General features: G+C 46.7%; 6 protein-coding genes and 2 pseudogenes across 29 annotated transcripts in view; all 8 read right to left on the bottom strand.

Moving 5' to 3' along the window:
• Positions 1-4,330: 4,330 nt before the first annotated feature.
• LOC140220143 (ATP-dependent zinc metalloprotease FTSH 8, mitochondrial-like) lies at positions 4,331-5,607 on the bottom strand (annotated as a pseudogene).
• Positions 5,504-7,256, bottom strand: LOC117864859 (ATP-dependent zinc metalloprotease FTSH 8, mitochondrial-like). Its single transcript, XM_072295358.1, has 3 exons — positions 7,187-7,256; positions 6,056-6,672; positions 5,504-5,812 (listed from the first exon to the last, which is right to left on the bottom strand). Exons 1-3 carry the CDS (start codon positions 7,254-7,256, stop codon positions 5,795-5,797), a joined length of 705 nt encoding a protein of 234 aa, XP_072151459.1. The 3' UTR covers positions 5,504-5,794.
• LOC117864209 (uncharacterized) lies at positions 6,601-10,915 on the bottom strand. 2 transcript variants are annotated; one of them, XM_072294857.1, is made up of 3 exons: positions 10,342-10,915; positions 8,509-10,234; positions 6,601-7,493 (listed from the first exon to the last, which is right to left on the bottom strand). In XM_072294857.1, the coding sequence occupies exons 2-3, from the start codon at positions 9,973-9,975 to the stop codon at positions 7,482-7,484; spliced, it is 1,479 nt and encodes a 492-aa protein (XP_072150958.1). In that variant the 5' UTR covers positions 9,976-10,234; positions 10,342-10,915; the 3' UTR covers positions 6,601-7,481. The 2 variants fall into 2 exon arrangements, with proteins under 2 accessions (XP_072150958.1, XP_034604123.1); XM_034748232.2 differs by having other exon boundaries at positions 8,509-10,218.
• Positions 10,916-11,767: 852 nt separating this feature from the next.
• On the bottom strand, positions 11,768-17,249 carry LOC117863013 (protein argonaute MEL1). Of its 4 annotated transcripts, none has more exons than XM_072295383.1 (10): positions 16,774-17,249; positions 16,575-16,646; positions 15,141-15,269; positions 14,887-15,042; positions 14,678-14,799; positions 14,450-14,587; positions 13,836-14,062; positions 12,549-13,395; positions 12,359-12,477; positions 11,768-12,268 (listed from the first exon to the last, which is right to left on the bottom strand). In XM_072295383.1, the coding sequence occupies exons 4-8, from the start codon at positions 15,023-15,025 to the stop codon at positions 13,356-13,358; spliced, it is 666 nt and encodes a 221-aa protein (XP_072151484.1). In that variant the 5' UTR covers positions 15,026-15,042; positions 15,141-15,269; positions 16,575-16,646; positions 16,774-17,249; the 3' UTR covers positions 11,768-12,268; positions 12,359-12,477; positions 12,549-13,355. The 4 variants fall into 4 exon arrangements, with proteins under 4 accessions (XP_072151484.1, XP_034602472.1, XP_034602475.1 ...); XM_034746581.2 differs by having other exon boundaries at positions 16,774-17,241; XM_034746584.2 differs by having other exon boundaries at positions 13,836-13,917; positions 16,774-17,241.
• A 5,880-nt stretch (positions 17,250-23,129) lies between these two features.
• LOC117863513 (uncharacterized protein At3g27210) lies at positions 23,130-33,474 on the bottom strand. 20 transcript variants are annotated; one of them, XR_011898676.1, is made up of 9 exons: positions 33,275-33,474; positions 32,883-33,162; positions 28,358-32,777; positions 28,126-28,225; positions 27,457-27,535; positions 26,886-26,947; positions 26,712-26,800; positions 26,242-26,631; positions 25,781-26,126 (listed from the first exon to the last, which is right to left on the bottom strand). XR_011898676.1 is itself a non-coding variant. In XM_072294864.1 (8 exons), exons 6-8 carry the CDS (start codon positions 25,494-25,496, stop codon positions 23,386-23,388), a joined length of 705 nt encoding a protein of 234 aa, XP_072150965.1. In that variant the 5' UTR covers positions 25,497-25,689; positions 25,825-26,126; positions 26,242-26,631; positions 26,712-26,800; positions 26,886-26,947; positions 28,126-28,228; the 3' UTR covers positions 23,130-23,385. The 20 variants fall into 20 exon arrangements, 4 of the variants coding, with proteins under 4 accessions (XP_072150965.1, XP_072150966.1, XP_072150967.1 ...); XR_011898670.1 differs by having other exon boundaries at positions 28,369-32,777; positions 33,275-33,470; XM_072294864.1 differs by lacking the exons at positions 27,457-27,535; positions 28,358-32,777; positions 32,883-33,162; positions 33,275-33,474 and adding exons at positions 23,130-23,807; positions 24,416-24,496; positions 25,295-25,689 and having other exon boundaries at positions 25,825-26,126; positions 28,126-28,228.
• Positions 33,475-50,497: 17,023 nt separating this feature from the next.
• Positions 50,498-54,018, bottom strand: LOC117862567 (ABC transporter F family member 1-like; annotated as a pseudogene).
• A 321-nt stretch (positions 54,019-54,339) lies between these two features.
• On the bottom strand, positions 54,340-55,407 carry LOC117862568 (glycine-rich protein 2). The gene has a single exon (XM_034746062.2). It carries the CDS (start codon positions 55,318-55,320, stop codon positions 54,619-54,621), a length of 702 nt encoding a protein of 233 aa, XP_034601953.1. The 5' UTR covers positions 55,321-55,407; the 3' UTR covers positions 54,340-54,618.
• A 6,595-nt stretch (positions 55,408-62,002) lies between these two features.
• LOC117862628 (organic cation/carnitine transporter 4) overlaps positions 62,003-63,522 on the bottom strand; it is a 3,363-nt gene continuing 1,843 nt past the window's right edge. The window contains exons 2-3 of the mRNA XM_034746129.2: positions 62,564-63,413; positions 62,003-62,410 (exon numbers count right to left, since the gene is read on the bottom strand). Of these exons, the coding sequence (XP_034602020.1) occupies positions 62,092-62,410; positions 62,564-63,413 (1,169 nt within the window). The 3' untranslated portion in view covers positions 62,003-62,091. The remainder of the gene's footprint in view (positions 62,411-62,563; positions 63,414-63,522) is intronic.

Genomic DNA, 63,522 nt, shown 5'->3' with positions numbered 1-63,522 from the left:
TCGCGTAGATCCAGCTCCAGTGGCCGCCTGGTACTGCGCTCTGATTGGCGATCTGTTAAGTACGTGACACCCAACATTGGTAGGGCACTGGTAATTGCTCTGTCAAGGACTCGGCGACGTACAAGGACACAGCCGAGAGAAAAGGAATCTTCATGACCTAGCCCTTGCAGCCAAAGCAAGTGCTTGATCGTCATTGTTTACACCGAGGATCATCTAGTGACGTCCAGCGCTAATGGCGTATTTGTACATTGTTAACCACCAATCTACTTCGCGTTCTAGTAGTGGCAAGTACTCCCAATTAGGAGCAGTTCCCGAGGGTCCTCCATCCAGCTGTGAATGAGTGAGATCCCATCCTTTCTTTCTTCTTCAGTTCTTTGCCATGTTTTTTGGTGCGCGCGGTGCACGATGATGGCACTGCACGCATCCTCACACGACATGTCTTCTCTTTTTCTTTTTTTGAAATGAACTCACACGACATGTCCACCGCTGCACGAACGCAGCAGCACGCACGCAGCTCACGAGCCCTACGGCCCTAGGCTTAAGGCATCTTTTCCGCTTTCCGGACGCCACGACCGAGGCGCATGATATTTGTCTTGTCGACGAATCCTGTCCCAAATTTCCAACCCCGTCCTTCTCTACCTTCCACCGCTGCAGCTTAAGCAAGCAATCAGCCGTTAACACGATCGCTAATGGTTCTCGCTCGACACGCTGCCGCTAGTAGCTACAGCATGCCAGCTTAAGGGGGTGTTTGGATACGAGATGCTAAACTTTAACAGTATCACATCGGATGTTCGGATGCTAATTAGGAGCACTAAACATGAGCTAATTCTAAAACTAATTGCAGAACCCTGTGCTAATTCGCGAGACGAATCTATTAAGCCTAATTAATCCATCATTAGCAAATGGTTACTGTAGCACCACATTGTCAAATCATGTACTAATTAGGCTTAATAGATTCGTCTCGCGAATTATACTCCATCTGTGCAATTAGTTTTGTAATTAGCCTATGTTTAATACTCATAATTAGCATCTAAACATCCGATGTGACAGGTGTTAAACTTTAACAGGGTGTTCACCCCTTAAACTAGAAATTCCACGAGCAAATGTTATGTTATCCCACACGTGGCAGATGAATTGTGCAATCTCTCTAGGACTAGGGTCTTGTTTAGTTGGGGAATTTGGGAGGTGCCAAATTACTGTTACAGCACTGTAGCACACTGTAGCGTTTCGTTTGTATTTGTGAATTATTGTCCAAATATTGACTAATTAGGCTCAAAAGATTCGTCTCGCAAAGTACAACAAAACTGTGCAATTAGTTTTTAATTTCATCTACATTTAGTACTCCATGCATGTATCGCAAGTTTGATGTGATGGGGAATCTTCTTTTTGCATAGTGTCAAAGTTGGGAGTTGGGAGTAACTAAACATGGCCTAGGAGTACTACTAGACATTTCTTACCATCATGCACCGTGATCATATCAAGCCGGGAATCACGCAGGAGGCGTCAAAGTGAAAGGATGGCGCGCGCAGTGCAAGCCTGCAACACTACTCTCCCCTCCCTTTGTTCACACTTGAGCGCAGAGCTCGAGGCAGCTGAAGCAGCAAGTGAGCTGTGAGCCAGCCAACGGATACCTCCTGGCCTCTGGCCTGCACAAGCCCAGGCCCAGCCCACAGTGCATTATTCAGGTGGGTCCCAGATAGATGGACACTGACAGCTGGGTCCAATACCTTTGGAGGAGTAACGGTGACGTCAGCTAATAATCATGCCGCCTGCTCCCCCTCTGGCTCGTGCCCGTCCCTCGTCCTGGAAAAGGTGAAAGGGGAAAAGGTTTCGGAGTTTGGAGTAGCCTGCTAATGGGTTGAAACCCGCTCCGAATCTGCTCCAACCGGTAATAAATTAACTCATTTACACACCCCCATAATTCTATTGTGTTAACCCAACTCAACGCGTCTCACAAATTAATATAACCCGTGTGTTTGGTAAATGACCTATAAGATTATACAAATCTCGTGTTCACATCTTAAAACTTTAGAGAAATTGATCGAAATTTGTTGCAGATGAATTAGTTTGACAGTCCGCTATTTTGTGCAAAATAGTGCGGCTGGACTTATATGTGGATTCGCGTCAAGAGTCGAACCTAAAACTAAGATCTCGTATTCACACCTTAAAATTTTGGAGAAATTGACCAAAATTTGTTGCAGTTGAATTAGTCTAATAGTCCGCTAATTTGTACAAAGTAATGCGGCTGAACTTATATGTGGGCCCTATGTCAAGAGTCGAACCCCAAAATTAAAACATCGCGTTCACACTTTAAAAGTTCAGAGAAATTGACCGAATTTTGTTGCAGATGAATTAGTTTGACGATCCGCTACTTTGTGCAAAGTAGTGCGGTTTGTGGCTGGACTTATATGTGTGCCCCGCATCAAGAGTCGGATAATAAAAGTAAAACTTCGCGTTCACACTTTAAAATTTTGGAGAAATTGACCGAAACTTGTTGCAGTTGAATTAGTATGACAGTCCCCGCTACTTTGTACAAAGTAGTGCGGCTGGACTTATATATGGACCCCGCGTTAAGAGCAAGACCCTAAAACTAAAACCTTACGTTTACAGAAATTGACCAAAATTTGTTGCTGTTGAATCAATCTGACAGTCCACTACTTTATACAAAGTAGTGCGGGTAGACTTATATATGTGTCCCGTGTCAATTTCTCTACCTTAAAATTTTAGAGAAATTGATCAAAATTTGCTACAGATAAATTAGTTTGACAGTTTACTACTTTATGCAAAGTATTGTGACTAAATCTACATACGAATCTCAAGTCAGGAGCCGAAGTCTGAAAGTTAAACCTATGAATTAAACCCATACAAACTCAAGCAAAAAAACACTTCCAACCCGCCCCAACTCGCATTTGTGATATACTCAATCCGCTGCCAACCCATTAGGTATTAAAATCCATTTTAATCCATTCAAACACATCCTGCATCATAACTCGCCCCGTAAAACTCATTTCAACCCGCACCACTAGCCGTCCTAGTCTAGAACAGGCCAATTGGCCAAAAACTACTCTTCCGATTCGATCTGCGATCGCTCTGGCTGGCTGGCTGCCTGCCTGCCTGGTGAACATTTTCAAATTTGAAACTGCACCGTTGGTGTACAGCTCGGCCGACTGCGCCCGTGTACCCCGCAGCGGTTCGACGGAGCACGAACATACTTGACGACAGCCCAGCTCCAGCTGGAGTAAATGTGTTGTGGGCTTGTGGCCCGTACTCGTTTTTGGTACTCTACGACGCCGTTGCCAACCATTTCGACATGGGGCGGGGGTTACCTACGTAGAATGCGCATCGTGCACCACCGTGTTATTACTCTCCATCGGTACGTTACGGAAGGAACTGATGCTGCGTCGTATTTCTTCCGCTGCGAATTCAGCATGGGCGCGTGCGAGCGGCTGGAGGAGGGGAGGACCCCGTGTCAACCGAGACGCCGCGTGCCAATCACATCATGATTTCGCCTGGCCCCTCCTCGGCTCGCATCGCGTCGTGCGCCATTAAACTCACGGCAATGGCATGAATCGCTGGCGTGTGCTGCCTGCCCATGGCTCTCCATTGATTGGCGTACTGCCGCTTGCGTGTGCTCGCACGGCCGCCTGCCTGCCTGCCTCGCCTAGGCCAGCTGAGCACGTATATATCATTGCCTTGCCTGCATCGATTTCAAATCCTGAGCGAGATTTGCTGCTTCTGCTGCGGGTAGATTTGATTGAATCCTTTGACAGATTTGCTACGGTCGCGATAGCTCAGACTCCTCGAAGATGTCAATCGAACATACAGAGAGGGCCGACTACTCGTGAATAGGCTCGGATTTGCACGGGCAGTGCCGCCGCGGCCACACCACATTATCAAATCAAATCAAATCATGAACTAATTAGGTTTAATAGATTCATCTTGCAAATTAGATTCCATCTATGCAGTTAGTTTTATAATTAGACTATATTTAATACTCATAATTAGCATCGAAACATCCGATGTGACATGTACTAAAGTAAACACCCTCTTAATCAATATGGTGGCCGGGATTAGATTGCACAAAGATACGCCCCGTTTGTATCCGCTTATAAGCGGCTTATCGGTGGAAATAAGTGAGAATCCCGCCAAACGCTTTGCTTATTTCCACCGATTGTCGCTTATGTGGTAAGCCGCTTCAACGATTTGAACTACGAGAAGCGAAAAGCGAGAAGCGAGAAAATCTTCGCTTAGATTATAATTCAAGCGTGGTTAGGAAAAGCGTATACAGGGCCATATGCACACCTGCCTGCTCGGTTGAAACTGAAGTAATCGTAAGCTCGCTCGCAATGCGCTGCAGTAGACTCGCAGCCACGTCCCGTGACGCCACAGCACAGTGGTGTTACTAGATACTGTAGACAATAAGACAAGGACCAACCGGCGGTGGCTTTGTTCATGTCCAGCAGCAATGCCGTCGCGTCGCTGTCTCGGCGTGACGGTTGCCGGCATGCATCCGCGCACGTGGGCCAGGCCCCGTCAAGCTGTTGGGTTTTGGCACCGTCTCTACGCCTCTCTCTCTTCTACTTGGGCTGACGGTGTGCGCCACAAAAAGAAGAAACCCCCCGTGGGCGCCCCGGAAGCCCACTTAGGTTTGAAATTTCGATCTGCTGCGCGCTGGCCTCGAGTTCAATTGTGGGCTTGTTCCTCCGTAACATGGGCCTAGCAAGAAGATTGATATGGCGGTGTGAGCGAAAAACAAGTAAGCAAGAAGAGACAGACTCAGAGGGATGCATGTCGAGCCGAATACACAGGCCGTGGACCTTGGCGAGCCCAATACTTGGCAGCACGTGAGCCCAAACCAGTGAGGAAGACGACGCGACCACATCTGGGCGGCGAAGGTTCGATCTGACGGTCAAAACAGCCCCGAGGGTGGACGGAGCGCCACCGTGCGTGGATCGAGCAGTCCCTTGAGTCCCTCCGCCTCGTACAGGGTCAGGGAGCCCTCGCAGCGGCGCCTGCTTGCATCGAGTAATCCTATCGATTGCAGACTCAAAATGCTGCATTGTGATCTGAGTTTGCTCGCTTCTTGCAGCAATTAAAGCAGCTTCATTACAAACATTGGCAATGTCAGCTCCAGCAAACCCAGGTGTCAAAGCAGCTAGCCTTTGGGAATAAAATGATGGTTCATTGTCCAGCTTAAGCTTTTTAAGATAGATGCGGAATATTTGATCACGGCCCATTATATCTGGCGTGTCAATTGTTATCTGGCGATCAAACCTTCCTGGCCTTAATAATGCCTTATCCAGGATATCAAGTCTATTTGTACCAGCGAGAACAACAACACCAGAAGTTGCTCCAAATCCATCCATCAATAGCATCGATTTCATCAACAAATACAATACTAGGTGCACACTGTCGAGCTTCTTGGAACAAGTTCCGCTCTCTGGATGGTCCAACACCAACAAGCATTTCCATGAAATCTGAACCAGAAATAGACAAAAAGGGCACACCAGACTCTCCTGCAGTAGCTTTGGCAAGAAGAGTCTTCCCTGTACCAGGAGGGCCTACAAGCAGAGCGCCTTTGGGTATTTTTGGCCTGTTCGCTTCAGCTTATAAGCCGGCTGAAAAGCTGAAACGGCTGATTTGTTGTGAGAGAAAAACACTGTTTGGTGGCTGATAAGCCGGCTGAATAAGCTGAAGCGAACATGCCATTTAGCTCCCAGCTCTTCATGCTTCTTGGGGCTTTTAAGGAAATGCACAAACTCCATTATTTCTTGTTTAGCTTCATCACAACCGGCTACATCCTTAAAAAACACTTGGACCAACAAATAAGCAAGTGTTATTGAAAAGACACATCCAATAATTTCATGAAGCTTGCATTGTTTCTCATGAAAATGGTAAATAAAGTTACTGCATAACTAAGCAATTGGAGTTAAAGAGGTCAAGATTTAGCCTGCATATGAAAAAGCATTTGGGCCAGAATTTTTTTATTGTCACATTCAAAAAATAGAGCCAAGCGAAACAGTAAAAAGAGTGACAAGGGGGAAAAATAGCAAACCTTATTTTTGGAATTTTTGTCCATCTTTGTCACAGTAGCTTTTCCAATGTTGAAAATACCACCTCTTCCCTTCCCAGGACCACCTCCAATATTGAAACCACTCTGCATCCTTTTCCCCATCAAATATATCAGTCCAACAAGAAACGCTGTTGGGGCAAACCTCATAACTTCCTGGAACCAACTTACTTCAGCAACATAAGTTACTGGGACAAAATCATGTGGATCTATTCCCATCGCTTCCTGGGCTTCCTCTAACTTCTCTCCAAAGGAATCAACACTACCAATATTGAAGTAATACTTGCATCTACTGGGAGCAGGCTTGCCTGGAACATCAATGGTAGAAATATGGGTATCACTATTTTGACCTTGGCTCTTTGGCTGTGGTGAAATCCAGACATAAACCTTTGCCACTGATTTATTTGAAACGACAATGCGATCAACTAAACTAGGTTCTAGTAACTTGTTCTTGAACTCTTGGAAGCTTATCTGCAGATATTTGATACAAAAGATATGGTTAAAGTATAGTATGTGTACGATCCATACACTTAAGGGAACATATATGGTTATCGTGAAATGAAATTGTTTAACAAAACTATCAATTACACATAATAAAAGTTCTCAACATTGCATCCACATTCAAAGGCTAGCAACGAAAACTTCAGGTACAAAGCGTGTGATAGCAAACTAATATTCTCCCGCACAGGACATTAAGACAGATATGTCAGCAGAAGTAGATCAGAGGAAGAACATAACCAATAAGTTACACAAAAGGCAATTCTGCAATAGTGTATTGTCTATAAAGACTTCATCTCTCCCTCATTTATATAAATGTTCTATCAGTGGTCTAGTGTACTCATAATGTTAACCCATAAGTGCAGTGGAAGGATGGTACTCCAGCTACTATTTCTCAGTTCCACATAAAAATTCATCAATGATTTCCTCCTCACAGAAAGGGGGGATTCTCTTAACAGGAAGCATCCAACGCCAATCCCAATCCCACTGGACAGAATGATGATGCCGAAGCTCCGAGCACTGCAGAAGGAGAGGTTATAACACAAACTCCACCGAGTCCATCATCGCAGATCTTCAATTCGGCTCCTGCTCGTGTGGAATGAATTGATCTTGCTTTACCCAGAAATACATAGTACATGTCCCCTGAATCAACCTCATCAGCAAGTAGTTCTTTCCCCCAGGTGTTCATCAATCCCGCTGGACAGAATGATAATGCTGAAGATCCGAGCACTGCAGAAGGAGAGGATATAATACGACGTCCACCGAGTCCGTCTTGACAGAACTTCCATTTGGCGAAGCATTGTCCCATTGTGTAAGGCATTGACCACATGGGAACACTGCTCGTTGTGCAAGTAATTGATGGTGCTGCACTGTCATCTTCAAAAACTTTGCACTCGTCGAGGATTTTCATATCTCAGTCACTGATCTGAAGAAAACAAGACAGGCAATTAAACAAAAAACGAATAAGTAGCCCTACATTCTCCTTAATATACAAGTCTGGCTCTACTCCCATAAGAGAGAAGTGCTTCGAAATGTATGTAAATTTTATTGAGTTTAGCTGACAAATTTCTTTGTTAAAATGTCAAAAATGCTAGTCAAATGTTTGATGTCAAAACAGGGATAAAATGACAAAGCACTCATAAAAGTGGGGAGGGGGGAGTGCATGGGCAAACTTGTCTTTTCATAGCTGATTTGACATTGTTTGGTGCTCTTAATGGGATAGTGGGCAAACTCTATTCAGTTTGAAAAAGCAGGGGCAAAACCACAAAGTTGAACAAAGCGAGGGCAAAATACCATTAGCCTTCAAAATAGAGGCATGAACACAAATGCCCCAAAAGTAAAAGAAGCAAAGGGGCACAGAACTCCGGTGACAAGGACATGGATGACTGACCTTATACTAAAAAAATATCGAATCGCACCATTGTATAATATATAGATCCCTGTTCACCTAAGGCTGTCAGAATTTTTTACAACAGAATATTGGCTACAATTGAGGCCATACCAATGAAATTTCCACTTCTACATTAGCTAATCATAGTTACTAATCCATTCTATATAGAATTGTTTTGTTCTATCACAGATAACACAAAAAGGAGTCAGTAACTAGGCACCACTGGTGCTTCTACAAGGCCACCAAAATTTGGACAGCTGTATACTTGATGTAGTTTGCAAATGAAAGATCCATCTCTAAGATGACAGGACGCTATGATCAATTCCCAAAGGCATTCAATTAAGATAAGGTAACTTTACTCCCATGGTATTAGCACATACAACCCTCTACGGCTCTACCCTTTTTTATGCTTTAGTTATTATGTCACCTACTACAATTCAGATTTTCAACACATTACACGTGTAGCTAGTTGCCTAGTTCAAATATCAACCTTGTTTAACAACTAACCTACAGCAGTAAGAAAGATAGTAAGGGGTCTGTTAGGAAGTACCATGTTCAAGTAATTGCCAAAGTGAGAGGTAAATATCCACGGGCGTTGAACAATTCCCCTTTCATCAGAAGGCAATTTGATGGCAGAAAAAAGCGTTCCGGTAAGCATGTCAAGGCCGAGCTCATAGAATCCTGTGGCTTGCAGTTGCAGCCCCTCCTGGCCATGCTTGTACTCGTAGTCGGTAACAGAGAGGTACATGACACCATCATGCTGTGTGCACAGAACAGGAAAACTGGGCGTTAGCGGCTGCAGCTTGAGCTTGTCCTTGTAGATTGGGTCGTCCCAGAGATCTCGGATGCAGAAGGATGCTGCGTCCTCCTCCCACTCCCAATTCTCCATGCTGAGCGCGTTCTTGAGAGTCCATGTTGTGAGCACCACCTTGTCCATAGGGCTGCCTTCTCTGTAGCCAACCATGGAGACGAACTTGAAGGTGTCTCCATTGTTGACGGGGCACATGGAGCGGTATTCCTCCGGCTGACCCCGCAGCGTGCCATTTAATTTCACGGCATATTTTGGGGGCAACGGGATGAAGTGGAAGACGGGACGAGCATCTTTGATGTTGGTGGCGAGCCTGTCGATGAGGTTGCAGACCAATATCCCAGTGAGGAGATCAACCCAGCAGAGTGAGGTTCCTGCAGCGGCGAAGGCCATGTCCGCAAGGAAGGAGCAGTCTTCATCGGCGGGGAGAGGGAGCGGGAGCGCTACCTCCTTCTGGATCCACCGGCCGGCGAGCGGACCGGAGCCGGGCGACCACCACATAAACAGGGTGGCGTGGCGTGAAGGGTCGTCCTTGCGCAGCAGGAGCTCAGCTAGGACGTAGCACCTGGCGGGTATGAAGTTGAGGACGGCGACCCCACCCCCAATGTTGTAGTGGGACCAGAAGTTGACGCGGGAGCACGACAGCGGCGGGACGATGGCGACCGAGTCGGCCCAGGAGTTGTAAACCAGGTAGAAGCCTGGCTGAGGGAGGCAGGGACGGTAGGTGCCGACGTAGAGAACGAGGATGGATTCGTCGCATCCGGCGATGAATGCGGCGGGGGGTCGGGTCCGCAGGTGATGGTCGGGTGGCCAGGAGATGCCAAGGGACAAGGAAGTGATGCGGGGGGGATCGGCTAGCCGATGAAGATGAAGGTCGATGCCGTCCAGCACCTCACTGTAGTAGGCAGGGTCTTCGGCGCCACTGAAGGCGACCGGCTCCCTGCGCAGGGCGCCGGGGCGGGAACGCCTGGATGCCTTGAGCTTGCTCAGGGACGCTAACGCCGGGATCTCGACCTCCGCCCGGTACCGCATGACCAATGCTTCGATGGCCGCCTCCCTCTTTTCCTCCGCCTCTTCTCGGCTTGTGCACTCGGGGAAGTCGTCGGCGAGGACGCCCTCGATGAGCGGATCGAGTTGCCAAGACCCTGTTTTTTGGATGACGTCTTCTAGCTCATCGACGAGTCGCACGTAGCGGTCGACCAGCAGCATGCTTGGTTGCTGGGCGGGGGCGGCGAGAGCGAAGAGGAAGAGGAGGGGGGCAGTAGCACAAGATTGGTTGCTGGGCGGGGGCGGCGACAGCGAACAGGAAAAGGAGGTGGGGAGTAATATAAGAGAGGCGGAGGAGTCGGCGTCGGCGTCGGAGGAGGAGGTGGAGTCGGAGTCGAACCCCCAACCGATCGATCTGCTGGATGGACGGCGCGGATGCCTCCTTGCTGCCCTGCCTGGCCAGCCCTAACAAACACGGCCTCTAGAAGTTTGGTTGGTTCAATTTGAGCCCAGAAGAAGAAACCGGCCTTGCCCAAGCCCAAGCAAAAGCTCGGTTCTAAAAAAACATGAAGTGTTGCCAAAACGTACCACTGTCCACTTTGTAAACAATTACCAATGACCGCCGCATTCGCGCGCCCCACCACCCCGACCTTCCGCCGGCGGGACCGGAGGACGAGGCCCTACTGGGCGGGGCCGGCGGCGGAGGCAGCCCGGCCTGTCTTCCTCCTCCCGCTCCGGTCCGCCGCCGGATCCGCGACATCATCGGCAGCAGCGGCGGCGTGGACCCGGAGCTCCCTCGCGCCGCCGGATCCCCCGGCTCCGCCACCCGTCCGCGCCCTCCCCCCGCCGGATCCGCTGCCCCTTCGCGCCCAAACCCGGCGGAGGCAGCGACGGCGCCGGGGCTCCAGCTGCTGGACCTGCCGGAGCACCGGGGCTCCCGCTGCCGGATCCGCCGCCCCCAGCCCCAGGCCGCCCTCCCGCTCCCCCGACGCCGGCGGCCCGTTGCTCCCCTTGGACGCCGTCGGCCGCGGCGGAGCTCCAGGCCTCGTCCTCTCCCTCGCCCATGGCGGAAGCTTCGAGCTGGAGCAGGAGGGAAGTGCGCGGACGGGAGAGGAGAGGAGAGACTGCAGCGTGGGGGCGGATGGGAGGAGGAGAAGGAGCAGGGGTACGGGGGAGAGGGTATTTTGGTCCTTTTGCTGCAGTCAGGAGGTGGAACAAACAATATTTTAGGAGTTTAAGGGGGTGTTTGGAAGGAGGGGGTTAAATTTTAGCCCCCCGTCACGTCGAATATTTGGACATCAATTAGGAGTATTAAACCTAGACTAATTACAAAATTAATTACACAACCTCTAGGCTAAATCACGAGACGAATCTATTAAGCCTAATTAGTCCATGATTTGACAATGTGTTGCTACAGTAACCATTCGCTAATGATGAATTAATTAGGCTTAATAGATTCGTCTCGCGATTTAGCATAGGGGTTCTGCAATCAGTTTTGTAATTAGCTTATATTTAATCCTTCTAATAAGTATCCGAACATCCGATGTGATAGGGCTAAAGTTTAGCTCCTAGCCAAACGCAGGTTTAAAAGGCTTCTAAAACAACTTTGAGAAGCTAAAACTTTTAGGAACCTTTGTCATGGAAATATCATAACTACATTGATCTTGCCACACCTTTTCTTTTTTTAGGAAAAATAACCGTCAAACATTTGGGAAACTTTTTTTCCCTAAAAGGACACCAACAGTTTTGCCATGCTATTATTAGAAGAAATAAAACCCGACCAAAAAAACAGTACAACTAGAGGCCACTCTAAACAAAACCATTACCTTGCGTCTTCCTCGCAACAGCTTAGCCCTGCGCAATGTGCATGAACATAACAAAACTTGCTTTTTCAAATGTGAATCTGTGGGCAAGATGCAAGCACTCGAGTTGGACACAGCTAAAAAGTTCAGGTTGTCCAGGAGAATTAACAAGCCGGTCGGTGTAATTAAAAGGATACAGAGGGATGTGCTCAAAGAAAATCAATGTCGATCCCAAGATGACTCACAAATTTGTAACACCAAATTTTTTAGACAAATTATGTAATACATGATCACTAAGCTGTAATGGCGGGGCCAAGCAATTTGTGCTGAACGCTCTAGCATGCATCCCGGCATCTGTGAGCAGCCGCATCACGCCTACAGACAGCAACAGTGTATGCAACACAGAGATTGAACAATCCAAGGCAACACGCAAGTGTGCCACTCCCCTAAAAGCTCTAGTTTTTCTTCACAACGTTACAGAAGGAGGGATACAAACCAAATTGGCACCAACACCGATCACACAGAGCACTGTTCAAGTCGCAGTACATCATGAATCAAAGATAGCAATAGCCCTTCTCAGTCAGATCCACAACTGCAGCTGGCGCACTGCACTGAGCAAGAATGGGGATCCTCGCAACTAGCATCTTAGGGTGGCAGCTCCTCAGCTCAAAGATACTCTTACAGTGCTTTTATCCGCATTAGGATTTGATAGTCTGCAGTATAGCCACAAGCATACCCTTAGGACTACAATTACTTAGGCAGTAAGCAGGCACGGGACGAGAATGACGAGGATATTTACTTACATTTCCATAAACGTCCTAGCATGATTGCCCGTCAACTCTTTAGAAAGAACTTCAAGAACTTCTGGCAAGACGAACTCCACCAAGTAAGATAAAGCCACCTCTGCAGTCTCCAAATCTGCCTGATACAAGAAAAGCCAGTGAATATGCAGCCTTTTCCCAAATATACACAACTTGGTACAAAAGATACTACCTCAACAGGAGGGTGGTTAAGAAAGTTACGACCAAGGTGAAGGCAGTGAGTAACCCCTTGACCATAGCCCTGCATTCTAGTTGCAGTGATTGTGTTCTGAACGGCAGCACCATGAACTGGGGGATTCTGAACAGCTGCGCCAGGAACTGGGGGATTCTGAACAGCTGCGCCAGGAACTGGGGGATTCTGAACAGAGGGTTTCTGGGGTGGCACATATGTGTAGGTTTCTTTAAAAGCGTCAGCACCTTGAATTACGGTTACCCATCCACGAACTCCAACCAGCTGATCCAGACGATTAACCACAGCCTCAGGAAGCTTTGAACACAGTCGATCCACTAAACTATACACCATTTGCTTCTCAGCATATGTAAGCAGGCACGGGTGGTTAACTAAAAAGGTGACAAACTCAGGCTTGAGCCTCACACTCTCATCAGCATTAAGCAATGTGTTGAGCAGATACCTGACATGCACTGGATAATTTCCAGTGTCAAGATCAACGAACAATAGGACAATATCGTACAACCGACGATAATCAGCTGCACCTCCAGCTGGGGAATATCGGTGTACTGGGACATCAGGACTTATCCTCATATGGCCATCGTACAGTAGGATATCAGATAAGCTAAAGGCCCCATTCCAAGAAATATCACGCAAATGACCCTCCCGGCACACACATACAAATAAATAATGTAGCAGATACTGGGAGAAATAGGATAACACAGGTGCAAACTCATAGCTTCCTTTACTTTTCATTCTCTTGTGGATGAAAACTCGCCGAACTAGGCGCTTCGAGTATGCATCTATGATCTAATTCATCGGATAATACCAGCTGCAGAGGTAGCTAGAGCTGCAAAAATTGAACATATTACACCTCCTTGCACTAAAAATATTGATCAACTACATATTAGATCCTTCTGCTTCTTATTCTTCCATTTAGAACCTTCAATGGATATAGTTACAGCTAAAGAGCAAGTTAAGAAGCAGAATTTAGCATTACATAACCAAAGTGTTTACAGTTTTATCATCAAGAATAAGCATCTTCAAATATCGTATTTCCAAGTTCAGTGTTCCACGGAAAATAAATAAATAAACATACGAAAAAAGATCCAAACAGACAGTAAAGTGCTTTATATAGACATGCCAACTTTAGTTAATGCTTCCCAATGTAAAAACGACAAGGGCCAAGCCTTTTTCAGTAGAAAAAAAAGCTGATCAGTTAAGAAATCTAACAAACATTTGTGAGAACAAGTACAGATTCAACCCGAGGGTTAGAGCTAGAAAACTTACTATGCGCCTCCCCTCATCCTTGGAACAACATGAATACTTGAGCGGCCCAGAGCCAGCACAGAGTTCACCATCAAACCTTCGTCTAACATATTTCCATTTAATGTCAAATAAAAATCACGGGCTCTTATATTTGATTTCATAAGGGCTAACAGAACAAACTCTAGTATTGTTTGTTTCCGTGGGTTAACTGGCATTTCAATTTCATGCCCACAGAAGCAAACTTTTACCTACAAGAATTTCAAGGGCAAACAAGGTATACTTTAGAAAAATAATTAATAGTTGTAGAAAACAAGGACAGGCACATTAATTCCTTCTATTTTCTATAGTTTTAGAAAATAAACAAATGATAAACTGAGTAAAACAACAAAAAAATGCCTTAAGAATTTCAGCCATCAGTAATTAATGGGTGTTAGCTGAAAAGGCTTTACTTTGAAGAGGTTCGTTCACACACATATAGCATGGATGCTAGTTAATAAACATTCTAAAAAGCTAAAGCACATAGAATCTCAATTAGCATTCCAATAATGTATCAAAGTGAGGCATCCATTAATAACATCAATATTACTGTATGTTTTACATAAATAATGAAAGAAAATGGAAGTTAAAAGGCTTACATGAGCAATGGGAGATACAGTGTCCTCTGGTGGCGGGGGATGCGCTACATCAGCACCTGAGGTGATTGTTTGGTCTTTTGAAACAAACATGCCATTGCGTACCAATGCTCTCTGAAGAACTGTCTTGCGTCCTCCAAACTGTATAACACAAAAGGAATGATTGCATTCCTGTAGAAAGAACTAAAAGCGAAACCAAAACTTTAGAGAAAGAATATGAAATATGGAGACCTTGAAGATCAGTTCAAGAGCAACATTCTCCAGATATTGCTTACTCGGCCGGCCAGCATGCTTTGGCAAGCAGCATTGAGATAGAACTCCAATCTCAGTTTCAGACACTCTTTTAACTTTCTCTACAGAAGTAGACACATCATGTATATATAATAAAATACTCCAAGAGATTTCAAAGATTTGCATGACCTAACTAGAAGTATACGTACCATATGAACCACAAATTTCAGGCAGAATTACAATCAGAAGTTGTAGCTGATTTCCTTTTCCCTGCAGTCCAAGCACCTGTGTGGCTATCCAATGTACATCTCTTAAAGTGTTCTCGATATGTGTGGGAGCAACTGACATAACTTCTACACATGGATCTGGATTTACAGCCCACAGGGATTAGAGCAGTTAAATGTAAAATATACAAAACTATTCTGAAAGACTTCACGACAATGAAAATAGTAGAGAAGTTTACCATTCCCGTGGCATTGCACATATGAGTCAAATCCATACAGAACCTCTGTACATCTTCAGTACACATGCTTGAAAAGTTCAAACAAGTCCAGTTATCAATAGTGATAATAGTTCCTCCATTAATCATTTCCTGGCAAGAATACAAAGATACACAAAAAGTAAGAGAGCATTCTTACAACTAAAGCCTAATCTAGAACAAGACAGTATCGATACTAACAGTGTTGGTAAACCCCAAATCAAGCATTTCCAAAGAATTTTTAAGAGTGTAGGATCAACCAAGCAACAATGCAAAAGGGTTCGCAAGTAACCTAATCTAGAACAAAACAGTATTGATACTAACAGTGTTGGTAAACCACATTGTCTAAATAAACCACAAATCAAGCATTCCAAACAATGTTTAAGAGTGTAGGGTCAACCAAGCAACAATGAAAAAGGGTTCACCAGTAAACTTCTCCAGCTGAAAATTAGACCTTTCCAGAAATAAGTGTGTCAAATAAAATCTTTGCTTATACTATGTACCACCAAAAAAAAAAGTTATGTTCCTCACATAAAAATAAGTGTGTCAAATAACATCTTTCCATATGAGAAAGCATTAGAACAAGCAGCAGTAGCTAAAGAAGCTTTTAATTCGAAATGTTTCCTTCGCAAATATATGGCCACAATAGTAACCTAAAAAATCTAAAATCCACAATAGTATAACAGTGGCAGACCCATACAGCCAATGCTCCAACACATAATTTGGAACACAATTACATAATTTGGCTGGTACAAGTATAAGATAACCAAAATAGAGACATATATAACAAAAAAAGGTTCCTTAATATCTTAAATTAAAAAAAAACAAGTTCAGAACTTGCATAACCAAAAATACAATAGCAACAAACGATAGATCAACTGTTTTCCTGGCAAAACAAAGAATCAAAGATACAAAGACTTAGTTGTGGCCATGTAACCGAAGCATGCTATAAGGAATATTGCAAAGTACTAAAACATGACATTCACTTATCACAAACAAAAACTAATGGAAAACATATGAGTTATTATCACATAGCCTTTCGAGTTCCAATACATAAGAATTGTTATAAGTCATTCATATATACCAATGGATACTCGAAAAATTGAAGTCAGAACTAATGCTGTGAAAGGCTGGCCAGCTGTGACCTGATGGAGGCTAGGCTAAGTAGTAAGTACTAACTGAAAAATGGCCCAATCCCAGGGTAGTCCACGGCCTACTAGAACTACCACCTGTGGTAGCTTTCTTATATCTAGATACTGGTCTAGAGGAATTAGCATTTGTAGTTTCAACACTAAACAAAAAGACATACTCGTAAAGGCTGCACAAACCGTGCACAAAGATGATTGACAAGCTAACATATTTTCGATTTACAACTAAGGCAATGCTTAGCTAACTTCAGGGAGAAGAACACAGCATCACCTTATTAGTCATGTTACACTGTCCAGCACTTTCCGCACAAGTTTTCTCCCAACCAAAGTCTTTATCTTTCATCTGAAATACAACAAAGAAAGTGATTCTCCTCTGAGAGAATAAAACAAAATGAATCATTGACACTCGACTCCTCCAAAACAAGAAAAAAAGAATTTAGCAATAGTGGAAATGGTGTCGGCATAGATACCTAGAGAGACTATAACAGAAAGAAGAGCAAACAAGCGAGAGAAGCAATTCGTGCAAGGCTGCTGCTCTGCTTGAAGATGCCCGAGAGGGCGAGATACTGCAGGAACCGCAGTAACCCCAAAGAACTCCCACCTAGCCCGGAGGAACTCCGTCATTCCCACGCATCATCTCCCTGCCGTTATTCTCCTCGCCACGCGTGCACCGATGCCGCCATGCCGGTGACCTCCCTGATCTGGCCATGTCGAAGGGGGCGGGCACCAGATCTGGCCAGGGCCGGCACGCCTGGGTGGTGATAAATGGGGTGCCAACAGCCAAGGCGAGGTCGGTCTCGCTAAACTTCTCCGAAAACGAGGCGGTGCTGCTACAACTAGTATTCCCATCAGTGGCCTGAGCGCTCCGCGCAGTTATCCAGTTCCCGAGCGAAAAGGGTTAAAAAACAGTAGCATAAGATACATGGGAGCCTCTGCCCTCTGCGCAACAATCAATTATTTTGAGGGATATTTGCATGTCACGTTGCATGAAGTATTAAATATAATTTAATGATAAAATTAATTACATAAACAATGAAAAAACGATCGCTAAGAGATAGGAAAAAAGGCAAAAAATTGTTTTTCCGAAGATTTTTAAAAAAGGCCGATGATTCGAAAAGAAGATTAAACAGCGAGAACAGCCTGCATAAAAAAATCTTGCATCCAATCGGTGGCAATGTTTCGCAAAGGAGGTATCTTTTCACGAAACAGGAAAACTGCTGATTCTCTTGCTGAAGAAATTGAATCGTTCAAAAACAATCGCAAAGAAGGATTGTTGAGCGGCATCAAAATGAGAGAGGAACACCAAAATAAACGAGCCAAACGAGCCCCTTGCCTACATGCTAATGGAGGACTACCTCGTCGCTACCAATCTTGCACGGACTAAGAGCCCTACCATCACCAGCCAGCTGCTACGCGAAGAATCCGAGAAAAAGCGAGGCCAAGAAGGGAGGGAGATGGGAAGGAGGGCGAACTGACGTGGTCGAAGAAGTCGTTGCGGATCATCGCCTTGTTCCCGACGGTCCCCTGCTTGGAGACGGGTGCCGGACGCACGGCCGCGGCCCCAGCTGCCGCCGGCGGCACGGAGAAGACCGAGGCGGCCGGCATGGTCAGCTGGTACCGAGCCGGAGGCAGAGACGAGGAGGACGAGGACGCCGACCGCAGGTCCGCGGCCCCAGCTGCTTGCGGCGGCGCGGAGAAGACCGAGGCGGCCGGCATGGTCAGGGTGCCGAGCCGGAGGCGGCGACGAGGAGGACGAGGGCGCCAGATACACGTCCGACGGGCCCTCCGCCTCGGAAGCAGACGCCGGCGCGAGAGCGGTGTTGGGCGCAGCGAAGAGGTTCCTGAGTGCCTCCGGCGGCGCAGAGAAGAGCTGGTGCGGAGCAGACGTCTGAGTAGATGGCCGGAGCTGGCAGGCGGGAGGACGGTGCAGGACCGGCGGTGCGGCGTACGCGCCCCGGTGCGGCAGCGCCATGGTCGCGGGGGCGGGAGGCGGTGTGGAGGCCGGCGGCTGGTGCTGGTCGCCGCGTCCTTCCCGGCCGCGGCCTAGGAAGAACATGGGAGGAGGGGGGAGGGTTTTGGGCTTACTTCTGGCCCCGCCGCCCTGCTGCAGGGTGGGAGGAGGGCGAAAGTGAGTGGAGAGAGAAGAGAGGCCAGGAAGAGGAAGGATCCCTTTTACGTAAGCGGAGAACTGTCCGTACGTGGAGTTGAGATGGCGGTTCAAACCATTTTTTTTCAAGTTTCAGGGCTTCTTTGGTACAGCTCTTGAAACGGCTTCAGTGATGCTATACCAAACGGTAGTTTCGAAAATGGCTTCAGGGGTGAAGCCTAGGCGGAACCGGAGCCGAAATCAACAAGAACGCTGGAGCTAGAAAAACTGGCTTCTCCTAGCTCCTTCCCCATCCACGCATGCACATGAAACAAATTACCTGATCCACTCCTCCACCGGTCGAGCAAGCACGTAGCTCTTCCCAGCTGCCCCGACCTCGAAGAAACCATGCTGTGCTTTGCTCATCTTCGGTGTGCCTCGCGCTCGCACCCCAAACCTCGCGGAGCAACCATTGCCGAGCAGCTCGTCATCCTTCCTTCTGCGTCAATGGCGCTAGCTCGATTGGAACCAATTAGCCCTCAAATGGAGTTGCCACATCCTCCTCTACCCGTTGCAACACTTGCCCGAGGATCCACCAGCTAGGGAGCGCCGGTGATGGCCGGAATCAGGGCCACGGTCCACGAAGAAGAGTAGACAACAGACGATCATGGCTATTGATGTACCTTTTGTTTGGTCCCTAGTAAATCATCAAATCTTTCCTTACTTTCTATGTGCCTTGACCATCTTACAGATGACCCTTAGAAAGATTTAGATATTGATTCATCTATGATTTCTGTTCTTTATTTTTTTTCCTTTCATGTGAAATCACACTATAAATTAATGGCAACATAAAATTATTCTACACAATCAAGTTAGGTAGCAGGGGCACATTGAACATTTAATATCTTCCGTCCATTCATGACAAAACAGAGAAGTCATTTTGCAAAACGATTTCTAAAATGGCTTTGACTTCACCACAGAAGCCGCTTCATCGGAGGAGCCACTACCGGAGTTGTTTTGGCAAGAGCTGGAGCCATGCTAAACAGGACCTTACTCCACTTCAATCAAGTGAGAATTTGGGTGGCCGAGTTGAGATGAAAAGAGTATGATGTTAGGGGGTTCAGGAGCTTACCTTACTGCAGCTGTAAATAGAGTTTCCTGACAGCTCGACGGTCAGCGGTGAAGGCGGCAAAGACAGTATGGATGCCACAGAAGCAAGCGCTTGAACATCCCCGTGGATGGTAAGGCCGGATAGGGTTAAAAACGGAATGGACGTGATAAATCATGTCCCGTCCCATTTTTCATATTTGACCCGCATGTTTTCGTATTTACGATTTTCGTATTTACAGAAAATCCGGAAATGGGACATGGGGACATGAGGCAGTAGAGGATCTACCCTGCCCCTTTTTGCAGGATCTGTGTTTTTAGTTGGGATGAACTCCGCCCGTTTTTGCAGGATCCCGTTTTTAATTGGGATGAACTTGTGGCAGAACTGTCCAGTTTAAACTGATCCGAGTACGCCAGTTAGGGCTCTGGGCGTCCAACATGCTGCTTACTTAATCAGTGTAAACCTGATAGTTCGTCGGGTATCAACAATTCACCCGAAGACTCCACCTTCAACTCATACATCCATACATTTAAGATAGCAACACGCATGAGCTCATCACATATATTACAACTTTAAATAAACAATCTACGGCAGCAGATTATTACAAATCATTAGAGAGTTGACTTAGATCAGTACCTAAGAGTGTTTTAATTTGCACTCTAACAAATTTTAGATGTTGTCCTACGCAAGTAATGGGGAATTACTTGACTACTATGGAACTAGCAGATTAGACTTAGCCTTCTACTTTTAAATAAATGGCAAAGATGTCCTTAAAATAAGGAAGGTGAAATGCATAAAAGAACTCCACTCAACTCATAGACTTAATGCACAATCATGAAATAATGAAATTTGGACTCAAATTAGCAAGGTTAAATAGGATTAATGCTCTGGGGCTTGCCTTGCTACCCATCGGGGTTAGCGGTCTCGATGATGAGCTCTTGGGCAGCTTCGGGACCTTGCTCCACCACGATCATGTCATCGCCATCCTAAGGTGGCTTAGACGGGATCTCCACGAACACCACCACAAGCGGATCCGAATCTACACGGAATGATGCAAATAATGATAAGCAACATAAAATAGCCATCCTCGAATTTCTATAAAGGCTAACTTATTCAAATAAGAGCTTTCTATATTTTTCAATAACAAAAGTTACTTATTGTCAGTGTTTTATATCCGGCAACCACCGAGGGGGATGCCTAAGGTAGTGTTGGTTGTTAGGGGATCACCGGACCTGGAACTTGATGGTAAAAGTGAGAACACAAGACACATATTTTATACAGGTTCGGGCAGTCAGAGTAGCGTAATACCCTACATCCTATTTGGGTGTTGTATATTGCGCCCTGCGCTTGGGTGTTGTTTGGTGTTGTTGGTTATAGTCCTACCGATCTAGATACACCTACCCTCCTATATATATTTCAGGGGGTGGGGTTACTGGTCGGTTACAAGGTAGGAGTCCTAGTAGAATTACGTGGTATGAGTCCTAGTAGGATTACAGGGAAATCCTAGTAGGAGTTCGTCTTCTTCCTTCCTTACGGGTACTAGGGATCTTTCCCCGACACTTATTTAACCAAGGAATAGTTTTAAATCAATTAAATAGGATTTATCCTAATTTTTAATGAAAGAAAAGCATTTAATCGCATTTTAAATCTAATCAATCATTTTTACAAATTCTAAATGGTCACTTATTTTTATTAGCTATAAATATTTTATAAACTTCATTTTGAATTTCTTATATTTTATCTATCCAACGAAATAATTAAAGTAAATACTAATTTTAAAAGGTTTAAATAACGGGAAAACAAAATATATTCATATACCCTAAGTGATTTTTCATGCAACATACGTAAAAAGATGAACTTAGCAAAATTGGTTCATCAATTTTAGAGTTTTGTACAGTTATATATGAATTATACAAATTTAAACCTATTGAAATTCATTTTTAGAATATAAACAACAAAACTTGCAAAAAACTTGCACAAAACCCCATGGCTTCCACTTAATTATCGTTCACGGTCGCTGAACTTTACAAAACAGCCCCCCTCCCCCGCCTTGGTCGAGGACAGGTGGGGTTGACCGGCGGCGAGCTTCTCCCGTGACAACGAGTACCCAGTTCGACTCGGCTCAGCACGACACATCCACTGGTGGTGTCATTGACGAGGGATGGGGACCCAAGGCGGTTATTAGCTCTTAACCAATCCATACCCAACGAAAGAGGATTTAATTGAGCATATTTAGCAACGGTTTAAAAATAGAAAGAATAATTAGTCCCTGTTCTTATTACATTTGCATGTAAGCTTAAGCATCCAACTCATTTTATTTGTCACAATATTGATCAATGTCATTGATAATCGAATCCATTTTTTCAGGGGAATGTTGGCTGTTTGGTGACTGGAAGTGTGACGATCAAGACTTTTGGTGCTTCTTCCTCAACGCCAGGTGTCCAGCCAAAAGTTGGTGTTGGTTGACGTTTATTTTTTCAATTGATTTTCCATGCAAACTACATGGTCGGAAAAGGGAGGTTGTGACCTTCTTTTGTTGCATGGTGCTTGTCCTACGAACAAGTTGTTAACTTTTTTAAAAAAAGAAAACAGTTCATGCTCATGTCCTGTGGTAAAATGGAGAATACGTTTTTGAATTTCCATCAACAACCACCGCGTTGCCGCATCCGCTCACCGCTGGGTGGTGTGCGGCAGCTCTCTTTCTGTCTTTCATTCTCTCATCGCAATTCGTTTGTTCACCGTCCCATCAATAATTCTGGTAACGCAAATACTAATAGCAATAGAGTTTTGAATGCGATTCACGCATTGCGTGGCCAGTGGTCAAAAGGAATTTGAATCCCATGCTTGACTTTGGCAAATGGTCATGGTTAAGTGTTTGGATCTTTAGTCCGGACTAAATTCATATCACATCAAATATTCGAAGGCTAATTAGAGAACTAAACATGAGCTAATTATAAAATTAATTACACAGATGGAGGTTAATTCGCGAGACGAATCTATTAAGCCTAATTAATTCATCATTAGCATATGTTTACTGTAACATCACATTATCAAATCATGAACTAATTACTTAATAGATTCGTCTCGCAAATTAGCCTCCATCTATGCAATTGATTTTGTGATTAATGTATGTTTAATACTCCTAATTAATATCTAAATGTTCGATGTGACAGGAATGTTAGGAACTCCTAGGGGGTGTTTGGATACGAGGTGCTAAACTTTAACAGTGTCACATCGGATATTCGGATGATAATTAGAAGAACTAAACATGAGCTAATTATAAAATTAATTGCAGAACCCTGTGCTAATTCGCGAGACGATTCCATTAAACCTAATTAATCCACCATTAGCAAATGGTTACTGTAGCACCATATTGTCAAATCATGGACTAATTAGGCTTAATAGATTCGTTTCACGAATTACACTCCAACTGTGCAATTAGTTTTGTAATTAGTCTATATTTAATACTTCTAATTAGCATCCAAACATCCGATGTGACGGGTGTTAAACTTTAACACGTTGGAGCCAAACAGGCCTAAAGAACCAAACACCCCTCAATCACATTACATGAACTATTGAAAGGCATGGTATCCCACATGTCACATGCTGACATGCCCTAGCTATGCTGGCAGTTGACATCTGAAAATATATATATTTATATCCATGAAGATTCGAGAAGATATGCGCAGGGTAGATGTTCTACTCTTGCAGTTGATCAACATGCAGCGCACATCAATTTAACGGCTAGCTATTATCCACTTGATTCCAACAAGGATATAGTACTCTTACTCTATACCCCCCACTTCTTTACAGTAGCTTCAGGGTCCAGATCGAGCAATATATCGTGCTAAATACAGCTCAGGGCAGGAGGGCACTGGAGCACCACTGTCAAACAGCACATGGCCCAGAGCTCATCTTCTGCCCCCTCTCACTCTCATCTAAGGTCAGGCTATGAACAAAGCTCGGCAGGCAACAGCACCTGGAGTACCATGCCTTCTCCTTCCGGCTCTTGGCGACCACGGTCGGCGTTAGTTCCGTGCTGCAAGTGGAGCTGGATGTGGATTCAGACACCGGCTTCCCGTCTGCAGCGACAGATTGCAACTGCTTCTTCTCATTCTTGCTGACATCGGTTCTTTCTTCAGGGCCATTTTGCATCGCCTCCTGCAGGAGCTCGGCTAGTTTCCTCCTGCCAGTTGGAGAAGGTTCTGGTGATTTGGACTTGTCTGAATTGTCCAGTTGAAAGATGTTGGTCATCACTGTTTGCATTCTAGGTTGGTAGTTCGGTGTGCTGCCACGAGATGGAGTGAAATCTGCATAAGAAAAGCACAACTTAGATTATGCAGCAACTGAAGCGAATCACATCACATGGGCTGGTAGGGATATCTACTTGTTCAACTATTGAACTTGAGTGCATCAGAACTCTCCTTACAACGTCAAAGCCCATGAATGAATGTGTTATGTTTCCAGGATATTGCTAGAGTGATTTGGTAAGGACCACATGGGATAGGTTATGAAACTTAAGGTGGGGGTCCATGTCCATAACTGTTAGATGCTAAGAAACATGATAGCGCCCAAAGACAAAATCAAAGGCATGACCTTTTTGTTTCGATAGCCAATCAAACTATAAATTAGGCCCCTTAGATTCTAGAGACAATTAAAGGTTGTATCATCAAGAACCTATCACAGCACATGCAATTTGCACGCAACAAGTGGAACAATCCACATGCACATGCTACTGATATAATAATAGGACAACCTAAAAAAGGGAATGGTAAGGTGCAAAAGTAATCACAGTATGATGGGCCAGGACAATTGCACACAACACAAGTATAGAAGAAAACTATGTCTTTGCCTATCTAAAACTACATTGAAGCTTCTTTTGGCAGTTACCAATTAAACATGTCAACGGTTTGATTACCTCCATTTACACTGTAAAAGTCATCCTCACAGTCTGAATCTAACCAAGCTCGAGACTTGAAGAACACTTCATCCTTGCTGCCTGCAAATTAAATTCCATAAGTTGCACTCTTGATTAAAAGAGTCACTATATTCATGTTATTGTACTTTCAGCTAAGTGGAGAGATAAATTCAATCAGCTTGGTATATGAGTGGGTATCAGTGAAGAGAACAATTTCAACTAAGCGAAATTCAGAACCATCAAGAGCTAGCAATTGATTTTGGGGAAAGAAACATTGAAGCACAGCCCATTGCAACTAAGCTATTCAAGAGGTTATTGGCAAGATCTTGATTCCCTCAACAAAGCCGTGTGCCATTTCAATTTAGGATTTAGTCAGCAATTTTACACGCACAAAAAAAAACTCCTCCATCCTAACGAAAGTACGAAACAACAGAAATAATCAGGCTGTAAAAAGCCTTCAGTCAATGGAGTAATCTACTTTGGATAGAAGAGATCATCGTCATTTAGAAAGCTTTAAATTTTCAAGAACAAATTGTAACAGCTAAAACTCCTCCATTAAAAGAAACCAAAATCAGTCAGTATATCAACAAAGATCCTTTTCCGTTCAAGATCGTCAGCCCCTGCAAAATTACGAAGCTAACTGATCTCCAGAAGAGATTAATGCAGCGATAACACTACACTTGGCTATCAAATCTTCCAGAGCCCAATAAATCAATAAACGAACCCAAAAGTCCCTTTTCATATAAAGAACTGACTGCCCATCTGCTTCTTTACTTCCAAAGATCCTCTCTAAACTATAGTAATAACTGACTGAAAAGATAAAGATCGGGACCTTGCTTCAGAAAACAACCAAAGAAAGCAAAGATTCATCACGCGTACTAGAATCCGGGCTCTTTGGGCCAAAACCTGCCCGCTGCTGCTCCCCCTCGGCCTTGGACTTGAGATCACCAAAGCCATCGCCAAACGGAGCAACGCCGTCGCCGCCCTTGCCGTTGGCGGCCTTCGCCTTGGTGGGCGACGCAAGAAACTGCTTCTTGGGGAAGCCTGAATCCTTGTTTTGAACCGAAGCGCAAGAACCCATCCCTGCTTTTCTCCCCTTTCAAGCGATGGCGGCGGCGACGAGACAGAGAGAGAGGCCGCCGTGGACAGGTGGATGTGGCGCGGAGTCTCCGGCGGCTCGGATGGATCTTGCGCTTCCGTGGACAAGGCCGTCGTCGCCCCCCGCCGCGCAGTCACCGCCAGTCGACGCCGCCCGCCGCCGCCAGTCGCCGCCTCTATCGTCGCCAGTCGCCGCCGCCATCGCCGCCAGTCGAGAGGTGGAAATGAGGAGACGCGAGGAGTAAAGGAAAAGGAAATAAGATAGGATAACGAAGAAAGATGTGATATATTTTAACAAAGTTATTTACTACCTATACTACTCATGCATGCTTTAAGCAGTGATCCTTCCATATAAATCCAAACGTAGTATTGTGAAAAAGACGTTCTATGAAGCGGTCGATGCCCCCTTTAGAACATCGCGCACCGTGGCGACTGAAGTGACCACATGGCTGTAGAGTGCCGGAGAACGTCGCAGAGCGGCCCCTCCGGAAGCAATACAGTGGTCGAGCCATCCCGCACACGGACCGTGGTCAGGATGCAGTAGGTGGGCAGCAGGGCATGCAGGGAGGTACAGTGTCAGCCCTCAATGTCACCTTCCAATGAGACATAATTCCTGCAAGCAAAGTCACCGAGGAGAAAAGCTTGATCAATATTTCTCCAGGAAAAGAACGGCATTTACAATGTCTACTGGCATCACAAAATGACCTCAGGGAAAGTGTAACAATCACCTCGTATATAAGCAAGCAAGTGTGAGCAGCATAGAATGCATGAAGCTACTCAGTCTTGGAAACTTTTGGAACCAATCGGTTCCTAGTTTTAGGTAACCAAAATCTGCTAAAACCTGAAGAAACGATCGGTTCAGTTCGGTCAGACTGAGCGCCCACCCCTAGCTACTCTGTTGATCTAGATGAGTGCAATGTGAAGGAACACTTGGTTCACAGCTGCTTAAGATGGCACTGGCAAGACCTGCCAATCATAGAACCACTAGGAACATCTGAAGTTGCTCCAGCTAGAGTAGTAGTTGTATGTTGATTACTGAAGTGCCAGAAATCTCCTTGAATCAACCAAATCTTTGTGCCAACACAGCTTGCATGCCAAGCTTGATCTAGAAAACTAAACTAGAGGAACAATACGAGAGTTTTCACATTAGCTGACTATGATATTTGTAACTGAATTCAAAGATTGAGTAGGCTCTTACTGTTGTCAGTAGCAACAATTAGGCAGATTTACACTTGCACAGTTGAGTAGCATACATTTCGTCACTTATCAGAAAAATAAATTGCTCTCCTGTGACATGGAAAGGTTAACACTTAAAACATAATTCATGGTAATTAAGAAAAAACTATGAATATCTAACTATCTGTAAAGCTACCTTAGGTGTTTGAGAATGGATATCTTATAAAACCTTCGTAAATATTTTTCCATCAAGGTTCACTGAATTGAAGAAAGAAAAGAAAAAGTTGTGAAAGAAATTTCGATTGAATTATCAAAAAGTGAAACTAAGCATAAAACAGGTTTTCTGCAACAATACCTCAGAAAACAAAGAAAAAAATAGTCAAAAAAGGTCCTATACAATCCGAAAATTACTATTCTGAAATACTGGCAAAATCAATAGATAACTTCAGAGCTAATATGTTGTGGATGCAGCCTATTTCTGCAGCAGTACACCAAGACAGCTTTAAAGTTGTTGGAGCAGCAAGCTGTTCTAAAACTGCTAAACTCACACATCAGTGTTCTGTGAGTGAGAAAACTCTCCATCAATAGTTTTTTATCAACTCTAATACAAAAAGTTTAAACTACTCAATAATTATAAGAAAAAGACATCCAAATAATTAGCAAAATAAGTTCCAATGGAGACTTTTTTTTGGAACTCTATGTGGCAGTACAAAAAGAAGTTTTATATTTTGCTTTCTAGGTTAGCTTCTGCCACTTCTTTTGCTTACATATGTTCCAATGGAGACTTTTGCGGATACTGAGAATACCTATGGACATAAGTCCATCAAACTCCAATAAGTATGCGAACTTGGAATACAGAAAATGAGACATCAGTGATACCATGTTGGTACAGCAAATTAGTCCAGCATTAAGCAAAGAAATTAGGATATCAGAAAAGCGTAAGGATGCAATATTTTCTGCAGCAATACATCAGAAAACAAAGGCCAGTAGTCAAAAAAGGTCCTACAATCTGAGAAGTATTATTCTGGTAAACTGGCAAAACCAATAAATAAATTCAGAGTTAATATGTTGGTCCTACAATCTGAGAAGTACTATTCTGGTGAACTGGCAAAACCAACAAATAAATTCAGAGTTAATATGTTGTGGATGCAGCCTATTTCTGTAGCAGTACACCAAGACAACTTGAAAGTTGTTGGAGCAACAAGCTGTTCTTAAACTGATAAACTCACACAGCAGGGTTCGGTGAGTGAGAAAATTGTCTACCAATAGCTTTTTATCAACTCTAATACGAAAAGTTTAAACTCCTCAATAATTATAAGAACAAGACATCCAAATAATTAGCAAAAACAATAGGCAGAGGATTAACAAAAAAATATGGATCAAATTTGTAGATATTTTGTGGGACTCTCGGATGATTTTGCATATAGGATACTAACCAGTTTATGTACAGGGTGTTTAGATATATCCTGCGATGTTCACGCTTGACAACCGAGAATCATGTATGGATACAATGAAATCCCAATTCAAACAATAGCCCTGCACAGTAGGTGAAACACAAGTGGGTTACTCGGAAGGAAACCATAACTGTAGTCAAATAAACAAAAAGAGAATAACTGATGTTCATAGGGTTAGGAAAAGCAAGGGAAATTGGTGACTAGGAAGTTCCACCTCTTTGTTACCTTGGGTAAATCAGGCTCTGACTATTGGAATGGTTCCTATCAACTTGCGGCAATGCCTTCTTAGTTCCTCGCTGTTCCCATCACCGACATCCAATTCTCGCAGCGAACTTGGAAGGTATTCCACCTTTGGAAGAGACCGGATGCCTGGGCAGTTCCAGATCACTAGTTTTTGCAGTGAATTTGGGAGGCACTCCTTGTGTATCGACCGGATGCCTTGACAATTGTATATCATCAACTCTAGCAGGGAACCTGGCAGGCCATCCTTGGGCAGCGAGCAGATGGCTTTACAAGTGTGGATGTATAAGCTCTTGAGGTTGGGAAGTCTGTGCAGTCCTGCAGGGAGGCACTGCAGCTTGTCGCACTGGCAAAATCTGATGCTCTCGAGGGAGGTGAGGAGCTGAAGGGTCTCCTCTTGCTCCTTTGTGAAGCGCTCCACCTCTTTGAGCCACGAAAAGCTCAATTTGGTGAGCGAGGAGGAGAGCAAGGCACAGATGGGCGCAGCAAGGACACCCGCGACGTCATCCGTGTCAAGCTCCTGTAGAATTTGGGGAACCAGCGAAGAACCAGCGAAGAATTTGGGGGTTTCGTGGACAGTTAATTCGGTGAGACGGCCTTGGGCGAGGAGAGACTGCAGTCCCTCGCCTTTAAGATCCCCACATTCCGATATGTGTAACCCTTTGAGAGAGGTGAGATTCGAGAGAGGGAGCAGCGTTTCCATGCCCTCCACGCCTACCAGAGCAAGGTATACCAGGGAGGTTGGGAAAGGGAAACAAGAAGAAGAGGAGGATGAATAGGAGGAGAGGAACCTGGGGCATCTCTCTATCTCTAATAAAGTGAGGGAGCTCAGACCTTGGAGGCCTCCACCTCCGGTTCGTCCTTCGTCTTCGTCGTGGTCGAGTAAACCTGGGAGACCTTGGAGGACCAAATTTTGGCAGTCCGAGATCCACAAACGTTGTAATAGGTGAGGCAGCAATAGTACCCCTTCTGATGTTGCTATTTCCTCCTCTGCTCTTGCGCCCTGCTGCTCTTGGTTAACTGAAATTGAGGGCGGTCTTGGCAGTGCTTCCGTCCTCTTATGCAGGCCCACAACGCCTAACCCTGTTAACTTCTCACACTTCAACATTCTGAACCAGAGGAGGTTTGGGAAGCAAGAGAACAGTCGTGTCAGTCGCTGCCCACTACCACCGTATCGCCCAATCGTGATATCTTTAACTGGAAATTGATATCCGGCATGACCATCACCTTCAGCCGAACAAAAGGCATCACCCATATCAATTATCCAGAGGCTCCTTAGGGATGATAGCTTTTCGAGGTGAACTAGTGACAAAGGAGGGCATCTCATCACCAGCAATTCTTCAAGTTTGGATAGGTTATGAAAGGCTAACACCCTCCAAAAAGCACTATCCAATGTGTCCTTTCCCTGAATTTCCAATCTATGTCCACCGAAAGACAGCTCCTTAATACCCGAACCAGCTCGTACAATCTTAGCTCTGCAAGTAGAGCTAGACCATGGAACACAAGGCAATGATGATAGCTTTGGACAATCTGTAATTTCGAGCTTTTCTAGTTTAGGAAACCAGGTCATGTTATCCTCAACGTCTTGTTCATATCCAGCACAATGTGAAAATGGCAATTCCATGAGTTCTGGGCAGTCTTTAATGACGAGTACTTCCAAGTGAGAGAACAAATCAGAAGGGCCATTTCCAACCCATTTTATCAATTTTGGTACCTTTTCCAGTTCTAGCCTCTTCAATTTTTTGAAGCTTTGTTCTCGTATACAGCTTTTACAATGTTCACCGACAAACCACATCTCTCCTAGAGGTGGAAATGTTTTCCAAGATACGTTACTCAGCCGAAGAGATTCCAAAGTTTTTACCGAGAGGTTCGTACCAAGCCATGAAGGGCAAGTGTCACCTCCATGCCCAGTAATAGATAGCTTGTAGAGATTGCTATGTGGCATAAGACTTTCAAGGATATTCTCTTCTCCTATAGGATCCTTATCGGAGCGATTAATATCCCAATCTAGTACGAGCTCTTGTAAATGGTGTTTTTGTATTAGTTTTATTGCAACTGCTTCTTCCTTTACTTTAACCTTTTCAAGATTGTAAATGCCCAGTACTTCAAGCTCTAGTAGTTCTGCTAGTTGCTTTAACTCAAAACCTTTATTTTCTTTCTTAGCTTCAAATCTTCTTAGTTCTCGCAGAAGTTTCAGGTTTCCCACATTGAGAATGTCTGAGTTAAGCCTAATATAACCAGGGACAAGAAAATGTTGCATGCTTACGAGGTTGCTTAAATATCTTGATGGCATAGGGCAGCCCCAGGAATCTTTAATGTCTAGGATCTTCAAGTGATATAGTCTTGAAATTGTTCCTGGTAGGTCTGTTTCCAGAAAATGGTAACTCCCCTTAATCCTTAGGTAACGAAGATGGACAAGCTTTGAAAAGTTGTGCCACATATCCTCCACAATATATGATGCTCCAGACAAAAAAATAGCACGAAGGGCTCTAGCTTTCTTAAACAAATTACCAAATGATTTGGAAAAACTCTCCACATTTTCACCAAACAACATCAATGTACGTATGTTTTCAATTTGTAGCCTTTTATCAAGTGCACCAAGATCCTTCTCACAGTCTTTGTAAGTAATTATATCCTCAACATCTTTGTTATCCACAATGATAGACAAGTGGCGTACCGATGCCGGGATATGTATAGACCTCACTTTAGATGTTTGTATGCTAAGACAATCGTACCGTGAAACTTTCACGGCCAGCTCATGTAATAGGTCATGGATAACATAATAATGACAGCCATTGTCTTTTTCGTTCCTTTTGAAAAATCCATAGTTGACCAAGTCAATCAAATAACTCTTGCCAACATCTTCTATTCTTGTGCTCTGATCACCCACATGTAAAACATCTAGTCCTATCCAAAAGTGAACTAACTCTTCACTTTCAAATTCGTAATCTTCAGGAAACAAAGCACAATAGGAAAAGCATTGCTTTAGGTTAAGTGGAAGATAATCATAGCTAATCTTCAACGCTGGCATAATGTCATTGTCACTGGTTTGGAGTTCCCATTCTTTGCTCTCTAGAACCCTTCTCCAATGCTCCAAAGTGAGCTGTTTTCTTAGTAATCTCCCTACAGTTTTTGCTGCAAGAGGTGAACATTTCAGTTTGACCCTTATTTCTTTCCCAATTTCACTTAACTCAGGATGCTCTGACCAGAACTCATGTCTGGTAGATACACATGCGTCAAAGAAATCCTTAAAATCTTGAGCTCCTAAACGATCCAACTGTATTTGAGAATCACCTGTCTTAACCATTTTGGCCACATCTGACATCCGAGTTGTGACTATAACCATATTACCTTTTCCTCCACCTTTTCTAAATGGTGCTAGTAGTTTTTCCCACTCATCCTCATGACACTTCCATATATCATCCAGGACAAGCAAAAACCGTTTACCTTTTAATCTTTGCTCAATTAGTTCTTGGTCACTACCACTTTTCTTTTCATCTTCGGGAATCTTTTTCACAGCTTCTTGTGCCAATCTATCTGCATTGAAATCCAGAGAGACGCATATCCAAATTGTAACTTGGAAATGGCTCCTCACTTCTTGGTACACATGTTGTGTGAAAGTTGTCTTCCCAATACCGCCCGGGCCAACAATTGGAAGCACAGTAAGTTCATTGGCAAAACATTCACCATGGGTAATGGAATCTACAACACTCTGTAGCTCTGTCTCCCTCCCATACAATCTAGGCTCTGTAATTTCCTCACTGGTTGTGGGCCGTTCCATGGTGGCAGTAGTGATACCTTTGGAGCCTATCAGCTCTAGATTAAGAACGGTTGAGACCTTAGCACAGATGGGATTGAGCTTCTTTACGATCTCTGTCATCCTTGTAGATATATCCACCCTATCAAACTTCAATTTTGGTATCTGTGCAGTTTGTCTTCCACGAGTAGCATCAGGCGAGCCTGAGGAGAGCTTGAATTTATTGGCAACGTATCTTCCAGTGTGGCGAGCATTGAGGAGGAGGTCACGGGCGCATCCCCCAGCGTGCTCGTTAGCGGCATGGTAGGTGCCGTCGAGCTCGTCCTGGATGCGGAAGTAGTCGAGCTCGTCGAGCACGTCGTCGGCGTCGTAGGCCAGCAGACGCAGCTTGAGCAGCAGGTCGTTGAGGGCCGGGTTGTCGATGTCCCTGCCACGGGTGTTGTTGAGCATGGCCTGCGCGTACTGCAGCTCCGTCATGAGGCCATCGACCTCGGAGCCGAGATTCTTGCTGGCCGCCCACGCCTCCAGGAAGCCGTCTGCGACGGGGGCGAGCGCCTTGCCCACCACCCACCGCGCCGCGCTGAACGCGAACTCCATCTTCACGAGTCACGCAGTGGTTCACAGGTTCCTTCTGGATCTGAAGGCAGAGAGAAAGGCATTTGCAATCGCAGAGAACAAATCAGTAACACGTGACAAGGATTCATTCGAGGAACATGAGAGAAAGAGGTGTACGTGTACCTACCACAAAACGGATGCACACCAGGGCTGGCACTCAGCCAGAGCGTGTGCTCAAATCTGTAGAGACTTCCTCAAAAGAGTAAGATCCGGCAGAGGAACGCGCAGAGCAGAGGTGTTGGAGAAGACACGTCCAGATCCGAAAACAGGACGTACAGCAGAGGACCGGACCGGGCGGAGAAGATGTCGTCGGACAAGGAGTCGTCGATGCCAAATCCCTCCTGGTTAGTAGTGCCATGCCATCTTGATTCTCATGGGCGTCGCTTCGGAACAGAGGAGGCTGGAATCTGGTAATGAAAGATGGTTTGGAATCAGGCAACAATCAGCACCTACGAGAGGCCAAACTAGCTATAGAATGAGGAGGATGCAAACTCACGACGAGAGGACTAATGAGCATACCTCATGCGTTCCCAAGGGTGTGCTGAGAACAATGGAGATGGCAGCGTGGAAGGACTGAGATGATGAACGGAACCAGCTTCCAAGTGAAGCCACTGCAACCAGCAGGCAACTCCTGTCCGGTGCCGGGTCGCTATCACGAGGCATCACCTTCAGGTCTCGCTCGCCGGCCAGCCACCATCCAGTGCCGGGTCGCTGTCACGCCAGCGCGGTGATGATGAGGCATCACCTTCAGGTCTCAGCTCGCGCGCCTGGCCAGCCGTTCCCCAGCAGTCACAAGCCAGTGACGGGCAGGCGGCGCGCTGCTGCAAACTGCAGGTGAAGCCGATGAGAGACCACTGTCGCGAAATAAAAAATGAGGTGTCTTTCTCCCTGACTTCGGCTTGTCCAGAAAACTCGACGTTACAGTATGTAATTATAGGTAATAGAGTCTGGGCCGCGCCGGACTAATTTTCTGATCAAACTTTCATTAAAAGAATTGAGGTGCATGTATTACCGTCAAGAGCGTGATATGTCTTGGGGAAAAAATAAAATTAATGGTACTAATCAGGTAGCTGCATGCGCTTATATTTAGTTTTTTATATTTTAACGTGACGGTAGAAATTATGATTCTAATAATAACGATTAATGTCTACAAGGAGTTGCGTAATTAATTCTACACTCCTCGGAAAGCCTGGCGCATGCTAATCACTTCAACAATAGTCAGAAGCTACTAACATTCCTTGTACAGGCTGGGGAAAAAAAAGGAATTTTTTGTTCAGAGGTCAGTATCTTCTAGCTTCTGTTTTGGTTACATCACTAGTTACAAACACCAGGTTCAACGGTTTCTTATTGACAGAACAGAGACAAGAGAAGATTGTAACATTAGTCAAAGATATAATTCTGACTATTGGACGAAAAATGAAAATATATCTGCCAGATTTTATTACTGGAAATTACATATACAGACACAGCTGGTGAAGATGTCTACGGTATGTACACTTCATTTTGCTTTATCCGACGGTGACTATAGCCTTTTATGTGTACATGCATAGCTTTGCTGAAGTTAGATGTGCTGAAGGTACTAAGATTTTTCCTGAAAAGTGACAAAGATAAGATAAGCCTCTTTTGGGCTTGCATGCGTCTCCTAGCAACCGCTGGGGCTTTCCGGACCGATGCGAGAGGCACTTCGATTTGCTGCTTTTTTTTTTATGAAACAGGAGGGTTTTATCCCTGCTGGTTATATATTAAGGCACTTCGATTTGCTGCTAATATGATGACATCTCTTTTTGCGGCAACGCAAGAACTTTAGCTGACCTTTCTCCAGCACCTTACATGTGAGGGAAAAGCTCGATTGTTTTGTTCTCCCATCAGCATCACCAGATATAGCTAGTTGTTTGTAGCCAATAACCTGATAATTCAGCACCATAGCCTACCAAGGACTCGAGAGTCTCAACTTGTGTTGTGTGCAAGAGACAATGCAATGGCTAGCCCTTTGTGTGTGTGTTTTTAGGAGGGTTACAACTCACAAGGACCACCACCAAATTGCCGCAATTTACGTGGTCCATGTCCTGCATACGGGCCCGGCAGTAGTTGCTCCTCTTTTCAAGATATTCCGGCACCAGATTAGTACTACAATGTCCAGAGCTTTTCAAACATGCATTACTGAAACGATGCTAATGTTTCATTCATCGGGCACCTGCTCACAATTTGTCACGTGCTATGTGGTATGAAATGGTGTTCAGATATAAACAGGAAATTACTTGAATTTTGGTTCCTCGAAAAATCTATTGGAAGTCTTTGGAGATGGGAAATGAGAAAACGAGGCTCCACTCGGACCGGACCACACACATACTACTCCTTCCATCAAATTACAAGTTGTTCCAATTTTCTTGGAGAGTTAAAACATCTCAAGTTTGACCAAATTTATACAATAAAATACTAATATTCATGATACCAAATAAGTACCGTTAGTTTTTTCATTAAATATATTCTCATAGTATATCTATTCGGTGCATAAATCTTTGTGATCTTCTTTATAATTTTGATCAAACATAAAATAGTTTGACTCTCCAAGAAAATTAGAATAACTTATAATTTGCAAAAGTGGGAGCACCAGTCCAATGAGATGGCTCTCTCCTGGGGATTATGACTGGGAATGATGAGGTCGCCCACTATTTGATGTTATCTCTCTGCAGAAAGTTACAAGAGATAATACAAAAGAAGCTGGGCCTCGTTTAGTTCACTCCTAAATCCTAACTTTGGCACTACGCAAAAAGAAGATTCCTCATCACATCAAACTTGCGGTACATGCATGGAGTACTAAATGTAGACGAAATTAAAAACTAATTGCACAGTTTTATTGTACATTGCGAGACGAATCTTTTGAGCCTAATTAGTCAATATTTGGACAATAATTCACGAATACAAACGAAACGCTACAGTTGCACTACAGTAATTTTGGTTGTCCAAAGTTGGGCAACTAAACAAGACCATAAATGCGCAACTGTAGCTTTTCGTTTGTATTTGTGAATTATTGTCCAAACATTGACTAATTAGGCTCAAAAGATTCATCTCGCAAAGTACAATAAAACTGTGCAATTAGTTTTTTATTTCGTCTACACTTAGTACTCCATGCATGTACTGCAAGAGATGCGATGGAAAATCTTCTTTTTCATAATATTAAAGTTGGGAACTAAAGAAAGGCCTTTCTTGCTTTGTTTTCTGTCTTGTCTTGTTCTTCACGGTGGCCTTGCAGCCGTTGGGGTCTTGGGAGCTGTGTTGCGGTGCGTGGGCGTGGCAGCTGCCAGGGCAGGGCAAGAGCTAGCCATAGCTGTCGAGACTGACACCGTACATTGGTGCTTGATCCAATTTAACATTGTTAGCTACTCCCATAATACTATTAATTTGAGCTTAAGTCGATCTGATTGGATGTTTCTTTTGCACATATGCTTAAGTCCCGTTTGGATACCAAGAGCTAAACTTTAGTCTATATCACATCAGATGTTTGATCCTAATTAAGGAGGTGTTTGGATACGAGTATTAAACTTTAGGAAGGTCATATCGGATGTTCGAATGCTATTAGGATGAGTAAACATGAGCTAATTATAAAACTAACTGCAGAACCCATATACTAATTCGCGAGACGAATCTATTAAGCCTAATTAATCCATGATTAGCACATGTTTACTGGAGCAGCACATTGTCAAATCATGGACTAATTAGGCTTAATTAATTCATCCCGCGAATTAGACTCCATCTGTGCAATTAGTTTTGTAATTAGACTATATTTAATACTTCTAATTATGGGGCGTTTGGTTCCCTTTGCTTATTTTTAGCACGTGTCACATCAAATATTTAAACACTAATTAGGAGTATTAAATGTAGACTATTTACAAAACCCATTACATAAGTGGAGGCTAAACGGCGAGACGAATCTATTAAGCCTAATTAATCCATCATTAGCAAATATTTACTGTAGCAACATATTGTCAAATCATGAACTAATTAGGCTTAATAGATTCGTCTCGTCGTTTAGCCTCCACTTATGTAATGGATTTTGTAAATAGTCTACGTTTAATACTCCTAATTAATATCTAAATATTCGATGTGACGGGTGCTAAAAATAAGTCAGAGTAACCAAACACACCCTTAGTATCAAACATCCGATGTGACAAGTACTAAACTTGGGTGTTTCCAAACACCCCCTAAGAGTATTAAATATAAGGTAATTACAAAACTAATTGTACAGATGAAGGCTAATTCGCGAGATGGATCTATTAAGTCTAATTAGTCCATGATTTGATAATGTTGTGCTACAGTAACCATTTGCTAATGATGGATTAATTAGGTTTAATAGATTCGTCTTGTAAATTAGCCTAGAGCTTCTGTAATTAATTTTATAATTAGTTCATATTTAGTCCTTCTAATTAGCCTCCAACATTAGCTCAACGATCAAACACATGATCAATCAATTAGAAAAAGGAAAAGAAAAACTATCACTCTCCAGAAAAGCTGCACCCTAGTACGCTCTTTTTGTTCGCATCGGTTGGGTGGTCGGGGTGCGGCGATGAAAAGAGACGTTCCACTTCCACAACACCACAGAGAGGAGAGAGAACTCGAACGGGGGATGCAGCACGCAGCCAGCAGCCCTCTCTCTCTCTATTTCAGAAGTTGTTTGAGTATAGGTGCTAAATTTTAGCAGCGTCATGTTGGATATTCGGATGTTTATTAGGAGGATTAAATATGAGCTAATTATAAAACTAATTGCAGAATCCTATACTAATTCGCGAGACGAACCTATTAAGCCTAATTAATCCATCATTAGTAAATAGTTACTATAGCACCACATTATCAAATCATGGACTAATTAGGCTTAATAGATTCATCTCGCGAATTAGACTCCATCTATGCAATTAGTTTTGTAATTAGTCTATGTTTATTATTCCTAATTAGCATTCAAACATCCGATATGGCAGGTGATAAATTTTAGTGGAGTGCATCCGAACACCCCTTCAGTCTCGTCCATCATGGTAGTAGGTAGTTGCTGCTGATCTGATACCCGCTGGTTCTTGGGGCTCGTTTGGGTGGAAGCCCGCGTCGGCCAGGCCAAATATTGGCCGTGGACTGCAGGCGAGCTTGCCGATTGGATTAAGGCCATGATTTGGCCGCACCCAGCTCGCCTGCCCGCTGCGCAGTAACTCTGGGCAAATTATCCGCTACCTGTTACCCGAACCTAAACTATCCGGATCCGGATCCGAAAAACCTGAACTTGCAGTGCTCGATGTTTAGTTCGGATAGCGACTCGTATTACCTGATTTTAATTTGGGTAATTCAGGTAAATGTACCTGGTATCCGAACTATCCAAAATGTCCATTTGTCCAAACTCCAAACATCCCCCCGGCCCGGCTCAACAGGCAACAGTGGCAGGCGCAACGCCTCAACTGCTCAATCCAGCGGTCCAGCCGATCCTCATTCAGTCATTCGGTCACCCGCCGCTCGTCTACTCCGCGACTCGTCCAAAACCTAGCCGCCACTTGCCCACTCCGCCGCTCCGCATCTCCGCCGCTAGGGCGCCAGGCCGCCAGCGGCTACCGCAGCCTTGTCGGAGTCGGAGCGCCAGAGCTCGGAGGCCGGAGGCGGAAGCACCGGAGGCCGAAGCGGTGAAGGGGCGCGGGCGAAGCCGCGAAGGCCGAAGGGGCGTTGACGCTCGACGGTGTGACGCGGAGCGACCTCATCAACGCCGGCTCTCCGTCCCCGCACGTCGACCTCAAATTTTGTGATGGTTGCTGACTTGGTGTGTGTGATTTTATACTTTCGGGTATATTGGGTATACCCAAACCCGAACCCGAAATTGCGGTACCCGAAAACACGAGCACTAATTTTTTGAGTTGTTATCGGATAATACTGTTCATTACCAAATTTCCTAAAACGTGAACTACCCGACCCGAATTATTCGGGTAACCCGAACGCCCAGAGTGACTGCACAGTTCATTTTCGCTGCCCTGCGTGGCTGATTTCAGGGCGGCCGCCAAAATTTGGCCGGCCAATGGATTGGCAGGGCACATAATGGTCTATTCCAAACGCGCCCTTGGTTCGGATGGATGGGCCGGTTCCGGAGAAGAGAGTGGAGAGCGGCGGCGGCCATGGCCAAGCTTCGGACATGGGAGCAGAGCACCGTGGGAGAGTACAAATCAGATCACAGGAGAAGGCATGCAGTTGGATGTTTGCTTCTACTCCTGCCTCGCTCGCTCGTCAGGGAGGGGCCTAGGGGCCAGTCCGGGGAATCCTGGCCTGCATTCTTTTCTGTCACACGACGGGGCCAGCCGCACATCCCCAGGTAGGCTCCACAGTACACAGGCGCCCTCTCTCTCCGACTTTTTTGTTTTTTAACTTTTTTGCGAAAGATTCTCACAAATATGCTCGAACCAATTTAAAAAATGGACCCAAGCTTGGCGCCAAGCTTACACGTCTCGGCGCCAGCCACCCTGGCGCCAAGGTCCATGCGCAGCTGCTGACGCGGATGCCAACGTGGCGGAGCCTTGACGCCGTGGATCTTGGCGCCGAGCTATCTACCCCGTACCTCTTCGCGTTTCGAACTAAACAAGTATAATTATTCTAAGGAGTGTGCAACAAACTAAGCTGTGGTTCAACTGGTTAGGAGGTGGGCTTCTTATCCTGGAGACCTGAGTTCAAACCCCTGTGTTGAACGAATCCCACCTCCTAACCAGTTGAAACACAGCTTAGTTTGTTGCACACTCATCCGAATAATTATACTTGTTTAGTTCGAAACGCGAAGAGGTACGAGGTAGATAGCTCGGCACCAAGATCGACGGCGCTAAGCTTGGTGCCAAGATCCACGGCGCCAAGGCTTGGCGCCATGATGGATGGCGCCAAGCCCCCGCCACATCGGCACCCGCGTCAGCAGCTGCGCATAGACCTTGGCGTCAGGATGGCTAGCGCCGAGATGTTGTAGCTTGGCGTCAGCATGGATAGCGCCAAGCTAAGGGTCCATTTTTGGAATTGGTTCCGCCAGGAGCCTATTTGTGAGAATCTTCCGCAAAAAGAGCTAAAAAAACAAAAAAGATGGCGGACCGAGCTCCTGGTCGCTGCCCCACATAAAAGCTCAAAAGCAACCCCTTATCTCTCTCTCCTTTTCTTCTGTTGTTCGCATTCGGGGGCACTCCTCGATCGATCATGAAAAAAACTAAGGGTGTTTGGGAGGGGGTTAAATTTAGCTCCCCATTTTAGTCAAATTTTAGCGTCTTGCTCCTATTGCTCCTAAATAGGAGGTTTAAAATAGGAGAGCCCCTCCAAGGATGCTAAAATGGATTAAAGGGACTAAAAGTGTCCCATTGTCCAAAATTCCTCCCCTTCCCCTCCAACACCCCCTCTCTCTCCTTCGCATCTCCTCCTACCCCACGCTCGGCGCGGCTGGGGAAGGTGGGGAGTTGAGGGAGAGAAAGGGAAGAGAGATGAGGGGTATTATTATCTTTTGTCAACCAAAGTGCTAAAGTTTAGCCCCTCGCCCATATACCCCAGTGCTAAACTTTAGCCTTTCATTTAATTTAAGTGGGCTAAACTTTAGCTCCTTCCTCCCAACTTAAGGGCCTGTTTGGCAACCATGTGTTAAAGTTTAACACCTGTCACATCGGATGTTTGGATGCTAATTAGGAGTATTAAACATAGGCTAATTACAAAACTAATTGCACAGATGGAGTGTAATTCACGAGACGAATCTATTAAGCCTAATTAGTCCATGATTTGACAATGTGGTGCTACAGTAACTAATTGCTAATGATGGATTAATTAGGCTTAATAGATTCGTCTCGCGAATTAGCACAGGGTTCTGCAATTAGTTTTATAATTAGCTTATGTTTAGTTCTCCTAATTAGCATCCGAACATCCAATGTGACACTGTTAAAGTTTAACACCTTGTATCCAAACACCCCCTAAGTACAGTCCCTGCCTCTCTCTCTCTCTTAAGAAATGGGACCTATCGATCTGGGATCTTTGGGCAGGGACCATGGGCGGGCATCAAGGCCCTGCCAAAGAAGACAGGCAGTGGATGTGCACGCGTCCATCCGTAGTTGGGGCTGGGAGCGTTTGCAACTTCGCAATTCGGTGGGTGTGGGGGCCCAGAAAGACAGAGAACTGGAGCCGGGGGGTACCGGAAGACGGGAAGAGGGGAGGAGGAAAGAAAGGGAACGAATGCGAAGCCTCTCTGTGCGCTGTGCAGATGCACCTCTGATTGACCGTGCTTCCAGCTAGCCTTGCATCTCCGATCTCTCCTCAACATCAATCTGAATAAAAACGCGAGAGCGAGAGCAGGCTGCGCTGCCATGGCCCCGGCCATGGCCACCGCCTCCGCCTTCCCCTAGCTGCTCGGGGTTGGTGCCGGTCAGGTAACTCCTCGTTGGAGTTCTTTCTGTTGGTGGTTCTATGGTCTCGCTGACCCTCTTCTCAGAGACGCTTCTTGGGCTTCTTTTTTCCTCCACCCCTGGTGACTGAACTTCTTCTGCCCGCTGCTCGGTTCCCTTTGCTCTTGGTTCTTCTTGGGTTGGTCTTCATGGCTTCTTTCAAGTTCGTTCAGAGTCATGGTTTTGCCTTTGCTGCCAAGGTGAAGGATCTGCTTGGATCACAAGTGGTCCAATCTAAGTCTGCTCAGCATCAAGGGTTCTCTCTGGTGATAGCGTTCAGCAGGAACAATTTCCGGCTGACCCCGTCCTCTGTGAGCCGTTGTCTCCAAGCAATTCTCGGTGGGCATGCATCGGGTTTTCTTGTTTCTCAGCTGGGGCCTCAAGTCTTCAAGTTCCATGTTTTCTCTAAACATGTTGGTTTTCTCTGTATGGACCTCAAGGATTTCTCTTGCGATGGTTTTCATGTTGGGTTTTTCTTCCACAACTCCTCCGGTCTAGTGCAGGCTTTCTCCTTTGCCAAGAAACTTTCTGGATCTGCTTATCACTGGGAGCTTGTGCGCCCCAGAAAAGGAAAAGCGGTTTCTTTTGTTAATGATCAGGCTCTGTGGCAATCCGATGATTCCCGGCAAGTTAGTTCCAGCAAATTGATCAAGTATGATAAGGTTCCTCAAGATTCCAATGGTTTTTGCTTCTATGGAAGCTCCTCTCATGCATCTAAGGGCTTTCATGTGGATAGTTGTCCTTCTCTGGCATCAAAAGGTTGCTCTTCCTCAGGTTTCAACCGGTCTTATGCGGAAGCTGTGAAGCTAAATTTGAACCAAGCCTCTCCCCTCTCAGGTGCCAATTTGATTCCCCTTGGAGGACGCCCCCGTCCTTGCAATCCAGCCCCCATGGTTGGCACCTCCTCAACCTCGGATCGACCCTTACAGTTGGCTCCGGTGAAAGTCAGACAATCGGTTTTCGAACGGCTGGGCTCCCCAAGTTTGAATCGGTCAACTGTGAGGGATAATAGGCCGGTTGTAGGGCGCGGGCCTCCAGTTTCTAGGATCCCTAGCTTCGGCTTTGCTGGTCCTGGAGTCTTCAGGTGTTCCCGATGTCTATCTCCCAACCACCTAAGATCTTCTTGTGTCAGTCGTATCTCCTGCTGGCACTGTAAAAAGCAGGGACACATCCGTAATGACTGCAAAGCCTACCACGACCTTCAAGGTTTCATTAAGCGCTGTGGCGACTCTTTCGGCTGCTCTTTTTCTCCTTGCATCTCAGCTGGAGATTGGCCCTCAAATTGCCATCTTACTTGGTTCAAGGCCGGCCCATCTCCAGGACAGCGGCCCACCTCACCTGCCCAACCTCCGGCTCCTCTGCCCGGAATTGCAACCGTCGCTCCCCTTCTGACCCCTTCGTCTTCGTTGGGTCCCCTTGCTCTGCAGCTTTTCCCCCCAACTCCAGAGAACTTTGACACCTGCCGTCCCCCACCTCTCCCCTCAGCACCCATGGCTTTCCTCAACATAGACCCTCAGCCGATGATGCTTGCAGGGTTTAACAGAGTCATCATCCATGGACGTCAGCCATTTGCTCGGGTCGTCCACCCCAGGGCGGTTCCAAGAAACGAAAATCTGGCAGTTGTCATAGTGACAAATCTCCCCCCTGGTGAGATCCTCTTTGGTCCTCTGCGCAATGTCGTTTTACAATTTTTGGAACATGATTTGGGGCTGGAGGTGCTGGATGTTCAGCGGTGTCCCTTTGGAAGGGGGCAAGCTTATGTTCGGTTGGGTTGTCCGTCAGATAGAGATGCTTTAATCGCTCAGAGCCCTCATTTCCGCAATGGTTTTGCTTTCTCGTTTGTTCAGCACAATAGAGCAGCAAATGCTAGAAGGGTCACTTTTAATAGAGAATGCTGGCTAATGCTCATTGGGTTCCCCCTAGATAGCTGCTCAGCCCGTGAAATTGAAGATGCTATTAGTTCTTTTGGCAGAATGATTCTGTGGCAAAAAGATAATGTGCTGGCAAGAGTTATCATAAAAGCAAGAGTGACGGATCTCACAGATGTACCACATTATCTTATCCTCTCCGAAGGAGATGATTTTGAAGGGGTCTCATTCACAGTCCAATGTGAAATTTTGCAACAGAACCTGTTGGGGGGATTCCTGCAAGATGAGGATCTCCCCCCAGGGGGACTAGATGACAACTTTATCTTTCCAGGTATCCAGCATCAAGGCCCACCAAATCAGCTTGATAACGACCAGAATCCGGCCTTGCAACAGGAGGGGGGTCTTCCCGACCTGAATGTCAACCCACAGGACAACCATAACAACCATAATATGCAAGAGGATGATCTGATGGAGGACTTGGTTGATGAGGACTTGGTTGATGAGGAAGATCCTGATGATGAGGCAATGCTGGATATTCTTTTGGAGGAAGCTCAGGCTATTCACCAGGAGGAGGAACAGCAAGTGGAACTGGATTTACACCATCTGTCTCCACCGCCACAGGCCTCCCCATCTCCAGACTTGGAGGCACCTCTGTTGCCTATGGTGGTCTTCAATGAGGGCTCACCTCAAGCCATAGTGCTGGACCCTGTTGTACCACCACCTCAAATGGGTCAGCCCTTGGATTTCCATGCACAACAGATGGGGGCTCAACATGGCAACATAGTCCAGATGGGGGCTCAGGAAGGGATTCAAGGTGCCCAGGAAGTTGTACTTGGGCTGCAGGCCCCTTTTCAAGAGGGAGTTGGTCTCGGTCAGGATGTGGCCCAGGAGGGTCATTTGTTTGTTAATCTCAACATAAACATGGCCCTTACTCAACATCAGCAGGTGAATCTCTCCCACTTGCCCAGGAATATCACAGGCAACATGTCATCTTTCTTACCTGACTGTCTTTACACCCCCCAAGGCTCTACCACAGAAAAACAAAGGCATGGGCAGAATCCTAATGTTTATAGACTTTGGGCCCAGCACTTCTCCCCTGTTGGATGTCCTGAACAGGTAACACAGATACCTCCTGATTGGGCTGCCTTCTTCATCACTATGCTCATGTCTCCAGAACACTTTGACTGGGCCAAGCAGTTTCTGGCCTCCAAGACCTGGGACTTCCTGCTCTCATGCTCCAACCAGACAGCCTTGATGGCTTTTGCTATTCCCCAGAGATGCCCAAGTCTTTCTCCCCTAATTTGTCAGCTATCTCAGGAAGAGGAGGGATCTTCATCCTCTGGACCCAGTAAGACAGCTCAACCTGACTTGAAAGAAACAAGGTCACCTAAGAAAGCCAGAGCTCGTCTAGGCGTCAGGGTGGCACCAGAATGTGAATCCTCGGTCAGAAGGAGCGACCGAATCAAAGCAAAAAACAAAGGCTTCCGCAGATCTTCTTGCCAGGACAACACATGCCTAGCCTGCTCTGCTCGCCCACCCACAATCAGTGCTGATGTCATTCAGGGCTTGGGTGCAAAGGTATGCGCGCTCGACAGAACTAAAATTGGACCGGGAAAGCTGTCTCTCAATTCTGGATCTCAGAAACCCATAGGGAGGACGATGACTGCAAGTCTTGCTGAAGCTGACAACAAGGGGAAGGAGGCCCTGTCAGAAGCGTCGTCCAACAGCTCTAATGGAGTCTGAAGAAATCTGAGGCCGCTTCATGTCTTTTGTCTCTTGTTGGCTTTTATGGTGAACTCTCCGGAACTGTTTTCTTAGTGACTCAGTGATGAACACCTTATGTCGTACTTTAAAACCTGTATAGCCTTTCTGCTTTGTGGACGGTTATTGTTCCTGGATGTTGTTGGTTTTTACGTGCCTCGGTTATTTGTCTATCAGCTGTGCGCTTTATCCTTATTCTGCTTCTTGCCTCTTAAGTGTCATGAAGACTGGCATAATGTTCCAGTTAGCCTCCCCCTTTGGTTTATATGAATTCTAGAAGATCTTGGAATATTTTGTCTTGGAATGTGAGGGGCATCAACTCGGTGACTAGATGGAATGCTATTAGAAGTAAAATTGCAGAATCTAAAGCTGACATTATCTGCTTACAAGAAACCAAGAGAGATTCCTTCTCTGAAGCCTATCTAAGGAATTTTTGTTGCGCCAATTTCAACCAGTTTGATTTTGTCCCGTCAATTGGGAACTCGGGTGGTCTTTTGGTTGTCTGGAATAATGATAAACTCAGAGGAGAACCCCTCTATCAGAATAGGTTTGCGCAGTCTATAGAATTCCACTGCAAGCTCTCGGGGGACTCCTGGATCATAACGAACATCTATGCCCCCTGTACCCCAGATGGGAAAATTGAATTTTTAAGGTGGTTCAAACGAATTGATATGCCTGAGGAGGAACGTTGGCTTGTAGAGGGTGATTTTAACCTCCTAAGAAGGCCAGAGAATAGAAATAAGCCAGGTGGTAATCTTCAAGATATGTTCCTCTTCAATGATGCCATCAGCCGTCTAAGTCTAAATGAACTTCAGTTAAAAGGGGGAAAATTCACCTGGACCAACAAACAAGTCAGCCCACTCCTGGAGAGACTGGATTGGTTCTTCTCTTCCTCTTCCTGGATATCCAAATACCCCAACACTTGTGCCTCTGTCCTTTCTAGAGATTCATCGGATCATAATCCCTGTGTTATTTCTGCTTCAACCCATATTCCAGCACCTCAGCTTTTCAGGTTTGAAAACTATTGGCTACATCATGAGCACTTCCCAGCACTTTTGCAGAGGAGTTGGAATTATACCCCACCTTACAATGACAAGGCTAGGATAATTGGAGCTAAATTCAAGAATCTATGGAAGGAGCTGCGAGTGTGGAAATCAAATCTACAGAGTTTGGCCAAATCTATTCAAAACACAAAGGATGTCCTTTTCTTCCTTGATGTAATGGAAGAGTTCAGAGACTTAACTCTGGAAGAGTGGACTTTCAGGGACGTAATTTCTTCACATCTGACCTCTCTCTTACAACAACAGAAGATTTATTGGAAACAAAGGAGCTCCATCAATTGGGTTAAACTGGGCGATGAAAGCACTCATTTTTTTTCATGCAAGGGCATCTATCAGAAACAAACTCAATCATATCACCTGTCTCCAAAATTCATCCGGCCAACAATGTAAGGATCATCACGTCAAAGCTGCATTGCTGTGGGAAGCATTCAGAGACAGGATGGGCAGGAGCAATTTTACCCACATGTATTTTGACCTCCAATCCCTCCTAACCCCATCCAATCATTTGGATCGTTTGGAATTACCCTTCTCAAGACAAGAAATTGACAATATTATCAAGGAGATACCTGCCAACAAATCCCCTGGTCCAGATGGGTTCAATGGCGAGTTTATAAAGAAATGTTGGCACCTGATAGCTCCTGACTTCTACTCCCTTTGTGACGCTTTCTATGTGGGAGAAGTATGTGTGGAAAGTATCAACTCCTCATATATCACTCTTATCCCGAAAAAGGACTGTCCTTTGGAGGTTGGAGATTTCAGACCTATTTCTCTTCTAAACTCTTCAATCAAACTTATCACAAAAATTCTTGCTGAAAGACTGCAGAAGGTCATCCCAGAACTAGTGCATAAGAATCAATATGGCTTCATTAAAACCAGAAGCATTCAAGATTGTTTGGCATGGGCCTTTGAGTTCCTACACATATGTAAAGCCTCTGGGAAAGACTTGGTTATTCTTAAACTGGATTTTGAAAAGGCTTTCGATAAAATTGAGCATCGGGCAATTCTGGAAATCTTAAAGCATAAGGGTTTTGGAAACAGATGGATCAAATGGATCGAAAGTATTCTTACCTCAGGAACATCTTCAGTTATCCTGAATGGGGTCTCAGGAAAAGTCTTTCACTGTAGAAGGGGAGTCAGGCAAGGTGATCCCCTTTCGCCTCTTCTCTTTGTGCTAGCAGCTGATCTTTTACAGTCCATCCTAAATAGAGCCAAAGAGGAGGGTAGAATTCGCTTGCCCATTGAGAATGGAGTGGGCACAGACTTCCCGGTCATCCAATACGCAGATGACACTTTGTTAATCATGGAAGCAGATCAAAGTCAACTCCTGCACCTAAAAGTCATCCTAGACATGTTTGCTGAATCTACTGGTTTGAAGGTCAACTTTGCTAAAATAGTGATGGTCCCCATAAACACCAGTCCAGAAACTCTGCAGGTTCTGGCTAATGTGCTCAATTGTCAAACTGGTGCCCTCCCTTTTACCTACCTTGGATTGCCCCTGGGATCGACCAAACCAAAATTTGAGGACTTCCTTCCAGTTATCAAGAAGGTTGAGAGAAAATTAGGTGGTATTTCCTCTATGCTCTCACAAGGTGGAAAACTACATCTTGTCAACTCGGTATTAACCTCAACAGTAATGTTTCACATGGCCACCTTTAAACTCCCAAAAGGGGTTATTGCACAAATTGACAAATTTAGAAAGCACTGTCTCTGGAGAGGTTCAGACTTGGCATCTAGGAAACCATCCAAAGCGGCTTGGTCCTTGGTGTGTTTGCCCAAGAAGCAAGGGGGTTTGGGGGTTATCAATCTCCAGAATCAAAATGAAGCTCTTCTCCTCAAATTCCTACACAAGTTCTACTCCCAAGAGGACCTTCCCTGGGTACACCTCCTCTGGGAAAGATACTATCAGCACAGTAACCTCCCTGGAGGACGTAGGAAAGGGTCTTTCTGGTGGCGAGACATAGTGAAGCTCATTGATATATACAAGGGAATAGCGTCTGCTAGAATCTCTGATGGTGGCACAGTCCTTTTCTGGAAAGATACTTGGAACGGTCATCTCCTATCTCGTGATCTCCCACAGCTAGCTTCCTATGCAAAGGATGAAAGAACCACGCTCAAAAAGGCTCTGCAAGGCCCATTACTAAATCTTGTGCAGTTACCCTTGTCAGCTGAAGCACATGATCAGCTCACACAATTGCAGGGGTTCATTCATCAGATAGACCTCTCACTACCAAAAGACATATGGTTGTACGCTTGGGGTAATCCTATCTTCTCAACATCTAAGACTTACAAGATTATTATTGGAGAAAGAGGAGCTCACCCAATGTTCAGCTGGTTATGGAGATCAAAATGTCAAAATAAACACAAATTCTTCTTTTGGCTCCTCATGAAGGACAGAGTCAACACCAAAGATGTTCTCAGCAGGAGATCCATGGATTTGGACTCCACAGCGTGTGAAATGTGCATCCTACAAAAACGTGAGACAGCAGCACATCTCTTCCTAAGATGCAATTTCGCCAAGGCTTGTTGGCGCGCGATCGGTATCTCTTATCCCTCCTCTAGATCGGTCATCTCCATCTTCCTCAACATTAGAAGACAGCTGTCTTTACCCTTCTCCATGGAAATAATAATCCTTATGTCTTGGAGCATATGGACATCCAGAAATGACTGGACTTTCAACAACGTGGCTCCGGTGATCAGAGATGTCAAAAGAAAGTTCATCTCAGAGTTTCAGCAAGTAGCGCTCCATAGGGCTAAGATTCTCTTACAACCTCAGATGTTGGATTGGGTGGCCGCTTTGTAACCTGCTCTAGTTTTCTTTTCCTTTAGACCTTTTGTTGTTTTTTTTTTATTTTTCTTCTGTCTTGGTGGTGGTTTTTGTAGCTGTTTTAACATTCTATTTATATAATCAGTAGGGGCAACCCTCCTGTTCTTTCAAAAAAAACATCAATCTGAATGGAGCCGGTGGCCGGTGGGGATGGAGAAGGCTGGACAATCGAGGGCAGTGCATCCTGCAGGTGCCGGAGAAGACGACACAAGAGAGGAACCGGGGATTCGGTTTGATGGACATGGGAAGTACTAGTAATCAGCAGGGGTGGTCTATGTTAATTCAAGACACGGTGGGTGCAGCTACATTTTTAAAAATTGATTTCCAGGTTAACTAACCAAGTCAACATCTGGTCAACTCCCCGTCCAATTTTGCTGACCGCCGGCCTTCCCAATGTAAACATCACGTAACCGGATGTACAAAGTTGAGATGAAAGATGGCTCGGTTGGGACATGGGAGGACCGAGGGAGGGAGACCACAGACGCCGCTGCAAATGCAACTCACGCGCGGCTCCTCGCTGCTCGTCAGTCGTCAGGGAGGGGGCGTCGGTCCGGTCAGTCCCGGCCGGGAATCCTGCTCCTGCCCTGCGTGCCTTTTTTTTCTTCCGCCGATCCCAACCAATAATCCCCGGACGAGTACGACCAGCAGGCAGCACGCCCTCGCCTCTCTAGTCCTTGTTTAGTTCACCCTCAACTCCTAATTTTGGCACTATGAAAAAAAAAAATCCTCATCATATCAAACTTGCAGTACATGTATGGAGTTCTAAATGTAGATGAAATTAAAAACTAATTGCACAGTTTTGTTCTACTTTGCGAGACGAATCTTTTGAGCCTAATTAGTCAATGTTTGGACAATAATTCACAAATACAAACGAAACGCTACAGTGTGCTACAATGTTGTAACAGTAATTTGGCACCTCCAAACTTTAGCAACTAAACAAGACCCTAGTCTCTGCTGTATGCTCTCGCTGCTCAGCGCTCCTCCCTCCTCCACTTCCACTCCGCTCTTTTCTTTCTTGATCTTGTTTAGTTCCCAATCTGGGAGTGGCAAAATTGGCATTTTGCCATAAATGCGTAACTGTAGCGTTTCGTTTGTATTTGTGAATTATTGTCCAAATATTGACTAATTAGGCTCAAAAGATTCGTCTCACAAAGTACAACAAAACCGTGCAATTAGTTTTTGATTTCGTCTACATTTAGTACTCAATGCATGTATCGCAAATTTGATGTGACGGGGAATCTTCTTTTTGCGTAATATCAAATTTGGGAGTTAAAACATGGCCCTTGTCTTGTTCGCCTTCCTGCGCGGTGCTAGACTGCTAGCCTGGTCATCAGTTCAGTGCAGCAGCAACACCACCCCCCACCATGCTCCAGCAGCCAGAGACAAGCATGCCATGGAGCGTTTGTTTTTTGCAGGTCGGGAAGCAACAAGGAGATGATGATGATCGCTCTGGCGAGTGGTGGAGTGGGCCGTTGCGTCTGTTATGGGCCATGATCCGGTTGGGCCTGAGGCCGGCCATTCATCTAGTTAGTGCAGCAAAATCTGGAAATGCCATGTACCCTGGCTGGTGTGTGCTTGCATGAGTCAGTAGGCATTGATGAAGCTTTGTCCGAATCCCTTCTGTTCTATCTCGAATTCTTGCTGCGTTCTTCCGCAAATTCCTCCAGATTCTGCTATATTTTCCTTCTCAGCTATCCAGGTCCATAAATATAAACATCCGACAACAGGGTATACTGAACCCAAATCAAATAATGGAAAGCAGTACCGGGAATCATGTCTGAAGAAGATTGTGCATTGACATGCCCACCTCTGAATACGCTCCACACCTCTGAATAGCTTCCCCAGTCGACTGGAAAAATATATATATGCAGACAAACATTTACAAATCCTCTGGCTCCTTCTTATGAGACATCATCATGCCGAGACGAGATTCAACACGGTAGTAATCGTTTCTACACACAATCTGCTATATATACTAGATAAGTAGAGAGCATAACCGGACGGATTCTGACTGTGGTACATAGATACTACATAAAGAAGAAGAAAACAAGGCCTCTAATCAGACAGACCAGCCTTGCTCCTCAAGTGTTCCTCTTGAAGTCCATGATATCGCCTTCCCACCTGGTCACCGCCTGGTTCTCACACACCCAGATCTCACGAGCAACCTGGTTGATCAGCCTGAAGTCATGGCTCACCAGGACCAGACCGCCATCCCACTCGTACAGCGCCTCCGCTAGGGAGCCGATGGTCTCGATATCATCAAGATGGTTCGTCGGCTCGTCCAGCAGCAGCAGCTGTGGCTGCCTGTATGCCAGCCACGCAAAGATCACACGGCTCCTCCGCCCGTCCGACAGATTCCTCATCGGCATCACCTGAGCCTTCCCCGACAGCCCGAACTTACCAACCGCAACTCTCATCCTCTCTTCCTCGTTCCTAGGGTATTCCTTCAGCATGTACTGCAGGGCCGACATGTCCTGGTCCAGCTTCTCCGCCAGATGCTGATGGAACTGCGCGATGCGCAGGTGATTGTGCCGCCTCACCTTACCATCCAGTGGAGCCACCTCACCTGTCATCAGCTTCAGAAGGGTGCTCTTCCCTGCCCCATTGGGACCAACCAACGCAATTCTAGAGTCCAGGTCGACACCTAAGTCAAGCTTCTTGTATAACAGATTATGCGGTGTGTACCCAAACGTGACCTCGACAAACTGCAGCACTGGCGGTGGAAGCTTGCCAACATTTGTGAAGCGGAACAACACCAGTATCCTGTCCCTAACAACCTTCTCCGTGAGCCCACCACGCTCCATCTTTGCGAGAGTCTTCTCCTTGCTCTGGGCCTGACGTGCAAGCTTTGCAGACCCATGGCCGAACCGTGCAATGTACTCCTTCATTGAAGCAATCTGCCAATCTGCTCCTGCTCCCATCTGTACTGCTTCATCTGGTTCTCTTCAAGCTCGCAGCGGGTCTGAACATACTGGTCATAATTCCCGGTGTATAACTTGAGCTTCTTGTTCTGCATATGTATTATGTTAGTGCACACTCCATTCAGAAAGTCCTGGGAGTGCGATATGACCACAAGTATGCGATCAAATTTCTATAGCGTCTCTTCCAACCAGACACAAGCCTCAAGATCTACAAATAGGCGTAGCAAATTAGTCCAGAGGAGCAACAAGTTCACCAAAACAGTGTCTTGAAAGACCTTTCTGCAGATCTTTTTTTACTTCAATAGTTCGTTTAATCACTCACGCTACAGGTTTAGATGCTATGAGGAAACAATAATCAAATAGCTGAAACCATTTAAGCTAAACAAAATGGGTAGCAGAGGTATCACGCTGAGTGATACAACAGAAAACACAGGTGAGGTAATTGGTGTGATATCTCATCTTTGGACGACTCAGCTACTTATATAGGAAACCAAGCTGTATCAGTATGATACTGGATACCATGTGCCATCCACATGTACGTATGAGTTATGACTATGATCTACACAGGAGCTGCAATTCATTGTGTAAACAAGATTTGGACTATGGTAGGATAGTAGATTTCTAGTTCACCACACTTACCAAGAAAATAGCACATTTCTATCCATAGAAAACCTAGTTTCTTATCCAGTTTCTGTTTACTTTAAAATTCAAGGATCTTACCAAGATGGTTTGTGGGCTCATCAAGCAAAAGGATTGTTGTGTTCATGAACAGTGATCTAGCCGAAGCAATCCTCATACGGCAACCTCCAGAAAAATCTCGGGTTTTCGTCGCCTGCGTTTGCTTGTTAAAACCTAAACCAAATAATATCAATCGCTTCTAGACGCTCATACACATGATCCAACGCGTCACCACCACAGTCATCCTAAAAATGTGAGAGGGAAAAATCCTTGTTACTACGTAAGGACATTATCCAGCATCAAGTGATAATTTGCAACAGTGGAAAGGCAGGATATAGTGAAGAAAAAGGTGTGAAGATAAGCAATCGTGTGTGTGAGAGTTGAAGAGCTGACCTGTGCAGCCAAAATTTCTGCTTCCTTCTCCAACTTGACTCTCTCTTCATCACAGCTAACAACAGCTTGCAGTGCAGACATGTCTGAAGCCTCAATCTCTCGGGTGAGATGGCATATGTCCATGTGTTGAGGGATAGGAAGTTCTCTGCAACCTATTGCTGTGAGAAGAGTAGATTTTCCACAGCCTTTTAGTCCAAGTAAACCGTAACGTCTGAGGCCAAACTGTCAATTGTGTGCTCGTGGTGCACACTTTGTCGTAACTGAATGGGTACAGGTGACGGAATTATATGTGCACCTCGCATAGTTGAGCTCCAACTCCGAATCTACAATAAGGTCATGGCCATGAAATGTTAACGAAAGAGACCCTATCTGCAGCATTCAAACAATTATATTAGGCTTCATACGTTTTAGGCGATCAGTAGCTGAAGCGATAAATGAAACAAGCAGAACGGAAGACGTCCTCGTGCTATGTTTAATGTGCAACTCACGCTCTTCGACTCGCTTCCCTATAGCAGAATCGCAGCACATAATTATCTTCCTCGTATGGCCAACAATAATATACAAATATATTCCACGTATAATTATATTAGTTTAATTAATTTGTATCTAAATTATGATTATTAGAATGGAATTCAATTCCAAGAATCCAAACGGACCTTTTTATTTTTTTTTTAGAAAGTGTACGTACTACTATGTAGGCAATGTAGGAGCTCCACACCCTTTCCCTCATTAAATTTTCAGCTCACCATCAGATTTATGTAGGATTCATACTATCCTACCACAAGATAATAATGTCTTTAGAGTATGGAAGTTCCATTCCACGATACACCCCTCACTCACTCCCTCCTCCTCTGTCTCTCTCTCCACAGGTCTGTGCTGGTTGCTGCCTTGCTGGTAACAGGGAGGGCTGCGGACTGGAGGAGGCGAGGAGCCAGCTGCCAGGTTGCCAGCCAAGGAAGTGCCCGTCCCGTCCCGGGGAGCCCCCCGGCCTCCCCAGGACCCCAAGCGGTCAAGCCCCGGTCTCGTCTGGTCACTGCGTGGAGGAAACGCAGGCGTCAAGGCAAAGGACGCAGGGGAAAAGGAAACCCACGCGTCCACGGCTCCTCTGCCCGCTCCTGTCCCATTGCCAACAGAAATGGAAACACCCCTCGCTTTTTCGCAACTGCCCCACGATGCGGACAAAACCAAGCCTGCCACTCCTGCTGGCCAGCCAGCCAGGCCCTCTCTCTTGCCAAAGCAACCATGGCAGACTGCACTGCCTGATCCCTGTCCTGCTTGCTTTTTCCAGCAGGCCTCTCCCATACCTCCCCCTCTCCTCTCTCTTCCTCCCCATCATTTTCCATCTCACATTGGGATTGGAATCTAAAAACCCCAATCTCTCTTGATCCTTCTCAACAATTTTCAACAATTTTCACCTCACATGTAAAGCAATTTCATCAAACGACACAGGCAGCAGTAAAGAAGAAAGTTGATCACAGAACGATCACTACCACATCGCACAACAAATGCAGCAACGAAGATTTTGATGCTAAGAACATAAGAACGATCCAATCAACCGAGCGACAAAACGAAGAACACAGAATCAACAAGACAGAGGTATCCAGGCATATAACTGAGTTCAAAACGAACACAGGATCAACAACAGAGGCATCCAGGCACATAACTGAGTTCGATAGATTACCACTCCATTCCAAAATAGATAGATAGATCGGGCAGTGCCATCCATGACCATGGCTGCCTTACAGCTTGATTAAAAGACGAAAACACTACGACTTCGACACAGATCCATACCACCACTTCTACACGCGCCTTCTTCCTACTACGACAAGACACGACCGACGAGAACGAAACACTACTGCAACTACTGATAGATAGATAGATAGGTGGCCATGACTTCATGCAAGAGCCAGGAGGTGGGACTCGGACCGGATCCGACGCTGCGCCTAGTGCCTGTTGGGGCACTCGCGGGAGATGTGGCCCTCGCCACCGCAGTTGTAGCACCCGCGGCCGCCGCCACCGCCGCCTCCACCACCGCCGTAGCCGCCGCCGCCGCCGCCCTGGGTGCAGTCCCTCGCCAAGTGGCCCTCCTCGCCGCACTTGTAGCAGCCCCGGCCGCCTCCACCGCCGCCGCCGCCGCCGTACCCGCCGCCGCCGCCGCCCTGGGAGCAGTCCCTCGCCATGTGGCCCTCCTCGCCGCACTTGTAGCAGCCACTGCCGCGTCCACCGCCGCCACCGCCGTAGCCGCGGTCGCCGCCGCCGCCGTAGCCGCCTCCTCCCCCGTAGCCGCGGTCGCCTCCGCCGCCGTAGCCGCGGTCGCCGCCTCCTCCGTAACCGCCGCCGCCTCCACCGTAGCCGCCGCGGTCGCCGCCGCCGCGCCCGCCGTAGCCGCCGCTGTCGGGGCGCTCCCCGCCGGGGAGGGAGCCGCCGCCGGGCGCGGTGACGTCGAGGGCCTTGGAGCGTCCGTCGTGGTCGCTGCCGACGGTGTACTCGACGGCCTCGCCGTCCTTGAGGTTGGGGTAGCCGTCGGCCTTGACGCAGGACTGGTGGACGAAGAGGTCCTGGCTGCCGTCGTCGGGGCTGATGAAGCCGAAGCCCTTGGTCCCGTTGAACCACTTCACCGTCCCCTTCGCACGCTCCGCCGCCATCTCCGCCCTCTCGCCGGAAAACCCTCCCTCGCAAACCCTAGACGGCTGTGGAGGAGAAGGTGAGGTGTGGGGAATGAGGAGAGGGCGACCGGGCATCCCCTTTTAAGGCCGAATCCGAGGGGTCCGGGCCGGTGGGCTGGGCGCGAAATGGAAGCGCCAGGGTTTCCGAAGCTCACTGACATGTGGGGTATATTTTGGGCGGGACCCGGCGTCAGTGAGCGAAAACGAGGGTTTTGCCTTCTTTTTTGTTACCATGCATCCCGCTCCCACCTACCCCCATCTCCAGCAATCAATGAGCCGCTTCCGTTTGTCCTCGACATCTGAGCCGTCGCCTGGCTGTAAACGCGATGCGGGGGAAAATATCTTCTACCTGAGCGGCGTAAGAAAGGAATTTCAGTTTGGATTTTCTTTTCTTTTGGAAAAAAAAATACTACTCCAAATACCATGCTAATTTCCTTTTCTTTTGGGTGCTGTGCAAAAAGACTTACGGAGCCAAATCTTGGTATGCTCCAAAATTCCAAATCATACATGATGCCGCTGCCAACAGCCAACGGCTACCTCGGTTCCATCTCGTGCGTGACAAGTTCATGTGCGAAGCGCATGTTTACTTGGCCGGTCGGTCCATAATTCGGCTGCGGCTGATGGAAATGGAGGACGAACCGCTCGCACGCAACGCAGCAGTGTTCCGTGGAGACTGGATAGTGCCAGGACAGTACTGCAAGTGCGTACAAATGTTGTTGTTAGCACGTTCCAAAATCATAATTGATGCCGCCTCAAACGCCTCCATTCTCGTGCATGACAAGTTCGTGCGTGGCAAGTGCGCCGCACGACATCGGGGCGAGCAGAGAAAGTGATTGCACGGTAAGTGCGTGACTGATGCTAAAATTCCGTGCTTCGGAAATGGAAAGAGATTCTTGAACGGAATTTGGTGCACGCAAGACGTGAACCAACGGACCAACACGGCATTGGCTTTGCTGGCCGCGGTTCCCCCCGCTCTCTCTCTCTCTCTCTCTCTCTCTCTCTCTCTCTCCACGGCCAGACGCTTGACCAGACGCTTGGTCAAAGGCCCGCTGCATTCCGTGCCGCCCCGGCGGCCCCCACGCTGCCACGGGAGACGGATCGAGAGTCCGGAGCTGTCCCTGGACCAGAGAGTGGGCCCGCCTCGGCAGTCGCCAGTGGCTTGCTCGTCCCGTGCCCGTAATTTTTCTCTGCTGCTGCTGCTGCTGCAAATGGAGGAGCTGAGGTCGCATGCAGTGCAGCAGAGTTTATGCGGAGACTGCCAAAAAGCGCCAAGAAGTGGGCAAAACACGGTGGGGGCAGGTACAGTTGCTGCCCATGCGTCTCTGCAGCGTGCCCGCACTACAAAACACTCCGGTAACTTTGCAATCAGGGGTAAATAATGATGGGTTAATTTGCTCACTTTTATTCTGCATTTAAACATTGGAACAGCTGAAAGTGTCGCTTGCATTGCATGGGCAGGTCTACAAACTCTGAACCGAAGGGAACACTGTGCTGCACCTGCGAGTTCATTTTTATAACTTGTACATCCAAACATGGGTTCTAAAAGTAAACTCCTAAATTTATAAGGGCTATTTTCATTAGGAGGACCAAGGGGTCCTAATAGATACTATTTCTCCTAAAAGTAGTCCCAAGTCCCCCTTTACCTCTATTGCCCTCGCATGCATTAATGACGTGAAGTGCAGGGGTAGTTTAGAGGAGTAATTGAGAGGTAAAAATGATATTTTCTCTCTAAGATCCTAAAGATTAGTAATCCATCCAAACAGCCATGTACTCAACTTTAGAACTTAAATTAGCAATTTAAGGGTCCTAAATTTTATTATACTACTAAGGCCCTGTTTGGGAGAGGGGTGCTAAAATTTAGCCTTGGGCTAAAATTTAGCCCCCTCAAATGAAAGGGCTAAAGTTTAGCACCTTGGGTGTTTGGAAAGAGGGCTAAAGTTTAGCACCTCTTCTGTAAAATGTCCCTTTTGCCCCTGCTGTGCTGCCCCTCCCACCGTTTTCCTCTCAGCTGGAGTTCAGCAGGGCCACCTCCGTGCTCTACGGCGCCGACTGGGGCTCCATCCCGGTCTCCGTCGACGACGAGCCCGACGCCGGCATCGCAGCTGGAGTTTAGCGGGGCGCAGCGGGCGGCGGGCGGGCGGCGCGGGCGGCGGAGGCCGGGCGGCGGCGAGGCGGGCGGCGCGGGCGGCGGAGGCCGGGCGGCAGCGCGGGCGGCGAAGGACGGGCGGCGCGGGCGGGCGGTGGCGGGGCCGGCCGGAGACGAAGGCGGCGACGGCGAGGCGGAGGCAGGCGGGGCCGGCGTAGACCGCTTGGGCGGGCGAGCGGCGGCGGGTCCGGTCGGAGATGGAGGTGGCGGCGGCGAGACGGAGGCGGCGGGCGGGCGGCGGCGGGGCCGGTCGGAGATGGAGGCGGCGGGGCCGGTCGGAGATGGAGGCGGCGGCGGCAGCCGGACGAAGGAGGATGGCGGCGGGGCGGAGGCGGCCGGGCGAGTCGGAGGCGCCGGTTCGGGCGAAGGAGGCGGGGGAGAGAGAGAGTGAGGGGAGGAGAGAGAGGGGAAGGGGGCAGGAGGGGAAAGTGGTAGAGGGGGACCACTTTTTAGTCCATTTAGCCCATTTTAGCTACCCCCAAGTGACTAAATGATTAGTGGGGGGCTAAAGTTTAGCACCCCCACTTTAGCCCACCTGTTTGGGAAGCTTGGGGGCTAAAATGAGCTAAAGTGGGGGTGCTAAACTTTAGCCCCCCTCTCCCAAACAGGGCCTAAACTTTAAAACTTTAGGAACTTTAAGCTACTACGCAGGTACCATTGCCTGCATTCGATTTGAAGTCATTCTGAGTTATTAATTGATTGTGCTGCAAGTAGATTCGAAAACCAAGATTTGCCTCGGAAATGTGAATGATACTACAAACAAAATGCCTGTTTATTAAGCTTGGATTGCCTGAGCCGAGAGTGGTAAATGGTACGGATAGTTGGCGAATTCAGAAGCATCGGTTTGGAACCTCCTGTTAGTACGAGTCTCCTTTCTCAATTGACTACAGAGCAGTAGCAGGTGGACAAAAACAAAGGCTACTGTTGACTCGTAGCCATGCACGCAGTTCCAGTAACAGTGGTGGTACTAGTCTTCGTGCCCGGTAAAACAGGAATGGAAGGTCTGCTGCCGCTGGCTGTTGTGCCGTGCGCACTGCATGCATCCTGATTAGAATTAACGTGTGTGGATTTTAAACTTGGAACGTGCGTATATACATCGATGCTAATCTATTGGAGCATGAACATGAGACGGTCAGACACTGGGTCATATGCTGTGTGATATGATCCAGAGAATGGGCTTGCCTCGCCAGGTTCGTCGTCCCGTCTCCGTAATTTTCACTGCTGCAAATGGAGGTCGCGTCGCACTCAGCAAGTCAGCAGAGTTTATGCGCAGACCGCTATGACAGTACAAGTGCGTTTGGCACTGCTCATCCTTTCTTTGGTTTCACATGAAATTTGGCACTGTAGCACATTAGCACTACTGCCAAAAAAAAGAGCCGGTTATTGACATCTAAGAAGAAAATAAACGCATACTCCTCGCTGAAGCCATTTTTCTTTTTCCTATTCGCAACTCCTACCGACTTCTGCTATCGAAGTAATGCTAATGAGCCGGTTTGGGAGGAGCCTTTCCAAACGTACGTAGCCCAAGGCATCATCTTCCCTCTGGCACGTCCACGGTTCCTCCTTCGACATAGAACACAGAAGAGAGTAACTAGAGCTGAAGAGCACTAGAGTAGCATGCTCTCGCGGCACACACTCTACATGCGTCGAGATCAACATGTGGAATCATCTCGGTACTCAAATAATCGATATAGATATCGATTATTTGAGTACCAAGATGATTCTAAATAAAAAAAAGTTTGAACTAAAAAAGTTGGAGATCTCATCAAGATCTACAATTTTCGTAAAAAGCTTATCTCCATCCGAGTTCAAAGTTACGATGTTTTAAAGATATATTGCTCAGAGAAAAGAAATTCCACCAGTTACTACAGTGCACCTTCCACCGGTTGAACTTGCTATACCCGTTTCAAACGGCAAACCGCGGTATGCGTATAAATCTGCAATTTTTTATTTGAACATATATTTTTACAAAATGCTAAAATAAAAAATATAAAAATGAAAAATTCTCTATACGGTGACGGCGCAATACAGGCTGGTTGCGTTTAATGGGCTAATGAAAGGCCGGTCCCGAGGCCCACTACAAACTCTTCTTGTGGCGGTTGCGGATCAGGCCGTGCAGGAAGTTTTGAACATCCCCTCAAAAAAAGAGAGCAAGTTTGAACATTGAGGGTTTTGACTTTATTTTTTAAGTAAAATGTACCACTGTTCCCAAACTTATCTCGCCGTGTCAATAAGATTCCTAAACTTATAAAATGCATTTTTATTCCGAACTATCTAAACGATCCATCCCAGGTCCCAAACAAGCCATGTACGCTTCTGACGCCTACGTGGCATGCCACCATGGCGCATGCTGGCAAATATATGCAAAAAAAAAAAACACCTTAACTTTTATCATCCTACAGTCTATATCCTCTATCTGCACTCCTGGCCACCTATCTCATGCCTGCCTGCACCATAGCTACTACCTCCGATCATATGCTGGGCGTCCTTGCCAGTGCCTGCCCCGCCGTCACCATGAGTGGGCGTGACCTGCTCGGCGACCTCACCGCAGCCCACGCTAGCGCGTAGGTCTCAGCGTGCAGGCGCCTCCAACTCGTCATCGGTGTCGGCGTCCATGCGGCGGCTGCCCACGACGCTGCACACTGCACGGCGGCCCCGAGCGCGATGGCCGCGGAGGCGAGCCACGCCAGCCGGCCCGCGGCCAGCTTGAGAACCCGGCTTCCTCTACCCTGTGCTCGATCTGCTGGCTCCCTCTCACTTTGCGCTCAATCTGCCAGCAGGGGACACAGAAGCACACACCCGCTACACTGCCCTCCTCGCCGCAAGCGAATCAGGCGACAAACTACTTCATCTGGCGGCGCGCGAAAGAATCAGTCGTTCATGGCCCCTGCCTGCTCCATGGCCCATCTTGCTATCTGAGCCGTCGCTCAGCTACTTCTGCGGCTGCGGCTACAGCGCAGCCGCTCGGAAAAAGGAGCTGCAGCTGCAGCCCAACAGCTTGTCTGGTCAAAAGTCTCCAAGCATCGCTCGTGATCTCTCTTTCCCATTCACCCTTCGCAGTTCTTTTCCTTCTGTTGGCCAATGGTTTGTGCCAGATATGATTGAATGTATGCTAACTCTAACAGTTGCTGGACGCAGCTGGACGGCTGACTGCAGTCATGTAGCGGCTGCCAGCTGCAGCTGTTCCGAGCACCTCGGCGGGGAAAGAAAGGATTTTTTTATAAAAAAATAAAAGAAGGAAGAAGGCGATTGCTAGTTTGAACCGGACAGCGGACACACACACAGGATGCGGCGCACCGGTATTTTCTTTTTTTAATCTTATCCATGACACAGTGACACGCTAAACTTTTTTTATGTGCGCAAAAAAAAAAAGAGACCGCAGAACCAAAAAAGATAGATGTTTTTTTTATGAAACGAAAAATGGCAAATGTTGTTACGCTCCAAATCATACTTGATGCCGCTGCGAGCGTCTCCGTCTCGTGCATGATAGGTTCATGTGTGGAGGCATGGTCATCAGGTTATGGTTAGCGTGTTCGCGAGCGAAAATCATCTAAAAATATAGATGGTCAGGTTATGGAAGCATCTCCCATTACACAAAAAAAAATGAGGTCAAACTAAAACTTGTGCGAAGAGAAAAAAAAAATGCACGCACATTTGAGCGTTAAAAAAAAGGCAACACTTTGACCGTTAAAGAAAAGGCAACAATTGATTTTCCCTCTCCTTGTGCAAAAAAAGAAATGAGTAAAGGTAATTTCGCCTCAGGTAGGAAATCAAGGCCATGCGCAGGCTGGTTGCGTTTAATTGGGCTAACCAAAGGCCGGTCCCGAGGCCCACTCCAAACTTTGTTGGGTTGCTTCTATCCTGTTTACCATGCATCCGCCCGCGGTCCCCCACGCGGCTACCATCTCCTTCAATCAATGGGCGCTTCCGCTTCGACGCCATCTGAGCCGTCGCCTCGCTGTAAACGCGAGGCGGGGAAAATATCTTGCGACCTCGGCGGGGTAAGAAAGGAATTGTTTTTTTATAAAAAAAGAAAGAAAGAAAGGAATTGCGAGTTTGCAACCGGACATCGAGACACACGCAGGCTGCGGCACACTGCTTCTTTTCTTTTTGTGAATCCTGTTCGTGAGACGATAATGTTTTTTTTTTGTGTGTGTGTGTTGCGCAAAACAAAAGACCACGGAAAATGGCAAGTGCTGTTACGCACCAAACAGTTTTTTTTTTTTAAAAAAAAAGCTGTTACGCTCCAGATCCAACTGAGGGTGTGGGAAGTGCACGACATCTGAGCGCGATCGGAAAAGTGATTTGCACTGGCACGGTAAGTGCGTGATGCCGAAATGGCGAAATTCCGTGCTTCGGAGATCGAAGGGATTCATCCACGAAAAAAAGTAGTAGTTTGATGTATGCAAGACGTGAACCAACCAGCACGGCGTTGGCGTTGCGCGGCTGGTCGGAGACTCAGAGATCACCGGAGAGCACTAGGACTGTGGAGATGCACGTTCTGACGATGCAGCATTGCGTAACCCACCTCACGAACGTGGACGACAACTTTCATTCCCTTTCAGTTACACAAAATTACAAGCAAGACCGAAAGACCCATCGCCTCAGCCCAGCAGGCTCTTCTCCCCTTCCTCCAGCCCGGCCATGGTGTCGTACAGGGGCTTGTTCATGGTCTCCGGCAGGTAGAAGACCAGCAGCCCGCCGACGATGCCCGACGCGCCGAACACCGCGAACGGCACCCTCTCCCCGAGCACCACCACCAGCGGCGCCACGATGGCCCCCATCTGCGCCGCCTGCGCCGTGCACCCCAGCGCCGCGTTCCGCACCACCGTCGGGAACAGCTCCGCCGTGTAGATGAACAGCAGGTTGTACGTCGCCGCCATGCCGAAGATGCCCACCACGCCGCAAGCCATCCGCACAACCCTGCGCGCAGTGGTCCAAGTCCATTTTCAAGTGCAAGTCCGTTAGTTGCATATGGCAGTTAATTGATAAAACTAAGCAGCCTGAGCAGCGCGATATGCATGGCAAGATAGTTTGAAGGATCAATTGAGTACTGAAGGTTACTATCTGGCTGACCTCAAGATGCCTGCACCGGCGATGAGGCTCCCGGCGGTGCAGAAGATGCCGCTGAGCAGCATGGTGCCGATGGCGAGCGGCTTCCGCCCGAACCGGTCGAGGAGCAGCGCGGTGAGCAGGTAGGCGGGCATCTCGGCGAGCGAGTTGACGACGACGCTGACGTAGAGGTTGGTCTTGAGGTTGACCACGTTGAGGCTGAGGCCGTAGTACACCACCGACGCCAGGAGGTTGATGAGCACCGAGAGCACGAGGCGGGCCCGCGTGGTACGCGACCGGAACACGTCGACGATGGATCCCGAAGACGACGAAGAGTTCGCCGACTCATCATCGACGCCCTTCGTCCCTTCCTCGTCCTCGTCGTCGAGCTTGAGCGTGACGTCGTCGGGGACGGTCCTCCCGTTGGCGACGGCGATGGCGCGGAGAACGCGCATGGCGTCGTCAGCCCGGCGGCGCACGAGGTACCACCGCGGGGACTCGGAGACGAAGGGCACGACGGCGGCGACGAAGGCGAGGGACGGGAGCGAGGTGACGACGTAGAGCGCGCGCCAGGAGCGCGGGAAGAGCGCGGCGACGCCCGCGAGCGCCGCGATGCCGCCGGAGAAGAAGTAGAAGGTGGACATCCCCGCGGCGCCGCGGCGGGAGGGCCCGATGGGCTCGGTGGCGAGGACGAAGGCGAGCACGCCGACGCTGCCGGTGCTGAAGCCCGTGAGGAGGCGCAGCGCGGCGTAGGCCCAGTAGTTGGGTGCCAGCGCGGTGAGGAGGCCGAAGGTGGCGTTGAGGACGCAGACCACCTGCAGGGAGCCCTTGCGGCCCAGGAACGAGTCCGACAGGTGCCCGAACACGCCGGCGCCTGCATACAGTAGAGAAGCGCACACGGTCAGAAGTCAGAACTCAGAACACGACGACATGTTAGAAGTAGAACGCGCGCGAGAGGAAGGAAATTAAAAAAAAAAACACGT

This window comes from Setaria viridis, chromosome 7, assembly GCF_005286985.2.
Source record: "Setaria viridis chromosome 7, Setaria_viridis_v4.0, whole genome shotgun sequence".
Taxonomy (NCBI): Eukaryota; Viridiplantae; Streptophyta; class Magnoliopsida; order Poales; family Poaceae; genus Setaria; species Setaria viridis.
Note: the sequence above shows the minus strand (reverse complement) of the source record. Positions and strands in the feature narration are given on the sequence as shown.

Coding starts and splice junctions, on each gene's coding strand:
- LOC117864859 (XM_072295358.1), bottom strand. CDS start 7,256: ATGAACACCTGGGGGAAAGAACTACTTGCTGATGAGGTTGATTCAGGG. Junction 6,673..7,186: donor CATGTACTATGTATTTCTGG/GTAAAGCAAGAT, acceptor TGCAATGTTGAG/AACTTTTATTATGTGTAATT.
- LOC117864209 (XM_072294857.1), bottom strand. CDS start 9,975: ATGCTGCTGGTCGACCGCTACGTGCGACTCGTCGATGAGCTAGAAGAC.
- LOC117863013 (XM_072295382.1), bottom strand. CDS start 13,301: ATGAAAAGTAAAGGAAGCTATGAGTTTGCACCTGTGTTATCCTATTTC. Junction 12,478..12,548: donor TTAACCACCCTCCTGTTGAG/GTAGTATCTTTT, acceptor TTCTTGTATCAG/GCAGATTTGGAGACTGCAGA. Junction 12,269..12,358: donor GCTAGGACGTTTATGGAAAT/GTAAGTAAATAT, acceptor GCTATACTGCAG/ACTATCAAATCCTAATGCGG.
- LOC117863513 (XM_072294864.1), bottom strand. CDS start 25,496: ATGGGTTCTTGCGCTTCGGTTCAAAACAAGGATTCAGGCTTCCCCAAG. Junction 24,497..25,294: donor CCCAAAGAGCCCGGATTCTA/GTACGCGTGATG, acceptor TTTAATTTGCAG/GCAGCAAGGATGAAGTGTTC. Junction 23,808..24,415: donor CTTTTACAGTGTAAATGGAG/GTAATCAAACCG, acceptor TTTCTTATGCAG/ATTTCACTCCATCTCGTGGC.
- LOC117862568 (XM_034746062.2), bottom strand. CDS start 55,320: ATGGCGGCGGAGCGTGCGAAGGGGACGGTGAAGTGGTTCAACGGGACC.